Source organism: Nipponia nippon, unplaced genomic scaffold, assembly GCF_047370975.1.
Source record: "Nipponia nippon isolate SJK-2023a ecotype South Korea unplaced genomic scaffold, ASM4737097v1 scaffold_3, whole genome shotgun sequence".
NCBI classification, from domain to species: domain Eukaryota; kingdom Metazoa; phylum Chordata; class Aves; order Pelecaniformes; family Threskiornithidae; genus Nipponia; species Nipponia nippon.
The window spans coordinates 119512325-119584413 of NW_028262347.1; the positions used below are offsets into that span (position 1 = coordinate 119512325).

A 72089-nucleotide genomic window follows, 5' to 3' on the forward strand; every position below is an offset into this window, starting at 1 on the left:
TACAAAGTAGCTACTTGACTCTTGAATTTAAAAGTGCAGTTATTCAGATACATACTTAAATACACAGAACTGTATCTGGAAAATATGTTCAATGAGCAATTATATTAGTAAAGAAAATACAACGTGCTTGGGCAGTATGCCATTTTATTTATTATTATTCTTCAACTAATTTTTACAACTTGCCAAAGTGCATGCTCTATACTGATTTGAAGCCAAATTGAAAGTACAGGTGCACCAACATGTGAGAAAGTATTTCAATAGCTGAAGAAAAAGCTTATATTCAGAACTGAAGCTGTGTAAATCAATGTCTTCAACTGCTTAGCTGTGTGCCAGAGGAAGTAAAGGGTCTCAGAAAGAACCAGACTGATGCTACTGCCGTCTCACAAAAATCCTCGGCTACAAACACATTCTTTCTTTTGTAACTTTACCGTAAGACAAACCAAAATATTTCCTTCCTGGGTACCAGGATTTATACTCAGCCCTAAATTTTCCTCTGTGTCAGCAAAACTAATTGCTACTTTGAAAACAGGTGTGGTAAGGGCCCGCTGCCCTGGATCTAAGATAGTCATTAAAACCAGTGCAAAGTGGGAATAACTGTTAATATTGAAATTTAGTGGCCTTAAAAGGCTCATTTTGACCTGGTATAATGCCAAAATTTGGCACTAATGTCAAAGGTCGAAAAAAATTGCACTTATTCAGAATTCCACAACTTTCTACTTAGTGGTCTAGAGACAAAAAAAGGAAAAAAAAAAAGGTTTTAAACTCCTGAGTTTTGCTGCCCACAAGAAGTGGTCTGAGAACAAGAGATTCATGGCTTTTTAGCAGATATCCTGCCAGGTTTTCTCACAGGCAGCAACAGAGAGTGTAAACTCCAGGGCCACATCTAAAATAAACACATTTTATACCTGTGGGAAGCAGGGGCGGTTCAGTTTTCCAATGGTCTAAATAATTAATATCCAGCCGTTGAGAGATGCAAGCTGATATAATATACGGTGGTTCCACTGGGTACCACAGCAAAAGGATAAAAATAATCCAAATGTCAGGCTGGGATCTGCTACCGTGCAAACTGCAAGGGCTACAACCAACTTGCTCAAAGGTTTTCAGACACTGATTCAGCTGTGCAAGTACCAGTCCTAGGCTAGCGATGAGAAAAAGATGAACGCCTGGGAATTTTATGATAAGCGATGATCTCATCCCTCAGTGTCCTTTTAAGTGCTCTAAAGAGAAAGCACTGCCTTCTAAAATACTTCAGAAAAAGTATCACTTTGTATTTGGGATTGCAGTGAGCAGGTATTTCAACTGGCCAGTATTCCACCAGTAACTCTTCCCAAGCTGGAATGACAGCTACTTTGTGTGGGGATTTATTGAGGGAAGGATGTTTCCTAGGACATCGCAGCAAGTGCTCCTGCCAGAAGACCACCATTTCACTGAAAAATTTTGTTTGTAAAAAGAACTCTACTGCCTAACGTACCTCCTTTATAGCTGCATCACTCCTTGTTTATAGGTCAGTCTTTGAACAAAGCACTGACTCCATTAGCCTTCTGTCAGACTAAAAGCTGCAATTTTTCCAGACTAAAAGCTGCAATTTTTCTTTCGAAGACAAGTCAAAGGAGGAATCAAATAAAGCAGTGAAAGATCTAATATTTTGTGTATCTGCTAATTGTCCTTCAGGTAATAAATAAATAAATAAATAAATAAATAAATAAATAAATAAAACCAGGGACTTGGGGGAAAATTTGCGTACTTTTTTCCAGGCACTAGGAAAATCTGAGAAATCTGTTACTATTTGTGTTCGCAGCATCTAGCACACTCCCGAAGGGTGATGCTTACTGCAGCTAGTCAGTTATTGCCTCCTGTAAGGAATCAGTTATTGCTTCTCCTGCCTACCACAGGAAGGCTCAACAAGCTCATTCTTCACTTTTTATATTCTGAGCAAGATGCTGTTCCCTTCTACAGCTACCTTATACGTTAGCATTTGATCAAACTTCAGTACAGTGACTATCTAAAAACTGTCTTCCTCTCCTTCATTTTTCATTCATCTTCCTCTCCTTCACATTTCACTTTTTACCTAAATGCACAACTCCCAATCGCTAAAGACCATCATTGCTGAATGGTTTTCTCCTTTATTTCTGAAGATCTTAAAACATTGGGACTTTGAGAGATACTGTGATTGTGAAAGGGGCTTTGGTTAGGTTTTTCACAGAAGAACTCTTTCCTCCAATGCTAGCTTTTTCTGACACGCATATTTAACCGCAAAGTACAGCTATCTACTTACTCAGTTACAGCAGCTGTCTTTTGCAAGTCTACGTGTTTCTTAGAGGGATACAGGGAAAAGTGTGGTCTCCTTTTTATTCAGATGAACTGGCTGTAACTAATGAATCAAAGCTGAATATTGTCCCATTTTTAATTTAGATGAGAAAGACACTGAACGTATTTATCAGAAACCATCTCCAAAGTTGGCAACTTTTCAGACGAGTTAATAGCGTCCCACAGGACGTTACCAACAAATGCTACTTTTTACTTTGAATGCTCTTTGGCTAACACACTTTTGTGTAGTAAGCCCAAACAGGAACCGCAGAGCTTTGTGGGCTTGCAGATGAAAACCACCCTGACCAACCCATCCTGATTGATACGCATTTGGAAATTTGTCTGCTTATTTGGTTCCTTTCCCCTAAGACTGTTTAGTCTTAGGGTGACACACCCTCTCACCCATATTCAAGAACTGTTTTCCCACCTTGACGTGGACTTCACTATGTTTTGTTCTATTTAGACTGTGGCTTTGAGTCATCCTTCCAAAGTTCAAGATAGTTTTCCAATGAGGCCTTCAGAAACTTGCTTTGATCCCAGTTTTGGCAGTCATCTCTCGTCACATATTTCATTTGTTACTTTAGATGTTAAGTCCCCATCCAAAAAAGTCCAAGAGCAAAGAAGAGGAACAGCCTCCAAATATGGTGAGAGCTAAGCTGGTTTCTGGAGTAGTTTAGCACATCGGCGTGCGTAAGAATGAAGAGAACTGGAACGAGTTTTAAATAATGCTCTAAATAGACTGTGGTGAAATGTTCAGAACTTAAAACTACACGGAAAATCATGAAACAGATAAAAGAATAGCTAAGAACCCATTCGTAAATATAACTTTCATGATCAACTCCAGCAATAAAATGTTGCTTCAACTCTCTGAAATCATGTCTGATGAAACAAAGGTTAAGCACAAGTCCGTAACTTAATATTTGGTTTATAAAGAGCTGGTAAAGTTTACACCATCAAATACAAAGGATGAGGTTTTTTCCAAAGCAATTATACTGGACAGTTATAATAAAAACACTTTCCAGAAAAAATACTCTTCAGTATCCACCAACTGACTCTTAATTCAGATGACACAATTCTTTCACTTTTAATTAGGATTATTTTATTTCTCCCCACTGCTATTGGATGTTCCTTTCCTTTAGTGTCTCAACTTAAAATTCACACTATTTCACAGCATTCTGTGCGTGGATTATGAGGAGGCCAATTACGAGAGGGTCTCAAACGGCCGTAGTGTTAATCAAGTGAACTGTTACATATATTGTAGCTGACAATAATCTGGCCCTTAACGATAAAGCAATAGTTATTTATGCAAGTTTTTAAATGTGAAAATATAAGATTTTCTGTATCTAACCCTGGAAACACATAAACCTGGTATCGACGCTTCTCACACGCAAAAAAGTCAAGACCACACCTCACAAAGTGTCAGTATTTTTTTCCTTAGTCCGTAAGAGCAGTACCTAGCACCTGTTGTAATCTCGATTCCTATTCTCTTGTCCTGCACTTTATAAAGAAAAGAAAGCAAATTTGATGCTAGTCTGTTGGATAAAGGAGTGCCCAAGGCTACATGCCCAAGTTTAGTTGCACTGCAGTTCAACACCTAGGCTGGTACAATTTTTTAGGAAATCCTTAATTCTCTCAGAGCTCTTTTTTAACTTCTACAATACACAAAAGAGTATATGAGATACCTTGGCTCTGTATATTTTGGAAAAAAATAATGTGTGATATCACAATATTACCTTAAAATTTAAAATACGTAATTGTGGTAGCTTTTGAATCGTAACTATAAAATACTGGAGCACATATCTACAAAGGAATTAAAACTATAAACGGCATGAACACTTTAAATTGTTTCTTGTTATACACGTTTAATGATTTAGTTTAAAATAGCATGTAAGAACACCTTAAAAATAGCGTATTGAAAAATGCTTATCCAAATGCAATTGCTAGGCACAAGGCAAGACGTTTCTCTTAAAAAAACCTGACATTTTGCATTTTGTGCTTCAGTGTTCCTTAGAAGTAAGTAATAAGTAATCTACAATTAGCAAAATATAAACATATTTCAGCTAGGAATTATAAGTTAATGAAATAAGCTGCTTTAATGGGGAAAACATTTTATTGGGAAACAGAAAATACTCATAGCTGGAGAGTCAGCAGCTGCTTTTAACGGATGCCATTAAGCTGCCGTTACTTTGACGAAGCCCTGGCCTCAAAGAGGCAGGTTTTCTTAATGCATTGTAGAAGTCCTTGGCAAATTACACAATATTCATTAAATTTAAATGGAGACCCTTGATGTCTCCTGTAAAGATGTCCCAGGGAGTCAGTTTTCAAGGAATTCATAATGTAAGCAGCAAGTTATCGGAGACGGAGACATTCATCACCTAAGAAGGCCCCGAATGAATCATTTAGAGAAGGAGGTGATACGACACATTTTGGTGGTTTATTTGTTAGACTCCACGAGCCCCGGAGCCAGACATCTACTTCAAGTACCAACAGAGGCGATCTGTCCAGCCACGTGCTGCGTACACCAAATTTCCTCAGACGCTTCCTAACTTTCATAGGAAAGTGGTTCCTTTAATCCCTAAAGTTAACGCTACAATGTCAGAGGGACTAAAAAAGCAGAGACGACAGCTGGCTAAAGCACTGCACTTCTGCCTGACATCTGCCACGCACCTAACACCTTGGGAGCTAATCCTTCTGTTAAACTCCCACTTTCTGGGGGGTTTTTACCCTGACGCTGATCCTGCTATTGAAGGATGCTGTGTTAACTTTTCCTATTACAAAAAGAACCTGGCACATGCTGGGCAAATAGATCCCTTAAAATCTGAATCCTAGTCCTACTAACTTTTTGTTGTTGGTTTTTCTGGATCCCAACAGTGGAAACTCCCCAATGCTGCTTTTACTCATTCCCTCTATGTCACACAGAAGATACTGTTAAGGCTGAAACAAAAGACCATCCCAGGAAGTTTTTCCCCTTTTTAATATTTGGCTTCATTGAAATGCTGCATGTCCCCAAATCATTTTTTTAACTGCTTACTTTTAAAGTACAAACATGTCAGCATTCAGCCGCAGAGGGTACTTTTCTGTCCTAACTCACCATCCATTTATCAAAGACTGATGTAAGTTGCTAAATGCTGTAAAAACACATTATAAATACATTGGAATAATCTCCATGTGATAGCCATTGGCTTCCAGCATTGAGTATACTGATATTTATATAAACACTACACAGACAATGCCACATGGTTTTCAAATTGGGCTGTACTTAGTGTGGCCGCCTGCCATCGTCATTACTCAATAAGTAGTACAGACAAGAGAAAACAGCTTCCATTAGCAGATAGTCTTATTCCTATCTCCCATAAAATGGCACTATTACAAAATAATCCAACCAAATAATCCAACATTTAATTTATTAATGCAGAATAAGAGACGGGATTTGTTTTTCATCATCATTATTTATAACTTTACTAACGTGCCCAGTGTTACACAAAAGGGCAACGTATCCCAAGTGAGCTGCAGCCAGAGCTTGCACAACACTCCCATAAAAACAAGTTAAACAACTTAAAACATGGAAATGAGATCCTGATTTTTACTCTGTATGGTTCCATAAAGAATTAACTGTGATAAATGTAACTGGAGAGAGAATTGTCCTTAATGATCCTTCTAGTTTACATCTAAATATTCCAATAGCTCTTTAACTGCTAAACCATATTTAAAATATCCTTGAAAACCTTTATTAGGGGGTTGAGATGTTAAATAATGAAAACCCAAAATCCAACTCCACGCTGGGAAAACTGGAAACTATTTAATCAAGCTGGTCTCTTATATTGTCAATAGAATTATGGTTGGTATCAACTAACAAACATTATGCCTCTGAGGTTTTCAGTTGGGCATAGGAACTGATATTAGTTACCACTTGTGAATTACAGATTGAAACTGGTATTTAAATATGCAGCATGGTGCTTTCAGAAACCTGCCTTCCTCCTCTGTCCTCATTCCTCATCTACTCACCCATCGGGACAGCTGCAAAGTCAGTGAGACATGGGGTGAAACAGCTGATGGAAACCTGCAGGAGAAAGCATGCGTAAGTACACGTACAGCTCAAAAACTGACTACGACTTCCCGTAACCACCACATTTCAGGGATACCTCAAAGAGAAGAACCCTTTCTAAACCTCCTAAATCCATAGTTGTACGATGAAGGACCTAGTCACGGAGCAAGTTAACTGCAAGGAAAGGAATCGCATCCCGATGAAATTCAAGCCTCCAAGGAACTGGGTGAGCTACTCACAACGTTATTCTCCTGAGCCAGGACCACCCTCCATATCTCCTTAGCATCCAGAAAACCTACTATTGGCAGGGGACAGACTTTGCTGTCTTGCTGCCTCAAGGGAGAGGAAAAGATGACAGGCAAAAGCATTTTTTTTCCTGAGAAAAGTGTGTTGAAATCTTGTGGCAGCATTGAAAAAAATACCTATGGGGCAGGGAGGTGGGGGAGAATGCTCCAGTTTTCTGTCATTCTGGCTGGGCTTTATTCTGTCAAGCATGAAGAGAAATATGCATCATCTTTTCCATATCAAAATTTGCACAGTGTTTGTGCTCATGCTAAACGCAGTTCTGGCCTGTGGTGCCAAAGATCTCCTAGTAATATTTACACAACCACAGAATCAGAAGAATGGCGCATTTAAAGGGACTGCAGCTGTCATACAAAAAAAGACATACATATTAGCACATTTAAGAACATGCCATTTTTTTCACTAATTATAAGTTTTGGGCACTACTAAAGAGATTTCCCTTAATGGCTACCCTGCCAACAGCTGGGATATTCATTGAGACCTGTCCTTAAGGAAATACACCTCTCTGCGGTCTGAGAGCCTTAACAGCGTGGTTCTTACAAACACATACTTAAGTGGAGCTTAGGAGTTACATGCTTCGCATAACAGATTAATATCACAATTCAAGAAATACTGCGGTAGTGCATTGTGGTGCTTTATTAGTGTTAGACATGCAATATTTATTTAATGAACAGAAATTAAAATATTAAGATAACATTTTAACCAAATTAAAGGAGTTGAAGTTGCAATAATGAAACAAAAATAAAGTTTTTCATGCATTCTAAGCTTATAGTTCTCACATGTGCATATAGTTGTGATTCTGTACCATTATTAAATGTAGACAAACTACCATTGATTGCACGAGACAAGATCAACCCTTAAGTTATAAGTAATGTTCATATCTTTTACAGACTTCCTATATAACCTGGATCTTCAGCTTTTTATAGTACATTGTAGTAATACAAGACATCTGGAAGCTTCTAAGATGAATAGGAATGGCTCTACCATTTGTACCATACAGCATCTTCTTCAATGTACCAATTACAAAAGATAAAGCAAATGCCCACCATGCTTCAGGAGACCATGACTTTTTCAACAGAAACAAATCTCAAACCCCTTCATAAACAGATTGAAGTGCTACCTATTGCATATTAAATACTTCCAGCGACTGTATCTACGTTTAGAAGTTATAAATCCCTGAAAATAGGGTTTCATACCAAAAGTGCTGACAGACCCTTAAATCTAGCATCATCAACACAGCAGCACTATAATCCTTCACCATGTACTTCAAAGAGAGGAGGTTAGTCAACATGCTTTAAAGATCACCATTTTAAAAGCCCACAGCTGACGCCTCTATCATATCTACAACAGTAATGGATATATAAAGAGCAAAAAAGCATGAGCTTACTTTACATACTTGATGTAGGACAATAATTTTTCTTTAAAGCTGGAAGTGTAACTAAACCTCCAGTGCAGCAGTAAACATATTAAGACAGCAGTTCTGTTTGTTTTAAGATGCATCTAAGAAAGGGCATCCTGTACAGAAAGAAATGCAGACTAGTACCTAATGAGCATGAGTTTCATTAGGTCCCCGAATCATGAAACCTTTCTAAATGCAAGGCAACATTTTCACAGCTGGAAAATTACAAATAGTTCTTGATACAGAGCCAACAGCAATAAATGTAGTTATGTATAATCTAGGGAGAATGCTACATTCATTAGTAGGTGGAAAACCAAGCTAAACGTAAAATACAGCAGCAAGAGGTAACATACATAAATATTAAACATTCTTCTTGAATGGCAGAAAGTTTAAATTTGTTACTTACAGCATTGAAGTATGGCCTTGATATTTGTTCTTTAAAGTAAGCAAAGTACATGGCCATGAGCTGAGCTATTTCAAAGGATAATTTCAAAGTATAGTGTGTGCACGGATGAACTCTTATGCTAATTTTTGAGAGAAAAAAATCAAAATAATGTGGAGATGTCCAAAATTTTCATCCCTACATTTTAAATGGCAAGGAAGACTGACCGTAAGTGGCAAGTCATTATGGTTTTAAAATGATCTGCAAGAAAGTTTACAATTTTATCCTATGGGAGAAACAGAACTTACTTTGTTTTCAACATATAAATTATTCTGTATGAAATGTTTTGATTCAAAAGCTGCAGCGTTCAAAAAATACATGTTGGGTGAAGATGCTTTTCAAAGAAAATCTTGAAATATAGAAAAATGTTAAGATTTTCTTTCTAAGCAGAAAATGACGTGCATGTAATCTTTCCAGAATTGCTCCAAAAGCAGCCTATATCTTTAGCTATAAGAACTCTATAAAAATATTTTCATAGTTGTAAATGTCCCACTCTGCCTCTCTTAGTAACTTTACCTTTTCCTAAATTCCATTTGTCATTCTCCTCTTTCTTGACAAACTGTTAGAAACAAAAGGTGCTTTTATTCACTTACAGATCAGATAAAGACTAGATAGCACATTCAAAGCTTCACTAAATTTCTCCACTAATGCACAAAAATTGATCTTTTCGCTACATTTAATCTGCTTATCGTTCTTGGTATGCAAATATGTCAAATGATCTGCTTTTAGTCAATTATGCAGTTTGATATTCTACATTTACATTCTAAAAGAAGTGATTTCAGAGGTGCTAAATATAGTAGAGTTTCATTTTAATAATTATAAGTTGGCTTGCAAGCGAAAAGTCATTAGAGCATATTCTCTGGTTAGTTTACTCGTTAAACCCCATTGGTGTGTATGATTTAATCATTGTAGATACTACAGATGGTCTCATACCAGTTAGTTTGAAAATGACTGTGGAATTCAAAACAATTGCACAACTCTTCCCCATTAACAGTATGAGAAAACCACTTGCTTTGGCCAAACATTTGAAAATGTTTAAGAACGTTTATGGAAATACTGAGTAACTGAAATACATCTTGGTGTAATTAGGAAATTAAAATCTATTTGAGTGCAAAACCTAACTTCCAACAGTAAACGTACCATAACTTAGTACATGACCTTTGGCACTTCGAATATATTACAACAAATTTACAGTCATTTAGATCTTAAGTGGGTCAAAAGAACATTCACGTGGTTTATGAGGTACCAAACTTGATAAATCCTTAGGTCGTCAAAAGAGAGACTACCTGATGAAGTGGGCCCGTTTCTGTGCTACAAATGTCTAAATGCAGCGCACTACAATTAGGTAGGGCTTGAACCGCTCAGGCTCCATCCAGGCACAATGATCTACGCTAATGGATCCCAGCGGTGGGTTGGGCACACTCAAACCGCATACATTTTAGGGACATAGCGCTAGAGGGATGGGAGGTAGTTGCTAAAAAAAAAAGAGAAAAAAACAAAAAGAAGAAAGAATGAAGAAAAAGCCAAAAATAAGTAAATGAAATCTGAGAACAATTGTACAAAGAAGTATTTTTTCCTAACAAGAATAATTCTGTGCTGTCATACAATACTACCATCGTCAAAAGCAGTAGAACTTCTTCAACTTTTCCAAATCATAATTATTCAAGATATTACTAATTTTTACAGTTTTAAAAATGAAAACATATTTAGATCTTTTACAACAACTACAACAAAATGGAATTTAATTTCAAGCTTTTTTTCCTCCTCGGCAACAGCCATTACATGATGCTGTAAGAAAAAAACAGATCAGGTGTAGAAAAAGAGGAGGAGGAGGAGGAGAAGACAGTCAGTTTTCTTAAATCCAAATCTAAAATATTCTCTGTACTTTTTTTTTTAGTATCATCTTACTGTTTCACAGCAACAGACAATCCAACTGAGACTCTTATGAAGGAAATTAAAATTAGAATTAAAATCTATTTATGTTAATAATGTGAGGATTCTTCTCCTACAGTATTTTCCCATTATACGTTCATCACTATATTTTGCCAATTTATTGAATAATAGATACCTTTTTCATATGTCATTTTACAAACAATTATTATATGATCAGGAAGACATTTACTACATTCTTCTTCCATTTGACTCAATGAAAACTGACTTTTAGAAGTACTCACAAGGACTACAGATTTTTTTTCATGAAAAGCCTTTCTAAGTACTCTGTATGTGTTTAAGCAACATAGCCTAAAGGCATATACTTTGTTGTCATAAGATTTAAAAAACCTAAGACAGATATATGTCATGTAAAGCTCAACCTTAAATTCAGTCAGCTCTATATTTTTTGAATTATCACGTCTATTTAAGTCAGTCTGTTCATTTCTCCTACATTTTCACTGTAGTAGACTTTGACTGAACAAAGTATTCCTATCTATTCATATTCCATACCTTTCTCCAGTCCTACCTCCGACTCTATTAACATTGTTCAAAGTACTTTAACGTATAAAAAAGCATGCAATAACTTCATACAAAAAGATCCTCAAAACAACCTTATGTCATGAGCTCACTACCAAAGTTCAGTCATTATACACAAAATTCAGCATTTAAGTGTAAAATAACTGATTCCAGCATGTTACTGAAATGGCATGGTATTTTTTACATTGTTATACAAAAAGCACATTGTCTAGAATACAGCATTTACTCTGCAAAGATTGTGCATCACTGTTTTCCTCTAATATGTGTAGAACAAACTACATTCCATTGCAACAAACCACACTTAGGTTTAGTAAAGCATACTGCACTGGCTTGAAAACAGTGGTCTTGATGGCATGCTGTAATATCAGAATCGATATATTTGCATAATACCAATAATCATTCAAGAAAACATTCATAACAGCACAGGCTTCCCAGTTGAAACTGCCACATGGTGAACACTAAGCTATTATATAAACTGCATGGACATATTTAATGTGTATTATTAACTCTACTGTAAGTATTCTGTACCGAAAGGTGTTTTCAAAAAGAAAAAAAAAAGTTATTTAGGTGATCTAACAGAATATTACTTTTGGCAGTCCCTGCTAGTGTTTGGAGTAAAAAACAAACAAAAAAACCCCACGTCATAGTCCCGTCCTCCCCTGATTCCTGGAATTCCTTAGGAGAAAAGGAATGAAGAGAAGTCAAAATGTTGAAGTGTGATTTCCTTCCACTGATGCATTCAGCAGAAAGTACCATCAAGTATCAATATCTTAGCTTTTGGAAAATTTGCCAGCTTTTCGAGAAGGTTCATATGGCACTCTGAGAATACTAGGTGTTTCTTCCATTACTCGTACAAGAAGATTATCAATGTAATCCTCAAGTTCACGAATATGGGTGTCCTTCTTCTTAAGTTGCTCTTTATGTTTCACCAGCTCCTGCAAAACCTCTTCATAAGTAAGGTTACGGTATCCTGCAGTGGCGTCGAAAGGATTTCCATCCTACAGAGAAGTTTAAAAAAAACCACCAGATTTTATTAAATAGTTCAGCGTTATGAACAAATTGATGGATAATCGCTTTTCATATGTTTCTCATGCCTCTTGACAGAAGCAACATCTCTTCGACAGCATACATCCATTTGCTCTAGAGCTTTTCCCTCCAATAACCCCACTGGAGCAGACAACTGGAGACAGGCTGCCCAGTTTGAAGTAAGTTTCCCCCACCGCCATCTCAGATAAAAACATTGCTGTTGGTGAGATGTATACACAGTTAACGACCATATGAGCAGTAACCACAAGAACAGTTAGCAGCTCCATTTTGGGAAACCAGCTGTGTGGTAACCTTAATTATAGAAGAACAAGAGAAAGAGACCTGAGAATTCAAGTGCTATAGTAACTTTCCCGAGTTCTTGACTTTCGAGCGTATCATAGCAAAACCTTTACTTAGCTCTAAATGACATCAGCCCTCATCTGCCTTTCATATGCTATTTTTAGTCACCAGTGGTCCTCCAGGCCTTGGCCTCTGAATCAGATAATAAAACTTTCAATTTTAAATTTCAGGTGAAGTTAAATGGCTGCATCTTATTTGCACCAGAGCACTTAAGACAGAAATATGTACTACTAAAAGATCTTGCATGCCTGCTTGCTTGCTTTAAAGCAGGAGGGGCCCAGAATTAAGCAGTAGGGAAAACAGAATTGCTTCTGTAATGATTTTTAATGACTCAGTAAGTGCAGGTATTGGCAGAGATGGACAAATTCGTCCCCTTAACAAAGGGCAACACGCAATCCAAAATACTATGAACTTGAATGTCTTATTCTCTGCCAAAAAGAATTAGCTGTGACCTTAAGTGACCAGATTATGAAAAATTTGGAAAAGTATAACTGAGAAAAAGATTGTGAGAGTTGGTTTATAAACACATTAGCGCTGTTAGACATGCTAAGCAGTAAGTTTTATCTGATTCAGAAATGGAGACATTTAAAAGATAGGGAACCTCTAATTAAGTAAAATAATCTAACCTCTCAAATCCTGCACCTCTAACAGGGCAGGAGAAGAACACAAGATAGCTTCTGTTTACAGTAGAAACTTGTCATTAAAAATGATAAAGCTTACACAGCTAGGAAGCACATCACATCATAAAGTCACATTCATTCCTTTTCCACGCTCCGTTCCTTTTCTTTCCGTAGAGCTCCATATTTGCGCATTGGCATATGTCAAATCATTAAAATATGCAGGTGGCCAAAGTTTTCAAATAAACCTAATTAAAAGTGGTGGTGCACTGCAAATAGGCTGAAGTATGACAGATCAATCAGCCTCTCTCCACCAATTATATTCTAATGGTAGCTCTCGAAAATATGTGCTTTTAAGGGTTTCTCACTACATTTGAGATATTTAATGTCACGTTTATGTATGTGTATTCAGTATTTTAAACTTACCAAGTTACAGGATTGTAAGTGATCAATAACTCCCACTTTATTAAAATGGCTAATGATGAGATTTATAAATCGGTTAGTAATTGATTTCCAACAAGTATAGAGGAGAAAATAACTTCACTTTGTGGTCATTGTATTTTTAGCACATTTTCTTCTACAAGAAGGAAGTAAAATTTTCTCTTTATGGTACTAAACTTTTGTACACATTGGAAAAACCATCATTAACACTTCCGTGTCTAAAATATAGGATTTGCCTAATTTTCGGATTTGGCAAAGGAACAGGAATTAAGATGCAATGATGTCTTTAATTATTATATAAAGTTTACTGAAAAGTTGTGTGTCATATGCTTTAATGATGTTTTGTCATACACAGGCTCCATACAGATCTTTGGGGGGAATAACCTATCACATTAATTACACAAGAAAATTCTAGTTAAAGGATGTTAGTACTTAGAAATAAATATTGTTAAAGTTAAGAAGATTTTAAATGTTCAGTTTGAGCAAACAAGTGATACTTCAATGTTTAAGGATGTTAAAGTTAAGATTTTAAATGTTCAGTTTGAGCAAGCAAGTAATACTTAAATGTATAAGGAACAACTATATCTCTACAAAACCAGATAATACAATTTTAATATAAAACATTAATCTTATAATGAATTATTAAGAAAATGAATTCTAAATAACAAGCTATGCAAAGAACGGTCGTATCAGCTAGTAAATACTATTGGGGTACACGCTGACAGCCAGAGGAACTGGAGCTAGATAAAATGAAGGCCTGGCAATCTCTGATCATCTCTTTATTGTTCTAATGAGGAATTCTGCTCTGGGAATATCACCTAAGCTACTTTCACATCTTTTGTCCTACTTACTTCATCTTCCTTTCAGTTCTTAATTAGGCCTTAAAGAGCTCATGCTGCCCCTTCAACTGGCTACTGCTCCCATTTAAACACTGCTTTCAGAGACAGGTGTTGGCACCAGAGTAGAAGACATACAAACATAATTACTAAATGTGATGCATAAGGAAGAAATATAATAACTTGGTGAGGGCTATTACTGCAGAACCTAATAATAAATGACTTCAAACACCTTAGAAAGCAATCTTGAATATTTAAAAAAAAATAAATCAAATGGTTTCATTCAAAAGTATGGTTGAGATATAGTTCCTTCTCCTCCTAATTTGTATTTTGTATTAAATGAGCACCACCTCATAATCCTACAACTGACATTTAGGATAGCTGGTATTCCAAAAGAAAAATCATCAAGGACTTCTTTTATCACCTTTAAATCCTTTAAATAAAACAATTCACATCTTATTTCTTAAAAGAATTAAACCAATGCTTCTACCAGCAATAAATTACGTGATTTGCGGCACTACATTTGCAAGCACATAGAAACTGTAATTATGGTTACTTTACAGACAATAGCTGCTAAGTTAAGTCAATTTTTTTGATGTCGCTTTTTGTCAGAGATTAAGTAACCGCCTGGTAGAATTCAGTTTACTATCTGATCAAAGGCAGCCTTCATATACTCTGACATCTCCCACCAGTTACTTACATTATAAAAACTTGGGCATTTACAATAACATCAAATGTTATTATAAGTCATTTACATAAACCAGCAAAACCCAAACAGTACAAAGTCATATTTGCTTGTGAAAATTGTTTTCTATATATTTTAAAGATTGAAAACAAACCCACTTTTAAAGATTTCATCTATTCACAGAACAAATTCTAGTAAGACCATATTTTCCTTCAAAGACACTGCATAGGAAATCTGTGGATGTTTTTGGTCTTTTCTTAGTACACAATTTATTCTAGGTATTTTTAGAGTCCAAAGAGTATTTTGAATAATAACTGCTGGTATTTCTATTTTTAGTGTTTTATGGGAGGCTGTTCATTTATCGTCTGTGTTATTAACCCTGTCATGTATCAGTGCATTACTTCCATTTTGACTGACCATCTAAAGACTGTCCTCAAGTCTCTGACTATAGCGATAGGGAACTCCTGTTAGGTTAACTAATACATCATTGCCTAATGCGGAGTTCCTCACCTGACTATCACGTCTCTAGAGTCATCTGAAATACCCCAAAGCAACAGTTTTCCTTTTACTTTCTGGGCAAAGATCGACTTCTTCCCTTCTTCTCTGCAACATCATACCAGAAGTACACCACATATTGAGTGTAAAACTCTTCTTTATTTCCAAATTTATATTAAGCCTGTAATTTTCTAATTAGATTTTCTGGATGTGTCAAAAGAAAAACAAAAAAAACCCCAACATTTCCTTATAAGAGGTTAAACAAGAATAATAGCTTATACTGTGTCAAGCACCAATTAGGTGGCATTTACCGATGGCTTTCCATAACACTTCATGACTCACCATTGTTTTCCTGAGGTCCTCAGTGCCAGAAGGATTCATGCTAAAACTGTGGGAAAAAACCAAAACCCCAAATATTAGCAGTGCATACTTATCTGACCAAAACATCTACTAGAAGACACTACTGAATTAGGTATATAGCTATAAAATATTTAGTATGATTTATTTTCTGGATTTGTTGAACTTAGGAAAAGCAGCAAAATATTCAAAGTTAATGGAAATTTTCATATATTCTTTGTTCACAATTTTTTGTATTTTTCATATTCCTTTTGTCATAAAATTTGAACAAGTAATTAAGAAATGCAAGAAAGGATATTACGGATTGGGCTTCCCTAGCTCTTCTCTTACCTCTAGACTTACCTCGAGCTGCTAAGCAAAAAGAGATGCTTTAAATGAAATATTCTGGGAACAGGTCCCTGGGATGAGACTGTTAAAAAACAACAACAAAACCCTGCAGACTAACATGTATTCCCAGCTTTCATGGCAGCTGCTAGAGAAGAAAGGTCCTTTAGAAATTCCAGTAAGATCACCAGCTTGTCAGAGCTAAAAAGCCATCTTCTGTCATTTGTTTTGTACTTAAAATTGAGTAAATAATCAATTATTTTACAAACCTAGTGATTATCCCACATATCCAGAAAGCAAAGCTATTTCATGATGTTGTTGTGTTGAGATTTTTTTCTTCCCCAACTGCAAAAGTGCAGCTGATATTGGTAAAAGCAACCATTGTCAAAGTGTCAGGCCTAAGAAACAGTCCACTGGTCTCTCAGGTTGATGTAACTATTAGCAAATATCTTAAAAAAATCACTGCTGCTATGTTCTTATGTACTTGCTCCAGCACGTCTGCAGAACTAACTCTGTGAAAATGTGGATTCAGAATTTAGCTATGGCTCACAAATACTATTTACTTGGTAGCATCAGAGCAGACATCATTCTTTCACACCACAGAATCTACTATTTAGTTAGATTTCATGTCCTGGCTGTCAAGGGTGATGTTTGTTGACTGACAATAATGCAAAAAGTTAAAAAAAATATGTTTACGCTTTTTTTCTTTTATTTTAAAAAAGTAAGGAACGTGTATTTTGGGACTGTTCATCACTGTTATCTGAATTTATGAGCCATATATTTCATGGTGTAAAAATGGAAAGGACATAATTTACAAATGTAAATTACGTAAAATGTAAAAAAAAAAAAAATTTGTTTACAATTTTTTTTTACATTAAAATATTTTATTCTATACATTATTTTTCATTTCCAAAGTAGGCAGTCTTTTGCTCATACAGAAGTCCTGTGAACCATCTGCTGGACTGAGGATATTAGATCAAGATTGGATTACGCAAACAGTCACAACTAGAAATCAAGAGGTGTCTGCCGAATCAAGTTCTGGCTAATTCCCATTATACCTGTTTGTAACAGTGATCCGCAGCAGTCTGCCTAGTTTGCTGGAGACCAGTTTTGAATGAGGGGCCTCTTTCATCGCGTATTGTCTAAAAAGCTAAAGGCAGGAACCCTCCCTCCCAGCCCGCCTTTTAGTTTCACACTGATGTGTCAAACACATGATGAACTTGCTGCTGCAATTCATGGCTGCCTTTTGTGATCCGAGTACAAAAAAAATGAGTTAACTGAACTGGATCGAATTAGCTTGGTGAAAACCAAGAATGTCTCTATTTAACGAAGTGTGGCGTTAATTTGGGATATCTTTCTTTTGGGACTGTTTCCTCATGTTAGACAAGATATAGAATAATACAGCCTGACTGCTCAACTGAGTGACTTTCTGAAAGGTTAAAAAAAGCAAGATCTTTCATTGCCTTGAATGACTTTATAGTTTCTGTGAAATAAGTTCTGGGACTCTTTTTCATAGCAGCAGCTTAAAAGAAAAGTAGCAGTTCTGACTATGAAAAGTTGCGCTTGAAAATCAGAAATATAAATCCCCAGCAATATGGACTAATTTTTTTTTTTTTAGCCAAAAAAACCTGCAGTCATTTCCGTAACGTTGCGGACATTGTAACTGCAATTACAAAAGAGCACATCTGTGTATTTCACATGAAGCAATTTGAATATACTTCCAAAAAAATGAAAAACTATTAAACAAAGTATTCACCAATAAAAACCCAAACCCCATGAACACTCTTACTCATATTTGAAAGAGATATGTGGAAAATATACTGCTTCTCAAGGAAGAAACAGGTGCTGAGATTGCATATAACATTTTTTAAAATCAGATTGTCTGCTACGTAAGGTGGGAGCTCTGCGGCCTCGCTGAGCCCCACGGGGTTTCCTGCCAGCGCTTCCAGCCCGAGGTGAGCGTGAGCAGATGCAGGCTCTCAGCGCCGTACACATAATTCACTGTCCAAGGACCAAGTAATACCTTGAAAACACTGTAAAATTATGAATGCATACAGTTGGGGGAGTTGCATGTTTGGGGTACTGAAATTCATGAGAGTGTTTATTTTTTAATTTAAATTTCATCACAATAATACACCCCTGAAGTTACCATCTCACTTGATGAAACACACCTCTAGGACTGCAGCCCACACCTGTACAACCATCATATGCCTCCTTCGAGCAGCCATTTTCTTGACTTCCTAAGTGCACTCTGAAATCATTGATCTCAGCAATTATAAACATTAATGTCTTCTTTTTTTTTTTTTTTTTTTTTTTTCCTGTGTTACAATCACGGTTCATAATGATAATGCCTGTTATAGTCCCACCCCTGTTTTTTCCTCAGGGTTTGATAATTGGCAGGGAACTTTTGTTATGGAAGCATGAAAAAACTATGTTCACAGCTTGGGAAAAAAATTTCTTTTTAGCTTTTTTTGAGTGCAGTTTTCTGTGAACAGTGATTATAAAAAGAAAGTGGCATTGTGGGATTCTATAATTATTGTTTCTCAATTATGCCCAAACTAGATTTGCTCAGTTTGCAAGTAAAAAGATGATTCTTTTCTAACAAATAGACTTTCTGCCAACTCACCCTGAGAACCAAAGTCAAACTGGGTTCTCTGGCGCATCCTCATTAACACTGTGTGTAACTCCCAGGTGTTAGTATCTGAGTCTAATGCCTCCTTACTGGACATACCTTCCAACCTACACAAACTGGCTTGGCGACTCCTCTTTCTGCTCACTGAAAAGAGCTCAGCTACTTTCTTGCTCCTGTGTCCTTCACCATCTCAAGGAATCATCATTTTCTACCTCTTCCACTTATCCAGACAGGGCAAGAAGCCCCCCGCTCCACCACTGTGGAGTCTCATGTGCCTCAAGGTGATGTCCCAGGTCCCATAATGATTTTTAACAGAACCTCCATGGTTTGTCTCTTACAGCTAATAAACTTTCCTTCGCTCCAATCACCTTCAAGAAAGTCAGGAACTAGTAAAAGGGAGGTACATCACACCAGCACAGATTCAAAATCAGCTGCGGTAGGATCATGCAGGTGACTCTGACCAAGCAAGCCACTCGATTTCTGCATTGCCCCTACCCCACTATAGGCAGAACAGACTTCTTCAGTCTGGCACAGAAATTAGTCGTGTCCCCCATTTCACTCATCTGGGAATTCGATTATTTTCCTTAACAGTTGCTTCAATATCAGGTATTTTTTACCAGATTAAATAATATCCATTATTTTATTGCAACTTTTTCTTTCCATGGACATTTTTACTGAATAGTAAAGTCTGTTTGAACTTCTGGGGTTTTATTAGCTTGGATTTAAATTTTAGCTCATCTGAGATAAGAACTTCCCTATTTCCATGTTGCTGGGGAAAGAAAAGTGATGAGAAATAAAACCAGAATAAACTAATAATGGAGACAGACATACTATAATGCTGATCCTGTAGAGCATTTTGGATGACTATTTCATAATTGTAACAAGCATATTTTTTTATACTGTTATTTTCCCTATTTAAATACATTTCATTAGCACTACAGGAAATTCCTCCTTTTTTTTGGTAACACCTACTTTTTATGAGGTAGTTAAATACTTATATTGCGTGCTGATTATTATTTGCAGTTTGTATAGGAACTTCAGCACGGTGGAGTTGAGTTTAGGATGTATCATAGGCTCAAGTTTATGACTTCAGCTTGTAATTTTGTCTTTTGAAGTTTAATGGTAGTTAAAAATTCAAACATTGGGTCTAGTGGCTGCTTAAATATTTAGCTTCTAAATGCCTAGAGATTAAAACAATGTTTAAAAAAATCTTTCCTATAACTGATTTAAACATTTTAGTGCCTGAACCATTTACTCTGACAACATAATGAATGGGAATCAGGCTCCTAAATTATGCTCTATGGAAAGCATATTTCTTTAAGGAGCAAAAGCTTTTTACTTATCTTTAGCTATTCATATTAGCTATATGATCATTGTACTGTATGCTATTAGAAATGAAAACTACAATATTTACATTAATCTTTACTATTCAAAGTATTGAAATCATCTTTGTTAACCTGACGTCTTGTAAAATAACCGTAATACCTACGTACTCAGTGTGAGCTTTCAGTTTTTTACCTTTAACATAGAACATCTATGTACAAGTTATTAGCAAAGCTCTATCGTGTTCATTTTCCATTAGAGTTGAAAAATTATTCCTATTCCTACTTCTCAGGCTTTGGACTGATTCTTATTACATGGCTTACGCATTTTTCTTTGGATTCTCACAACACGTACCAAAACCTTGAAATATTAGGATGCAGTTTAAGTTATTACCAATGTACTAGAAAAACAAAAGAAATTAATAAAATCAGATACAGTTAATGAAATTCAGAAACTTTGCTTTGCATAGAATATTATTAGCCTGCTGTGCCTGGCAATGCAGACATCACTTTATACTCTGAGAAGGAATGACTGTCATGTCTGGCAGCTAAGCAAGTACGGAGTAAGCATATTACCATTTATTTCCCAATCAGATTCTGGGGAACATCACTTAAGACACTTCACTATATAAATTGTCCTGCTGTCAAGCCATGCTCCAAGGCCTTCTGGAGTTTGTGTAACCCCAGGAGGACACAAAAAGAGTATCAGGTTTTGTTGCTATTACTCCATTTTCTTAATATTACTATACAGTCTCATGCCAAGAGTTAAGAAATGGGACCAAAAACCCTGAACTTTGAATGTAAGACACACTTTTCTTGCAAATCATTTGTTCTCAAGCTACGTATTCTTTACATAGACTACTTTGGAAACGGTCTATTCATGAGTATACTGCTGCGCTCTATGGAGCCCTTTAAAGATGGCAGAAGGTTCCATGAGATAAAGAAGTTACAGTTTCAGAACACAGCACTCAATAGCGGTCCTGAACAACGTGCACTTCCAGGAAGCAGCCTGTTCTCTCGTGGCTCCCATATATTTCAAATTCAGTGCAGCAGACACATGACAACGCAACTATATACAAGTTTTCAGTTAAAACAACTTGGAGAATTTAACAAATTTTGCCTTTGTGTATAAACTCCTTCGTTTCAAAAACAGACGTGAATCTGGATCCACAACAGGCTGGTGGCCGATTCTGAGGTGTCTGGTACCGCTGGAGACAGATCACGGGAACTGGAGGCATGCAGGCCTGCATTCATGAGCTCCATAAGAATGCCAGCCTTCTCCTGATTTAAGATATAAGTATCTTAAAACAATGGCACTTGTACTTGCACACTGCTAGACACGTTACTCTTTCAAATTCACTTATTCAGGACCTACAAGACATTCAAAACTACAAAGCGATCTTACACAGTGCACTCAACTGAATGTTAATTTAAGTGTCTGGAAACAAACAACAACAGGTTTACATAAAAAGTTACTATTTTTAAGCATTTAAATATTTGCCCTTTTACTAGGCAGTTGTGCTATGGCTGAAATACTAATGAAGTTTTATCCTCAGGAGACCACTAAAGTTCTTATATACTAAAAGTTGTGCCACCACCTCCACTAAAAGACCCTGCTATTAGAGATCTGTAAGTCAACCAAAAAACCCAACAAGCCCAAAGTAAAATTTGGCATTGAAACTTCCAGAACCAGTTTTGAATGCTTAAAAACCCAGCAGTAATTCTGAGTAATTACAGTGAAACAGAAAAAAAACGTTCATCAATTTTACACAGCTTCTGCATTTATTAATACAGAAACTGGATATAACTATTTAATTTTTTTTTTTCCTAAGAAAATAGAACAGGCAATGCATTCCCCTTTGGGACAGATACTATGCCTCCTGCATCCACTTAAAAAAAGTTTTCACATGCCCTAATGTGCACCAACAGACACTGAAAGCTTGAAAAAATCTTGTCATGCAGCCAGCAGGATGAACTTTCCAAACAGTGTTCCTAAAACAGACAACTAATTAGGAGTACATGATTGCCGGTGAAGACTCTGCAAAAGGCAAGATTAATACTAAGTATTTCTACAGTATCTCTCTAGGAATTGATTGCTCCAAACCACCCTAGTAATATCCCAAATACTGTGACCACTGCTTTGTAGTAGCTTTGGGCAAGATTTCATTGTCCTCTCATCACATGCAGTGATCTTTCTAAACTGGACGATAACAGTCTGGGCAGGACAGACCAGGAGACCAAGAATCCTTGCATGACTTCGGCTTGTTCTGTGGTTTCCCGTTACCTCTCACATACCGGTAATGTATTTGTTTTGTTGAAATAATGTTCTGCCGACAGCTTTACCACACCAAATGAGCAAATATTAACAGTCTACAGTATAATTAATGCAGTGTCACAGTTTATCAATATTCTACCTAGACTATAGATAATCACAGTTCACTGGAGACAAGTCTAGTCAAATTTCAGTAGAGAACTGAAAAAAGTCCTTTAATTTCAAGAAAAGCAATGCAGAAGTACGCTGTTCTTAAAATAAGTCATGCTAACACTGACAGAGGAAACCAAATTCTGAAAATAGCATAGTTCACCTGATGTCATTTTTTGACTAACAGAGAAAGATACGTTAAAATGTTGGAACAGACTTTATTAATCCAGCAAGCACAGTAATAAACTTGTTAGACATCAACATTTCTGAACGAGGCATACGAAAATTAAAAATAGTAAGTTGTATTGTACACTGGAAAAGGATGACCTACTCAGTAAAGAAACACACAGCCATTACAAGCCTTTGCTCTGATCAGGCAGTTTCTGGGGTTCATTCCAATGGAGCTGTGGCCAGTACCTATGCCTCTGGCATATCAGATGTAACAGGCGAGACTGAAACCATTTAACAGTCATTTATCTGTGATGATGTTGAAGTTACTGCACTAACAACTTATCTTCACTGTGGTTTAAGCTAACAGGTTTTACTTTACAACTGCACTTGACTAGAGCCAGGCACCTGGTCTACTAACATAGCTCAACTGACAAGCAGTAACCTAGAAATTCAGGGTAACACCACGATTTTGCAAAAGCTTCTCTAACTAGTTGACCATCACACCTACAAAATTTTAATATTTGCTGAAACATAACAGACATCATCTGTTCTTTAGACTTAACCATTTAACATGATCTGAGCCTCATGTTTTCATGGCACCACACTTCCCCCCACCACCACCACTAGTAATGGACATATCAAATGTTTGAAATTGCTTATTTCAACATTGCATCCATTGGGAAAAATGAAACTGCAGACACTGATTTGTTTGGAACAGGCATCACTGGAGAGGCAGGCAGCTCTAACGGCTACGCGTGATGACAGTATGGGGGAGAGACACTGAAGAAAACAACCGCATTTGGAAACGACAGACAAAGCGGAAAGATGCAAACGAGATGAGTTTAAGGGTTTGGTTTTTTTTTTTTGAGTTGCAATTTTTAAAAAAGGCCAAAGCAGTAAAAGAACAAAGAAAAAAATTAACTATTTTTCTATTTTATGCTCCATTTGACCAATAACTAATCTTATAAATATGAGCATTATTCATAATTGTTACAGTGAATCCTAGTTAACATACATGTTTCTTTCTCCTCCGCTATTCCATCTTCCACAGTGCTTAGAATGTAACGTATTTATTGAAAGAACTTGAGATAAAAGTGTGACCAGTATGTAGGCATAAGCTTGATCTTCGATTCTCTAAGTGTAACATTACTTAGGTCATGGAAGTGCTACTTTAAAAGGTTTTTTTAATGTATCTCTCTCTATATATATACACATATATGTGCATACAGACACACGCTTATATTGTGTGTGGGTATGTATGTTGTATATATAACGTTCCTTCGAAAGCTCCCAAACAGCTATCAATTCAGTTTCCCAGATCTGGAATTTGATCAGACTAGTAACAACCTGTCAGCTTTAAATATTGGACTATTTGTTTCCCTGTGTCCAGTGCCTAAGATCTCGTTAATTACCTAAACTCTCTTTCTGTAGGTCTTGTTAATTACCCGTCTCCTGTCTCAGAGGACCTTGTTAATAACTTGTACAATCTCTCTAAAAAGGTCCTAATAACACATTAAAATTAAAGATGCTTTTCTTTTAGCACTTGTCAAGTGGTGTAAATTGAGAAATTTTCACATCAGTTTATTAGCCTGCTGTAGTGTATTTTCCTAAACACAAAACAATTTCAGAGAAACGATGCACAAGGTTTGGTCACAAACAATCTTTGTTTTCCAAGAGTACTCTCAATTTCTTTAACTGTGTTCAATACAAAATCCACGTGGCTCCTGACTGCAAATTAACCTCTTGAGAGCCCTGACAATAGCAGTAATTGTAAGAATGAATGCAATTTAAGATAATATTAGGTAAAAGTTTCAACGCAGTGGATTAAGAAGTACGAAGACAAAACTATTATTGGTACCTGCTGGCTAAAAATACTAGACATATTGTGTGCTTAAAAATTCTTTACTGGCTGTATGATATAAATCCCCTGGAACGAACAGATTTTGTAGTATTTGCAAAACCAGCGTTTCTTGCCTCGCTATGAGACTGCAGCATTTTTAAATTGTCAAGAAATCAGCTCACAAATATCTATATTGCCCCTACACCAGACAATAAAAAAACCCAATCTTAACACTTATGTAATACTGTAATACTGTATCTATAAAACCCTTAAAAAATACTAATTTATCCACTCAGCATTTGTAAGAGGTAACAAAATATCATCCCCATTTTACAGATCAGGAGCAGGGAGACTAAGTGATTTAGCCAAAGCCACAGAACAAGCCTTTGCCAGGGCAGAGATTAATAGAAATTAGGGGTCCATATTTTGTGATTTCCTGACAACTAGTATTATACACAAACCAGGCAGGTTTTGTTTTGCTTTTCCAAACTACTTCTTAAACCTTCTTGAAATAACAATAATAAATAATAGTAATAAAAATAAATAATAATTTTCAAATAATCCTGGGATACTTCTTGCTTTTAGGAAAAAAATCCTGTAACTGTTGCTGAACCACTTCTACACTTTCTGTATCAGCAGCTGAGAAACACGTGGAAGATGTATTTATCTTCATTCTTGTAATTAGTAAATAAGAGTAATTAGCGACAGAGTATGCATACAGCCAGTTAGCACTTAACAACCGGTTGAGCGAAGGGCTATTCAGCAACTCACTTAGCCATCAGTTAGTGATGTCGTCATGGGCTGCTGTCCTGCACATCATTACCGCTTAGTCAACATTACCACACAATTAATTAGGATGGACTTGAGCCTGACCCAAAGCTCACCAAAGTCACCGAAAATACTCCCACTAACTTTACAGACATAGGCTCACTGGTGCTAAGAAGCTGACCTTCAAACTCTGCACATGAAGGAGCTGGGTTTGGTCATTTTTTTGGAGGGTAGGGGAAGAGGGTTGCTGTGGGTTTTTTTTTCTTCCACTTTGCACTATCTCCAGCTTGGTCCTACAGACTGAACACCCACCCTTTTGTGCCTATGGAGTGCTCCTGGCATACATCTTCCAGTTGAGTTTCATCAGACAGGAATCCAGTTCACATGCCCCAGGACCGTTTCATCACTCAGAAAAAGGTTTAGCTAAGTGGGGTTAACTGGGAGATCCACCTGCAAAGCAAACTCCTCACCCACACCAGAACACTGATTTTGGACACACCTTAATAAAAAGATACTGCCTGGTTTACTTGCAGAAATGGTATCCATCCAAAAGGGCGTAATAGCATGTTGAGTAAATAAAAAGCAACTCAAAGTCTAAATTCCCCGTGTATGCTTTCTGCATACTGAATGTGTTAACTCAACCTCATTCATTTTGTGCCCACAGATTTATACACCTCTTTCTTCACAGTATTACTAGTTTGAAAAATTAAAAATGGATTCAACAAATCCTCCACAGATAAAAGGTAAACTTAAACTGTAAACTTATTAAATATGCACATTTTGTATTAGTTTCTACTTCAAAAGAAAATCACTGTACAAGATACATTTGAAAGAAAGTGAACTTATTCTACAAGATTCTCACGGAACATAATACTGGAGCATATAAAAATCAAGAGCTTCTAACTCAAATTATTGCATGCTGGATATTATTCCATAATAGTTGTCTTACAGAAAAGGTCAAAATGTTTACTATTTTTGACTTTTTGAAAATAACAGAATATCTATTTGTCTTATCAAAAGTTTATGTTTACATAAAAGTCAAGAACTAGCAAAAGAGACTCACACAAAGCGGGGGAACAAATGACTAGAGTCCTTCTGAATGGGCACTGTGATGAGCTTTTTAATTACAAAATAAAGAAAAAAAAGTCCATCATGATTACCATTAAAGATTTATATTTATCAAGATCTACTGCATTCAAGAACTTCAAAAGATTTCACTACTTGTATCTAGCATCTGCCTGAATACATTTTTTCATTTAAAAAAAACCTAAATGCTATTTAATTTTAATTGTTATTTAAATTACTTCTCTTTAAAGGAGCTTATTTAAATGGAAGTTTTAACTTCTGACAATCCAAGCTACATCCTAACCTTACTCTCATCTAGAGAAATCCTTTATTAAATAAATAATATTCTAAGACTCTGTCTGTAAACATGTTATTTAAGACACTAGCAACTGACTTGACTCATAGAAGAAGCTAAGAAGATAATTCATTGAAGTCTGTATGAGCTTCTAGCAACTGAATCTTTTCTATAGCAGTTCCATTTCAGTTCAGTTATCTAATTCACATCCATGATTAGTTTTGTTGAGAAAATGATTATAAGTTTAAATCACGAGTGCATGCATTCTAATCTACGAATAAAACTGACTTGGGATGATATGGTAAGATCAACCTGTTCTAAAATCTTAAAGAATAAGATAACAAGAAACAAATTACTTTAAAAAAAATACTACTGTATCATTAATTAAGGAATTAATAGACAGGGAAAATGCAAATCTGTTAGAATCATGTTTTCCATTTAAAACAGTGATATATTTTACAACCTTAACATTCCAGTTTGCAGCAGTTTAATTTTAAATTCTACTTCCACCAAATTTAAGTCATTAAATAGAAATGAATCATTACCTTGTAAAAAAAGGACTGTTAATTTCTGGCATTTATATACAGAAAAAATGAGAATGCAAATGAATAAAAGTTAAATAATTAACTGCTTAAATATTTATCAGCCCCTGTAACTTAATTCACTCTGCTTAGCACATAAACTGCTGCCTTGTGCAATGACTTGAATACATAGGAACTCAGCAAAGCTACAGTGAGGCAAATGAATTCGAGCGTGGTAAGTGCCCATGTGGGTGCTCCCATTTAGAAACAGAATGGTCTTCAATTCTTGTGCTTTGATGTATAGAATCTAAATCCATTTCTTTCCCAAATGGTGACAGCCACAGGATTTGTTTTCATTACTTACATTTTCTTCACCCTTTTATTTATTCTGTTTCATCTTTCCCTTAGACTTTAAACTTTTCCTTCTAAAACGTTGACTTAGGGCAATGTAATAATTAGCGATGAGTGTTCAGTGAAAGCAGAAGATTTTCAGGAAGAGCCCATTCTGAAGGCTGAACAAGGTCTTCCACAAACGCAAGTACCCAAGAACATTCACAGTACATATTAGTAACATAAATGTAATTTCAAAATGAAGTAAGAAAAGATCAAACTATATAAAAAGTTCATTACTTTTACTTAGATAAGCAATGATATAAACATATATAAAGCACAAAGACTGTGTTCCTCAACACTTCAGTTTCATTTATATAACATGTGCAAGATATCAGATTGAAATACAGCAAAAACCTACCTTGAAGATGGCAACATGCTTGTAGGCTTGAAGTTTGTCATAAATGGATTTGTCGAATCATAATCAAAACTCTCCTGATGAGTTTCACCAAACGCACTAGGTGATTTCAAGTCAGTAGAACTGTCCGATCCCCCATTGCTAAGTTTATCTGACTTCTTGCTATCTTTTTTTCCAGTCACTCTTTCAAAAAGACTAACTTTCTCTTTTTTCTCTTTTTTAATTTCTTTTCTGATTTCAACAGGTTTGGAAAACAGACTTAAGTTTTGATCCCATGCTGCTGGGCTTTCCTCAAATGGATTCTTCTGTCTTGGCAGTGTAGCAAATTTTTGGGGTAACGAAGCACTCACATTGGTAAATGGGTCATTTTGTGCTTCAAGTGCAGTTTCATCAACTGTGCTGTCAAGCTGGTTCGTTTTAGAAGTATCAACACTTAGTGTCCTTCTATGTGGAGATTTTAGACTCCCTGCAAACAATCTGTCATTAGTATATCATCAATGAGACACTATATCATAGTTTATGACATGCAGAGAACCCATTTTAGCTTAGGTCTAGAAGCTTTGCAATTGAGTCGCAGTTCAAAACACTGCTGAGTAACTAAGCTATTTAAAAAAAAAAAAATGAACAGCTGTGGCCTTGACTTCGTGGCTGCGAAATGTTTATGGACAGACGCTACAGCAAATTCTTGTTTCCTGTCTGAAAACTAAGTCCTACAAAGAAGACAGCTATGACTAGTGTGCCATTCCAGAAAGCAACAGTCGCTGCATCATAACTTTGAACAACGAAAAGTATTTTCAGTTCTTTGTATAAATCAGGTTTAAAACTTTGGTGATCATTTTCAACTTTTTAAACAGACTTCTATTTTTCACAAGATGCTATTTTGCCTAGAGTTCCCTCTAGAATGCAATGCTTCACTACAACATGCTCTCCAATGAGGACATAAGAAGAAAAATGCTAAATTACCATACATTGTGACCAATAAAAGTTATTTCTTATGCTCAGGAACAGCAGTTATGAGTTACCACCAACTAATGGAAGTGAAAAAAAAATAGGCCAGCAATAATTCTTAACTTTTTGGCCTTGTAATTGCTTCATAAATTAAAGAAACATACTTCTGAATGCTCTAAGAGCAGTGAACTATAATTATAATGGTCACGACTTTTACTTACCACCTTCATCAACTGAACCAAAAGATTCTAGCTGACGCCTGAAAAGATGAGAGTAGCCAACTGTGCTGGATTTCATTTTCTCTGAGGAGACGTGTGATCCTGTTAAATCTGACATCGAATGAGCTGAGGATAGCCGCTGAGGTCCCAAAAGGAAAGGTTTTTTTGGTTTTGATTTCATTTGTACTTCACCACTACATACCTCTACGTTTGCATCAGGTATGTGAGTACTTGGGATGATTGCAGACGATGTATCCGAAAACGTCCCATCGTTCTTTCGACCCTTCATTTTGTCTTTTAGTTTAGCAAAAGGGGATTTGGTTTTGTCCTTCATTGACAAATCAAACATACTTGCTGTCATGTTATTCCTCATAAACTGAATATTGACCTTTATTTCTCCTCTGTCTTTAGTTCTCTTCCCTTGTCTGGACTCTAGGGGAAACCACCTTAAAGGAGAAAAAGAGCAAGTTAAGTTGTGTTTTCTGGAGGCTAGTCATTAAACTCTGGTTAGTTCGTTAATATATCTGGCTAATACAATTTAAAATATGAAAACCAAATTCCATACCAAAAATTAAAACATTCCTGTCCTGAAAATCTTTTTAGTCTATATTTGTTTTTTGAAGAGAAAATTTAATAACTAAGCAAGCACGAAGCTCAAAGCAGTGTTCAGCTGTTTCGAGAACCAAAATCAACTCTGGGGAAGCTTACTAAACTTCATCAAAGCTAACGGGCTCACATCTGCTTACTAAGGAGAATTTGTATCTAATGCTAATTATAAATCCAAATACATTTTATTTTGCTATTTAAAAGAACACTTGATATTTTTCAAGTGGCCTTTATTTAGCAGTGATGTGTAATACCTGAATGCATACTATGTGGCGAATATTACATCTAGTAACCTTTTCTCCTTTGATTTTGCTCAGGTTTATATGCTAGCAAACATTTTTCACCTCTGTCCCTTCCTTCTAACCACTGGTTAAGATTTATGCCAACTGCAGTAGCACTTGCAAAGAAATATCTGAGACCGCTGAATAGTCAACCATCATTTCAGTTCTGCAACTGCAACCCCTACTAACGTTGACGTTAACTCCACGAGCACCGGCGGCAGAACAGCGAGTGCGTAGGTGTATGTAACACCCACCCCTTCTTTTGCAGGTCACCAGTAGGATTAGCTTCAGAAATATTTCCACAGGCTTTGCAACCATGACATAAACCCCCACTCCTTGAAAAGAGATCAAAGGTGTGATCATCTGTTTCAAAAAGCCAAGTGTGCTTCTTTGCCGGGTCCAGTAAAGGCTTTATCATTATCCAAGCGTCTTATTCCCTATGGTGCTCCATTGTCCCATGGAAGCACCTGCAGAATTATGGCTCAATCTTCCTTCACCTAAATGAAGGACTGACAGGCAATCCCTTCTCCACACCCATCATCAACAGCCTTTTCCTATTCCAAAAAGGGCACAAGGGGCATGTTTCAGATCCGCCAGCTCCAAAGAAGTGCTCTAAGCCCACTGTCAGGAGAAACACATGCACGCATGCTAACACAACGGTGCATTATCGCGATAAAGTAACTTTTGAACTGCAGACTAAGAAATGAAATTGCCTATCAGCACAGATGCAAAATTGATCATGCAGTTATACATACATTATTCAATACTGCCAAATATAGAAAACAAGGTCACGAAAGGAGAAAAATAACCCTCACTTGCCTTTCAGATTTCATAAATATTTTTAAAGGTGACAGCTGCAATCAAATTTTCAGGCAGAGATACTATTTTCCGTGTTGACAAAATACTTCTAAAAGTGACCCACCAAAGAAATAACGAAAGGATAAAGAGTATTATGACTTTTTTTTTTGTTGCTCTGTGATGTCCAAAAGGTTTTATATCCCATACTAAACCAGAATAATTAAGAAATATCAGACCTTCTCTGTTCCGGCACTGGACAACTTGAATCCAGACCAGCAGATCCAGAAGTTCAAACTAGTAGAAGGACAATTAAACCTTTAGGAAGAAAGTTTTTCTTCTGTTGTGAGGTAACTTCATTTATGTATTTTAAATGAAATGCAAAACCTGAAATACGTTATGCGTCTGAAGAAGATGGATCGTTTTTCCTTTTAGTTAATAATGTTTCACTTCTTGGTAACTGATTCCAGAAACACTTTAAGTCATCTATAGAGTCGTTACAGAAAACACACACAACAGAACCAAGAGTAAGTCTTTTTTGTGATATATAATATCACAAAAACTGGAAGACAAGATAGCCAACTTTCTTTAAAACTCTTCTTTAAAAGAAAATACGTTCATGTATTCTCTTAAAAAATAAAAACAATACACAGCCATAATGAGCAAGCCCTTGCTCAGACAGATCTTGCCTGTGCAGGAAAAAAAACCCAAACCAAAACCCACCCTAAAACTGAGAAAGTCCTCCCCATGATTCCTTAGACAGACACTAAACAAACATAAATAAGGCTTATGAGTGTTTTAAGAGGCTTAACAGGCAGAGGACCTCACTTTTTGACATTCAAATTTAATGGCTCAGCCTACACTGTAGGAAAACAGATTCCCCTTCTCCCTCTTTCCCTCCCCTCACACGTCTCAAACATTAATACTGTATCTCTGATACGATTGCTGAATTTTCAGATGTTTCTACTTAGGAATTACCAAAACTTTAAACTGATGTATGACACTTGCTCACTTTTTTTAGAACAACATCAGGACACAAATTCTTAAGCTTTTGCTGTGGAAGAAAGCCTTTTCTTTTAAAACATAATTTAACTCAATTATTGACATTCTTATCATGAATCAGCAACCACTCTGTGTCACTACCAGTACTCACCTGCTAACAGCATACCTCCGCGTACTATTTTGACATTCACCAGGTCTGAAGGAGAGAATTCCAGCACACAACTAATACATCGCCTTTGCAGCTTGCACATTTGTTTTCAAAGCAGACTTGGAAGAACTTGACACTAAAAGTAAGTTCAGCTAGAAAAACAAAGAAACTCTCCTCACCCTAGGAAGATAACAGAACGGCATAAGGGACTGGACCTCATACCTGCTGGGACCAGGTTCAACACTACTACTGATTCCAACAGAATTTAATCACAAACTCTTTATTCCAGCAGAATTCCTCCAGACTTCAGTGGAATTTCTATTTGAATAATGATTGCTGGATCAAATCTTTGTATAAAAGACAGATATTTAATTTTCATAGGCATTTCAAGGAGGTTTCTTTGTTACCTTGGAGAGTTTATCTTGTTTTAGTTATAATGAAGGTTCCATATGCTTCAGCTCATAACAAGACAATATGAGAAGCAGACTCAAATCATGATTTCCTTCAAATTCAAAGGCGAATAATTACTTTTCTAAACAGACGAGAACAAATGCAGGCAATGCATTTGTGTGGAGCTGCACGTGAATGAGCAACCGAGTCTGTAAATGTTTCTTATTACAATCTGTTTCTACAACAAATGGGCGTGAGCAACAAATAGAAAAAACAGTGCTGTATATAATAGGAAAAAGAACTGGAAAATGAAGTCCACTGTTTTCAGATAACAACATTTGGGTCCTAAAATACTAAATTCCACTATACCACTGCCAATTTAAAGAATTGTAATGTATTATAAAAGCCAATAAAACTTGCTATTTTGGTTTTGTTTACAGTACTTTTAGCCACAATAAATGCTCCATTTGTCAGGCTGCCATGGGCTTATTCTATAGAAAGCCTGTACAAAGTAGGAAAATAGCCAATAACATACACGAACAAAACAGGGTGGCTTTTATGAGAGCAGATGCCCTTTTATTTAATAACCAAATATTACATCCAGTCTTGCAGACAGTCTTTATTTAAACAGACCTTGTACAAAGTCTGGCAAATTTTCCCAACTTCAAAGGAAGCCCTATTGCCTTCTGAATCACATTCATACTTCTTGCTCTCACCTTCAAATGTTCTGTAGGACAACATCCTCCATACACCCTCTAATTTCGACTTTTCCCCTATGCTTTCCATCAGAACAACCTTTGCTTCTTTTTCTCATCTGTTTTTGAGCGCGCTAATGGGCTTTGCCTGTCTCGCACAGGTTTCTGATCATTTTTATTTTGTAAGTAATATAAATTGCCACTCTGTATGCTGACCGTTTTTTTGAACACGCAAAGAGAAGATCAACATTCAAGGCTGAATAGGAAAAATCCTGCTGACCAGTCAGCCCTGAAAAACTAAACCCCTATCTGAAGAAACATGGCTATTTTCTAATCATGACAAAATTACTCAATTTTGGCCATACCTACAATTATGAGCAGAAAAAGCAAACTCCCTTATTTCTAAGAAAGACAATAACCATCTTCTGCAGACTATTAAAGTAAATTGCGTAGTATTAGCAGTACTGAACCCTTTATCTTAGTAAAGAGAGACAGGAAGAGTGAAGGAGAAAAACTGAAGTAAGTTACTATAAATGAGCAAGTTAGTTACAAAATTCTGGCCTGCCTATGCCATCTAGATAGCTAGTGATCTACAAACATACTTACATTTTCAACACAATTTCTTCAACCGTTCTTCTCCGCGCCTTTTTCTGATTTTATTTTTTCCCATTAACTTGGTTTTCCAACTCACTTTTGCTTATCTGTACTATTCTCATTGCATCCTTCATCCTGCATTCAACAAATATTTTGAAACCAATATCTTGTTTCTCTTCTCCTAATAGGAGGAAGCTGATGTTGTCGTGTCTTATCCTCCAAATCTGCCACGGAATGTGACAGTTCCAAGTCTTAGCCCTCTCTCTTCTTTGAAAAAGCATCACTCAATCTATTCTGCTCACTATGTAACAGTGAGCAGGATAGGTTGACAGTATGGGTAAGAAAAATAGTAACAGTATGGGTATGAAAAACCACCATGTAATTTTAATTACATACTTAAAACTTTAACAGCCTCCAAAACCACTGGCATACTTGTCTACCAATTTCACCAGGAATTAGAAGTCATTAGAAGCCAGCACATTCAACCTGTGCATGACAGATGACCTCCTGACTCCGTCTTCTTGCCAGTGCTGAAGATGGAAAGTACTAAAGGAATTTTTCCACTCATTTTGCTGCGTCTCAAATACGCCACTCTGCCTTCACTCTACCAGTAAATATCTATTGAGCTGATCTAATTTTGCTTTGTTGAAATCATTAGATTGCACCCAAAGATTTTTGCAAAATCTTTATTTTAATTCACAAATTACTGAAGGAATTCTGCAAAAAGCCACATAACCATCACAGCATCCACAAGGCTTCTAACCTTGATTTTACAGGTAAAATCAGCATCCTGATCTGCTAAGTAACTTTAATCTGCTACACAGTGATGAGGAGAATTTTCTACACCAGCAGGTACTTCTAAAACTACCCCTATAAAAGACGATCAAAATCCCAATGATAGAACATGTTCATCAGCTGTCACGGGAAAGAAGTACTTCTTCATCTTAGATTACTATGTTAAAGCTAGATACACTGAAGAAACTCGCTTCACAAAATCCCACCAACATAAACGTCTACAGCTAATGGATAAAAAGCAATATCCAAAGCCCAGAACCATCTAACATTTTCATTAGCAGCAAATCCACTTTGAAAAATGCAGAAGTATGTTTTGTGATAAATCACTCAGATACCATACCGAAAGACTGTCCCAAATGTCAGTAAGTAGGAAAATTAAGGCAAGGGGCTGAGCACAGACTACATTGTGTATGAAGACGAAAATAGATTATTTATTAAAATAAGCGATGACATTCACAAAGATGAATACTATTACTTTCTGGAAGCCAACTGAAATGAGATATACAAAGTAGAGTTTAAAAATAAATATTACAGAGTGACATCGCAACACCATATGGGAATTGACACATACCCCAACACCCTTACTAAGGGGTTAGCTAACATCAACAGGAATCAAAGGAATTAAGTGGTCTTAGTTTACTTACTATTTTGGCTAAAGACTATGTGTGCAAACTTGTATTTTAGAAACAAAATAACTGAAGGTCTGAGAACTAAGACCAGTTATTTCAGTTGAGCGTGTGTGCAAGCATGTGTGTGTGTACACAGAAAATGGAGAAGTATTTCAATCCAGATGGCACTCAGACTCTGACTCAGAATTATGACTTATTCAGAGGATGTGCTTGCATTTGTTGCAAAAATGTAAGTGCTGGGAATACTACTAGATAATTTGAAAATACTGCTATAATCTCATAAAGCTACAACTGGGCGCTACTTTTTGTTTTCCTCCATAACCATCTTTCTCTTCTGTTCCTCACTACTAACGTTCCTTCATTTTTTTTACGTTTACTTAATTGTGCCACGAAAGCAACAGTGCACATCCTTACGGATCCTCCAGGATGCTCATTATTACTGCGCCTTTAACAAATTTCACACTTACTACTCTTCCCACTCTTCCCACTTTTGACTAGAGTGGAACGAGTTTTTTTCTCTTACTTTAACCTCAACATTTTGATAATTTCTGTTACAGCCTGCCATTTCCACTGCTGTTTAATTTTATCACCTAAAATGCCTTTTTCTGGTTTAAACTAAATTTAAGACTCAAGAATAGTAAATAATGTTCAAAATGCGTTATGTTTTGTAGAATTATTTTTTAAAAAGGCACTATTCATTAACAAGCACCGAGTCCTTGACAATCATACTAGCTGTTTACTAGTAGTTGTTTGCTTGTTCATAATTCAAGTTGCATTTGAAGCCGCCTACTCAAGCGCCTGCCTCTTGCTTATGCTGCTACAGATGAGAACGAGGACAGGGCAGAGGCAGGCGAAGGGGGAACCTGTCCATACCCAGGAGGGAGGCTGCCAAGAAGGAATTCACATTAATTTGGAGGACGTCACACAATTTTCATATCTTTCAGGAAGCTCAGCAGCACTAAAGCGTAAGCGCTTACAACACAGGGGTATTGATCGTGGTCAATCGTTAATTCTTTTTGTTTGCCGAGAAGCTGGTTTTGACTATTTTATATAATTGATGTAAGCAGAGGAGAAGCATCTTAGATAAGGCCAAGATTCCTTCACTGTATTATGCTCAAATATGCAATTTTATAACACTGCTGCAATTTGGGGTGAGGGCGGGGGGGGAATTGTTGAGGTATTACAGAAACCAGGGAAAGGGGGAACTGAGTCACAAATAAAAAATGTCTCCTCCAACAAAATTCCCCTAAGAAATAGTAACTCTACCATTGCCTGCCCCCCTCAAATTTATAACATTCCAGACAAGTGTTGCATCTTAAATCAGCTGAAGGTATAACAGCATTAGCTCTCCAGGAAAGCTAATAAAGGAATGGGCAATAAATAGTGTGGATTAGAGAACAACAAGGATGAAGCAAACGTCAATGAAATAAGTAACATCATGGTGAAAGCTAACGGAAATCTGTTCTTCTATTGCTGTGTTCATTCAGCACACAGGAGAAAAAAAACCAGCACAGTCATGAAGAAAAACTACTGAAAAATACTTCAGTAAATTAAGACATGTCAGTGAATGATTATTTTTTTATTCCCTGATAACTCCAAAATTTGTTTTGATGTTACGCATTGTCAGAGCATCAGCAGTATTAAGGCAACTATGCATTATAACCGAATTGAAATTATTACAAAAATGTATATATGCTTTAAAACAACACATTCATTGATCATCATTTACATTTAAACTGCAAGAGCAAAAGAGGTATATTTTTTCTGCAACAGCAGACCAAAACAATTGTCATGTATTTCTCAGGACGAATGTAAAAAACCCACAGGACTTTACTGCAAAAAATAAAACCATGTCTGAAACCTAAGATCTGAAAACTTATGCTAAATATACTTCCAATAAAGCAGTATCTCCCAAGCTTTTTGAACTGTTAAAAAACTCGGTAAACCCTCTCAGCATCTGGAGCCTAGTTTTCAACTCTGGAGAAAAGAGCAGAAGTGAAAAGAGCCTGTCCGTTTCCAACTACAGCAGCGATGCCAGAGGCACAAATTTACAAAGCTAGCACAGTGTGATGGGCACTTTTGCATCAATAGAGAAAGAAAATGAACTAGGATTCTGCAGATGCTTTGGCTGAAGTCTCAGGAAGAGACCTAGTAAGGGACCATGTGAGCCACATCTGGATCTAACCGTTCCAGGAATTTTCACTTTTAAGAATTCGAAAAATCATTGGTTTCAGAAAGAAAGCGAAAGGACATTGCGTGATGGTGCGTACAAAATTTTCACTATCAAATTACAGTAAATATACTGCTTTGTCCCTTAAATATTGTGTGAAATCAAGTTTATTAGAGCACAAGAGGCGCAAATCCTATTACGAGGCCTCTGCCTGAAAACTTTACTGCAGAGAGTATTTTTCTTAAGGCGTAACAAGTAACAAAAAAAGCTATACAGAAAAAGGATTATTTTTCCCTAACATAATTTTTCTGAAGCAGCAGCGAATTTTTAAATTTATTTCTTCCAAATTATAAAATATTAAATTAAAAAAAAAAATACAAAAAGCTGAATGTCACACACCCCACGGTCTTCCTAGGAATTAAAAATCAGCTGGTAGCCTTCACTTCTCATACCTCCTTACTAAAAAAGCACTAGGGAATTGCTGACAGGGTTCAGCATTGTGCAGAATATTAAATATCTTTTTTGCAATACCCTGGTGACTCTTGAGTCTGTCTCTTACAGCACCATATGTACAGCTGTGTTGGAAAGAGGAAGCTATTAAATATATTAAAAAGTAGAAATATTACCAATAGACACTTCATCAAATAACTGGATCTCATTCATCCCCAAACAAAGCAAGAAATGTTAAGGTTACATCAACATGAGAAAATAACTCTGGATTTAATAACACCACAAGCCTGTTGAACATATTTGAAAGTAAAAACATTGCTTAATAAAACAGATTAGTGTTTCTGAAACAATGAATATAGCTTTCAACCATCAGAATGCTTTGGTAATAAAGACATTGGACTTGGTCTTGAAAGGCACTGGGTATCTCAGTTCCCACACCATAGTCACGGCTAAAAGGTCTTCGGGTCCAAATATATTACCCTTAGTTTACTGCCAACACAGGACTAGGAACATTTTGTATCAAAAAGGATTTAATAAAAGGAAAAAAAGAAAGAGTGTTTTGTTTGAGATCGCCTTTGCAAATATATTCTTGAAAGTTTGCCCTCGTCCGACATACACGTACAAATATTGCATCCACATCTCCAACTAATGCTTAAAGGAGTCAGCAACAACAGACACACATTCCACAAAGGCATACAAGTAGACAACCCTGATAACTTCAAAATCCTCTAAACGCTGAATTATTTTTTCAAAAGTGAGTTTCAAAAAGGACATTTTCTAGGTTTCCAAGCACCTAAAGACACTGACAGGAAAACTGGACTTTCAGTGGCTCCTATCTCATAAGAATTTAAATCAACATTAAGTGAGTATGTGCTGCCAAAAATCCCACTAACCACCTATCCGCACTTTTACATGTATATAAGACTTTTACAAGTACGGCTGTGCGGCTCTAGAAGCCTAACACCCATCAACTTTTAATAAGATTTGCAATCTTAAATGCTCGAGTAACTTCTGAAAATAGGACTTCGGCTGTTTGTAAAAATTTCCCCATAGGCCCCCATCTTCTGCAGTACAGCTCGCAGGCAGAGCGCAGCTTTCCCGGGGAGCCCTGGTAATTTCAGTGGTGGTCTAGGGAAGCACCGCTGCACGTTTACATAGCGTGAGTTCCTCTCTCACACTTCGGAGAAAGAAATGAAAAAATAAAGAACACCTATGAAGCCCTGCTAAGCGCAACTTCATATAAAAATACTGAAGAGATCTGAATGTTTATTTAACTATCATAAGGACTGTGTTAATTACCCCACTTATGAATTTTTGCAATAATTTTGTAAGACTCCAATACTACTTTTGCTAAAATTGCTGCAAAAGCGTACGGTTCCCCAAAGGGAAAAGAGGTTTTGTTACTCACAGTAATACATGAATAATTTACATATTTTCCTCCAGTTTCTGAATATGTATTTCGCCCTAGACTTACGAAGTTTTTACAGTTAGCATTTCTGCTTCATTCACTCATCTTTTTTTCTGTAGAGCAGCTAGTTGCCTACGACTTGGAAGATAATTACAACTGATGATTAAAGAATATTTAAGATGCATGTCTAAAGAGCACTGAAACTTCTTGAATCAAGTGTAAATAGAAATTAAGACCCTAAGGCTACAGGCATTACCATGTATTGCATCAAGATAACTGGTTTTTCCTTAAAAAGATAAGCAATTAAAAAGCATAATATTTCAGACCATGAACCCATAAGAGATTCTGCATGGACACGTTGTTCCCTATTATATGGTTAATGAACATATTGTTTTGCTAAAAATTTAGTTTACAAAAAAAAAAACAAACACCCAAACACCAGGGCAAAGACAGCTTTGACTTGTCTTTGGTGGTCCTTCAACCTCAGCCACTGCACATAAGCAGGACCAGGTTTTGAGATGGTTTCTGCAGAAACAGTTGTCTGATCAACAAGAGCTCGCTGGTGTCGCTGTACTGATTTCTGCCTCCAACTGCCCGCTCCGACTCTGCTGGGGGTTAACGCCTCCCCAGCACAGTCAGTGACAGAAAACGATGCCAGCCTCTTAGGCACCTTGATGCAAAAGTCCAGCATCTTACCATAGACCCACCATCACCAACAGAAGAAATACCAGACTTCAATTTTAACAGCTGAGATTTGGGCACAGGAGCCTTTCTACTCTACTGAAGAGACACTAGAGGAGGAAATGCACCTGGGGCAGGGACTTTTTAACCACTGCAGAAAGATTTGTCAGCGCTCATACGTCACTGCCTACATAGAGCTAGCCTGGAGGTCTCCATCCCGTTCTCGGACTACTTCTGTGGGACAAGCGTAGCTAAAACAAACACAATTCACGTAGTCACAGGCATGCCTGCAGTACGCTTACACCTACAGTTTATTCCCATATCCGTTGGAGAATAAATTACACTGGTACTGGACATCTTCATGCAACCATGTCCTAACTAGAAATTATAAACAATTTTACTAATTTAATTGAAAAACCCAGAGTTAGATATGTTCACAGTTCAGCCTAATAAACTGCTGTGATGCTTGGGTTTGTACTTTTTTTTTTTTTGCATTCCAGTGCCAGAATTTGCTGGCAAATAGCAATTTTATTTGACAAAGGCTTATGTAGGTAATGATGGAGGCTACTACAACAGCAGAAATTTCTCTTCAGTCTTCTCTGTTGAGGCCTGCTGTACAGAGAAGGCTGCAGGATCACGGCCTAAGACTAATCAGGGTCAGAAAAGCACTGTGCTGCTGTGGTAAGCCTTCATCAAGTCACAGTTCATTGACCACTAAAGCATAAATATAAAATAGTTAAAGAGGTCTGGTTGCAGCACCTGAAGGAGAACATTTTTAAAGAGAACACCACCATGCTTCGATGGAGACTGAGTCTCATACATGGTTCAAACTGAGGTAGGAGTTGAATGGGGATATGGCCCTGAGCAGAACGAAGAAAAATCTTTAGAAAAACAGACTGTAATGAGTTCATGTTGCACACAAGAATTTGTCAAAAAACGTTAATGTTATTGAGAGCCCTTCCCTGTGTAAGGCGACCACTGTGATTACAGTGAACTTCTCTCTGGAAGAGGTCAGGCCACAATGACATAACTGTATATGTTAGGGGCTTTGAACGCACCACAGAAGAGAGAAATGCCCTAATGTCATTTCAAAGTACATTAATAAGGCTGCTATCCCCCCCGCAAGTGTACCAGGAATACAAAATGTAATGAAAAAAACCAACCATCACTTACTCCGTTTTCCTTCTTTGCTTGTCCTCAAATATATCATTCAGGCTTATCGCCACCTGTCCCAAAAACTTGTCCAGCCCCACCAGCGACCTGTGCATGACAATCAGGTACAGGATGTATTTTTCTGGATTCTCCTGCATGAGTAATCCAGGGAGTTCGAAGGAGGCCTCTTCTTTCCAGATGGGATCCAGGGTCTTCTCGGCCACCGAGGTGGAGTACTTCTCCTTCCCCAGCTGTATGATGGTGTAGGCATCGTTGCTGCCATTTTTACCTTTCGGCTTCAGACCTTTGGCTTGAAGGACCGTAACTTGCACGTGAGTTGGGAACCACTTCTGGGCTTGCTCTGCTAACATCATCTTTGAAGATCGCAGCAGCAATAACAAACGCGAAGTCTGTCAGTCCTCGAGTGACTGCGTAAGGGCACTTAGGCGCAGACACCTGTCAGGGGCTCGGCAAGGTCCTTCCTCAGCGCTCCCCGCCGCCGGCGGCACTCCCCGCTCCTCAGGTTCCCCCCTCCCCGGGCCGCCCTACCTGCGGCTCCATGGCTGGGGGCCGCGGGGTGCCCCCGCAGCACCGACACGACTCCCCTCCCGCCCCCGGCCTCCCCCCGCCCGCCGGCCCCGCTCCCCTCCCGCCGCTGCCGCCGGCCCGGCTCCCCGCCGCCCCCAGGGCATCCCCCGGGCAGGGCCCCTCCGCCGCCCGGCCCGCCCCGGAGCGCCGCGGCCCCTCAGCGCGGCCCGGCCGGGCCCAGCGCGGGCCCCGCAGGCCGCCGGCGGCCTCCCCCTGCCCCTCGCAGCTCGGTGCCTCAGGGCGGCGGGCAGCGCGGGGGGGGGCTCGCCGCCGCCCCGCTCCTGGCGGGGGTGTCGGGCCGGGGCTGCCGCGGCCGTCACGGCGCTGCCCTCCCTCCCTCCCGCCCGCCCGCCTCAGCCTCTCGCCGCGCTCCCCCCCCGCCGCCGCCCGGCCTGACGGGCCGGCTCCGCCGCTTCCGCCTTCCCCATGCTGCCAGCGGCGGCGGCGGCCTCCGCGGCGGTCAGAGGGCAGAGGGCAGGGTTCGCCCCCTCCCCGCCGCCTCCCTCCCCCTCCCCGCCGTGCCGGGGCCGGTCACCCGGGGCAGCCGCCGCTGAGTCCCCCTCTCCCGGCGGTCCTGCCCGAGGACAGGGCGGGGAGAGGCCGGGGTCCCCCCGGGGCTGCGGGAGCGCCGGGCCCTCGGGGTCCCCTCCCGCCAGAGATCCCCGTCTCGTCAGTTCATCGCTGTTTGTGTTTCTAGAGGGGAGAGGGAGCTCTGCTGGGGCTGTGGGCAGGAGGGAGCTTACACAGACATCATCGTTAACTAGCGTTACACGAAGATAATTGTATATATATTAATGTTTAATTATTAATATAACAGCAGTGATACTATTACTATTATTATATAATAATTATATTTAGCAAGGGAAAGAAGCGCCCTTAAATTCCGCGGGCAGGAAGGGAGGCGCGGGGTTTGTGGCCGTCCACGCGTGACCCGGAGGAAGCCCGCGGTCGGGCCGTCCTGCTGCGAGCCGCTTTGGGAACGTCTTTATTTTCTACCCCATCCACCTGCCCTGGCAATTCAGTTGGATTTAAATGAGAAAGCGGAAATAATTGTCAGATGTTTCGAGAACACTTAATTTTGTGGATGGTACACCTGGAGGCTACGCGTGTATGCGTGCGCGTACATGCGCACCTGTAAGCAGAGTCACAGGTATTAACTTTGCTTCTACAAAAAAAGAAGAGAAACCCGCACACAATTAGGGTTGCAAGGCTCCGTATCCCACCCCAAACCCCATAACAAGCGGCGAAATCAGCAGCCAAGTCAGATAATACTTCATCCACCACCCCTCACTCACGAGTCCCCAGTCCACGGCTCACGGGTTAGTAAGCAAGAAAAAGCTCAGGAGACCTCCTCGTACTGCTGAGACCTACAGGAAATTAAAAAGTTAAAGCTGAAAGCCATTAGGGAGAGTAAAGTATGATGCTGCCCGCAACACTGAATGCTGAGCGAGTTATTGTCCAGGGTCAGAAAAGGTTGGGGATCACCGGTGTACACGTAGTCATTAGTCTGAGTCCCAGCTCATGTCATCTCTGCACACAATTTAAATAACTATTTAAATGACCCCTAAGTTTTGACTGGGAACGATATTTGTCTGCGTGCTGTGATAAAATTAACACGGTGCTGGCACTTCTTTCCTCTTCCACACTGTATCTGATTTTTGTTGCTGTTGGAAAATAGATGGTCCAGTTGGAAATTATAACTTCAGAACATGTCTTGGGATCATATTTAGACAAAAGCGTGTAAATGGATTATCTAGGGTAATAATTTCTTAAAGAGTTACAAATGCTATGATTATCTGCCTTGGTTTGTATTGGTGAGATACTAACGGTCAAATTAAGGCTGCACATCAACTCTTTGGGATAAATCGCCATCCCCCTCACCTGAAAAATCACTGCCCCTCCTCTCCAGCTGCCAGCGTCCCACATCCTGAGGTATTTTTCCCCAATGTTTTGCAATGAGTTGTCAACGAAGCTCCCAGCGTGAACTGCTGTGCCTGGGGAAGGAGTAGCAGCGTTTCAGGCTGGAAGAGCCAGGAAGGATTATGGTGACAGTGTTCTGCAGGAGACTTAGGCCATGGGGGAAAGCCACGGGGTTCTTGTTGGAAACAGGGAGACATATGTACATCACATTATTTCTTAAATGAATTTTACCACATATAAATTCTGTTTTAATAGAATATTCTTCATTGCATTAAATCGAAACCAAGCACGATGCACTCGTCAAATCAAAACAAGAAATGAATTTGAGGTAGGCAGAATGTATTTATTTAATCAGAGTTTAAGTCAAACATCATGTCTTGCATGCTGTGTCTTAGGAAAAGTTTTATGGGTTCTTACAACAGGCAGGATTTGTGCTTTTTCCTCATCTTTTATTGGTATTCTATCATTTCTTATTATTGTCTCTTTCTAAATGGCGTCTGACTGGAATACATATGCATGCAGCTGGGCAGGGGAAGGTGGAAGAACTTTTGTACCTCCGCATGCAATATACCAACATAAAACCCGATCTGCCTTTCCTGCTTTCAAAAGCAAGCAGATTATTAGTCCTCTACTCCTTATGCGCAATCTGGCACGTGAGAAGAGGAGAGTGGAGCCTTTCTCCCTTTCTCGTGTCCCTCCTCTCCGCTCAGCTGGTGGAGCAGGCATCGGGGAGATGCCCTCTCAACTCCCCCACCCCTGAGCTTGAAGTGAATTCTGCTCAAAGGTGCACCAGATATATTTTATTCCCTCTTATACCCCTCTAGGGTCAAGTTGCAATCCGGCCTTTTGATTTCGTTCTCTTTGGAATAGGGACATTGGCGTTTCCTTGAATGTAACGTGCGATATAAATGACAAAACATCTCAGAAAAATAATGATATCTCCAGCAACACAGTGTCCCCTGGCACTATGTTAGAGCGTTAATCCAGAAACAACTCAGATTCCTGCTTACTAAACCATCGCCACCGCTCAGTGGCTGCACGCGCTGTAGGTTTTGCTCATCGCTCCTCGTGATTTAGTGACTATTATATTAGAAAATCCATTTTGTTTTCTATGCACCATTTTGGTTACGAGACCATACTGTTCTTTTGCTTTTCCTCCCCATGTTAAGACCAAGCACGGTGGATGCAGGACAAACAGTGTGGGAATATCAGTGGTCATTAATATTAAATACTTTGCCTTAGCAGTACAGTGGGAATGCTAATGAGGATGACTAAGCTTTGAGAAACCATTTTTTCTGCCTGAATTTGGAGTGGGCACTAAGGAAACAACAGTTCACGTGGAGAAGGATACTGTGAAGCTGTCAGAAGTGACGGACAAATTCTGTTTTCATTGTCCCTTCGCTGATTAGAATAAGCAGACAAAAATAGATACAAGAGAAGGAAAGTCTAGGGACTCTGCAAGAGATAATTAAACCTCAAATGTCTCCTGGGTAAAGGGTGGAATTTTTCTTAGATTGGGTTTTGGCAAGATACGCAATTCATGCTTTCTCTGTGAAAAGGACTTATGGCTTTTTATGGATCAAGGTCACCATATTCTTTCTTCTAGCTAGCTCACATCATCAAAATGCTCCTTAATCCCAGAATTTTATTTATTTTGAGGGGTTTATTTAGGAAGGAATAGCTAAGTGGACTAACAACGTGAGAGAAGAGAGGGGCGTTATCTACAGGGAGAGGTTTTGGAGCAGCCACCAGGAGCATAGCACAGATAGCGCAAATCAGAAATGTAGAAACAGTTTTCCGAGGCCAGATGTTCCTGCTTTGGTGGCTTTTTCTTCAGCAGCAAGAATTCTGGGCTTGCTTTTCTCAGCTGTCTTTCTCCAACAGGTGGTGGGAGGACAGGGAAAAGGGACAAGGCAGAGAACGATACAGGAGCTACCATCCTCGGGGAGAAATCCTTTTTACCACAATGTAGTACTCAAGGGAGCTGCTTTTGCGTGCAAGCTCCAAACGTAACATTTTGAGCTCAAAATCCTCTAAAAGAAACAAAAGCAAGGACTGGAAAATTCGTGATAGAACATCCTCAGAGCGAGTGGACTTGGCCAGAAAACACGATACTGTGATGAGACTGACTTTAAAAAATGATTGTTTATCACAAAACTACAGTGGATATCTATGGTGTATTTAATACGGAACCTTAATCCTCGTGTGTGCCATCTATCTCTATTACACGTTCTTCCAGGCATTTCTGGCCCAGGAGAGCTACGTTGTTTTTTAAAGAGGGAATTTTGAGAATTACGGTGGATTTTTTTCAGTCTCAGTAATTTGAAATACCCTCTCAATTCTCCCTCCTGAGCCAACGGTACATCTGATTAAACATCAGGCTTGATATTCTGGCTGCCCTTGCAAAAGAAAATGCAAGAAATTCTTTTTGCTTCTGCTGCTGAGACAGTTCCATCTTCTGCTTCTCATTTCCAGTTGCGTACTTGCTAAAGAGGATCAGAGCAGTAGTGCTTGCAGTGGGAAACTGTAGCAGATAACTTGGCAATTTAATTTCTCCCCGATTTCTGTTTATGAAGTAGGAAGCGTTTTGTTATTTTTTTATGAAAACGCTATCTCTTCTTTGAAATTATTTGCTGAATAATTCTTTGTTGGCAGATCTCGGGTGATGTGTTTGTTTTGAACAACAGTAGTTGTGAGGCACAAGCCGGTTTTGTCTAGACATGTAACGAGCTTCTGCTTTCTGCCTAGCTGACTCCAACTTCCAGTAGCTGTTGCAACTGTCCAGATTGCACATTTTATGGAGAGACTATGCAAATTTTGAGACTGAACATTGTTGTCTGTTAACTTTATCTTAGCTGTCGTTATTTTTTCAATTAGTGACTTCTTCAGGAATTCACTAGAAATAATTGATTGCAGAAATCAAATAGCTGGGCTCAAACCCACCACTGTGGCTTGGAAAGTTTTTCCTCAAGCTACTGTTTTTGTCTGCTCTCTTGGTTTGAGAAGAATTCATTAAGTGGAAGTATTTTGACGTAAATATTAAGAGCTAGGTGAATATTCATCACGTTTCTGTCCTGAACCCAAATTTTACACCCCCAAGCGTTCATGGTTTTCTGAGGCTGGGTGAGTTAGGCACTGTCCTGCTCTCCATGCTCTCTTTTCACATTCACTCTTACGGAACATCTCCTCAGAAGTACGATCTCATCCTCCAGCTGTCTTGGCCTCCACGCTAGGGCTGAATCCTCTCCAATAGCTCTTGACAGCACTATACACACCTCGCTGGTACCGAGCTCTCGGGTACTGCTGCTGTCACCGCTTCTGTGCCACCGTTCTCTCTCGACGGGTATGGGTTTATCCTCCCCTCCGCTTAGGATGCGATTTGTGTCTCCCCTGCCTCACTCTTTGCTGGCTTTCGTGCATCACAGCAATAAACAGGATCATACAACAAATAGCAAAGGAAATGTGTCTCTAAAGAGGGGAGCGGGGGCTTGAAATCAGGCAAATACCCATGGAAGTCCATTGTTTTAATAGAAATTCAGTACTTTTCAACCACAAACCTGGAGTCACAGATACACTAGAATTTTGTGCAATATCAGACTTCAGATAGACACCAGGTACCACTAAGAGCGTTGGTAGCATCATCTTTCTCGTTCATTTTTAGCTGAACTTGTTTCACAGCCTTTCAACACTGTCATCCATTGTGAAGTTCAAAGAGGCTTAAATGCTGTAAAACAGTCATCAAATGCTATAATTAAACTTGCCAGTCATCCAGATTTGACCCAAACTGCCTGTGCCTCAAGACGTTAGTCAGGTGTCTGGGTTAGATTTCAATTCAGTCTTTTGAAGACACCCAGCTCTCAGCAGCCTTTGCGCAAATCGTAAGCGGGCAAATAATTTTGCTTTTCTGTCAGCATCCCCATTGTGCAAACTCCTTCAGCACTTCTAACCTGAAGTAGCCGTGGGGTACCTCAGGCACACTGAAAGGCCATAGCCCTGCCCTAGACCTGGTAGGACTCAGACTGTCTTCAGCAATACCTCCATGGGGGACGGGACCAGCCACGTGCAACTCTCCTAAAACTAACCGCTAAGGGCTAGATTCAGATTTGCCATTGGCTCTCCTAAAACTGACCCTTAGAGAAGTACCCGCTCAAAAATCATAGAAATGCAAACTGGGGCTCAAAGAGTTATATTAGAAATATATGATGTTTATTTTCAGACTTAAATATGCACATTCTTTTCTTGTTTTCAGTACATGTTCAATGCTTGAAGGTCACAAAGAACTTTTATGCATTAGAAATGGACATAAAGAGTATAAGGAGCGTCAAGGATAATTTTGCCATCTCTGCAGAGAGTAATCTTTTTCGTGCTTGACAGAACCCAAGAAACATTAGCACTAGAAACAAACGACTTGAAAATTATGACCTTCTTTCTGGTTTCCTAATGAACTAGCTGGAAAAAAAAAAAAGGAAGAGATTTTTATCATTGTCTGAGTATGAGGTTTCTTCAGAGGTATTTTTCCTGGGTTTAAATAACTCATGCATTTACTCTCTTTATAGGTCTCCAAGGATCTCAGAGACCATTACCTCAGAAACTATCCAAAGTTATCAAGTCTCTTAAGGAGAATCTCAGCAAATACCAGAAAATTATGTCCTAAAAAAAGTTCTAATAATGGAAGTTCTGAACTTCTCTACTTCTTTTTCCTCCCTAGAACTTCAAAATGCTTTACAGGACCTACACATTCAACATCAGTAAGCTACCATACAAGGGCAGACAAAAGAGAATTATTTGCAAGAAGATTAAATTGTTATACTTCCATCATTGCTTTGTGTACTAAGTTAGCAGTTGCAGCAAGCTGGTAAAGTACCTACCCACCTTAAAGCATAGCATGCTCCTTGAAGAGTGAAAAGTCCTCCTTGAAGTTTGGTCTTCTTAACTAAAACAACACATTTAAACTTTCTGCTTATTCCCAGGACTTTTTCCCAGGCTTAGCTGCCCCCAAAATTTCTTCCCAGGGATTTTCTCCTACCAGAGGACTACCCCATGTCTCTTCTGTTGTTGAAGGGTCTAATGGAATCCACCTGCAGCACTGAGTCAGCCGTGATTAATCTGCAGTTAACTGCAGGGTCTCAACACCTCCTGCGTGTTGGTAACAGGAGAACCCTTCTTCCCTGATGATACAGAAAAAAACCAAGGAAAATAAAATAACATGACATAAAATATTTTATGAAGGAAGGAGGGTAGATGTATTTGTTCGACTTTGACTTAAAATGTCTCCTTTCAAGTCCTGATAAACCAAGACATGGGTTTTCTAAATCTTCACCCCACATTGCAGAGCTGGTATAAAGCCCAGAACAATATTTGGTATTTTGGGAGAATTTTTTTCTCTTGCTGAGTTGATGAATAATTCAGATTTTATATCATCCTTGCCTTCTAGCAATATAAATTTCAATTTGGCTTCAGCAAGGTCTTAATATAAATATGTGATTAGAGAAGGAATCTAAATTAAATTGCTGTAGTTAAGTTTTATATGCGTTAAATGTATGTACTCCAAGCACTCTGCTCCAATGTTACTTACAACCCTCCTTTCTTTGAAGCATGGTTTATTCTTAGAAAACTCAAGCTGCTCCTAAAATTCTGCTCCCAGTAAGAGACAAATTAGATAAAACCAACTTATTGAGAGGAGAGAGCTTGCAGAGCTCATGCAAGTAGATGTGGAGTGCTGCTTGACAGCCTTCTATGCCTTTTTTGTAAGAATTATCCAATAACTAGTCATATAACAGATAAAATTTCACTTTTCCAAAATATCTGTAGTGCATCTTCTTCCCAACACCAAAAGTTGGAAGGATTGTGAGGGCTATGGGAATACTGCAAATTTATTTTGGCACTGCCTAGTGCTTCAAGCATCCTGGAAATCAGAACTGGATATGTTCTCATAGTCTGGATGTAAATTAGCCATATGTGCATTAGTGGCATTATTTACAGATTGAATTGTACAACTATACTTAGGGCCTTAGATAAATTATTTCTATATTGGGTCCAATTTTTGCTGTCATTTACAGTAATATAAATCTAGGATCACTCCACTGAAGTCAGTGGGGTAATTACTTTGAATTTTCTCCAGTGTGACGGGGAGCAGAATTTAGCCTCTGATTACTATTTGCAGCTCTGAAGCCCTTTCCCCTACACTAGAAATCTACTGGGTCTCTTCTGTCAGCTTGTCCACTATCGCTTTAGAATTGTGCTCAGAAAATATACCTGCGCATGAACGCAAAGCGATGCAGTCAGATTTATTTCTTTTTGGAGTCTGAATAAATAAAAATGAAAACAGTTACCTGGTGTTGCAACATCTTGTTGGATGTATAGCTTTGCTCTTCGTGCTCCTTTGTCTTTGCTTCTAAAAGAGGAATGGCTGTGGAAGTTTGCTACTGGAGCGCTCTCTGGTTGAGCCTCACTAAAAAAGTCAATAATAACAGTGTTAGGATATGGATGTTACCTTCTGAGCTTCTTCGCCCACCACTTTGAATGGACCTACCGTTAGGAAAAGAGATTTGTTTTCTTACTTTGGTCATTACCTTAGGGTTTTCACTGTATCTTCATGGCTTAAGCCAATGGTGCTCCCTCTTTTTCCATTGATGTTTGACAGCGTTGTCTATCTAACTGTGAAAAAGCAGTGAATAACAGTAAAAGCTCTCTATAGCAGCTCTTTTGAAACTCCCATCTGCTACAAAAATATGAAATGAGAGATGGAGTGTACCAGTCTCAATAGAAAAACAGAAACCATGCTAATACATCAGCAGTTGTTCTCTAGAAACACTCTCACTGATGTTGGAGTAAATATGATTGTCCATGTAAGAACACAGATGTCTCATCATCCAGCAACATATGATGTTAAGGCATACCAATGTTGGATGCAACTTCGTAGCTGTGGTTCAAAAGCTCATGTAAGAGGAACACACTGGGATACTGGTTATATCTTTTTCAACTCAGTATTTCTAATGAGAAGAAGATGTCTGCATGTATTTTATGTAAGTCATAATCATTTGAAAAAATGCATTAGCAGGCACAGGTCTCATAAGTGATTTTAAATCATCTCCATATTTTGTTTTCCTTCAGCTTCTCCTTTGTTTCTTTGCTGCTGCTCAATCTCATTTTTTTCTCTCCCCAAAACTACTGCAACAGCATGTCCGCCTTCATTTGTGGTGATAGAAAAGGCTATATAATTAAATGCTCCTCTTTGGCAATCAGCTGTTCTAGCTGATTAATTTATCTCAGGATCTTCCATACAGTGTCCTGCCACTACCTGGGTCCTTCCGTCCCTAATGCCAATATCAAGAGCTCACGGAACTTTTTGGGTAAGGCATTAATAATTGCACCATTGCTGGGTTTGAGCAGCTTGATAATGCCTAGAGAGTGCTGACTAAAGGGGCACAAGACTAACAGTACTGTGCAAATAACCTTTACTCAGCCACGCTCACAGGCAGTTGTAAGTACTAACGTAAATATCATCCCAGCTGAGGTACCACTTTTTGGGCTCGTCCCTGAAATCGCTGAAATCACAGAAACAAAGATTCACTTCAGCATTTCAGTATCCAGTATATGTTCCTGAAGAAGACATTTTTCCAGACTTTGCTATCCAGCGGCAAGCCTGAGATTTAGCAGGCGATGAGAGAAAAGAGGTAGAGAGGTAGAATAAAGATGAGATCACTTGGGTTGTGCATGGCACCGGTGGGACTGGACAAAGCGGATTACCTGGCTCCATTTTTATGTTTTCTATGGAAAAGTCCGGACATGGAGGGTATCGGGAAGGAAAGAGGGAGCTGCGGACCAAGCCAAGCACAGATGACAGGGATTCCCAGTGCAGCAGCGATCCTGTGACGAGGGCACCATTCAGGATGTAGGTTTTACCATGGTTCATATACCGACATTGATTTTGCCAGCTAGTTCAACTGAATAAGACTGACCTGCCCCAGCACACCCTTGGTCATAGGGATCACCATGATTAACAAATTTGCCCTGGCCAGAATGCCTCAGCTGGGAATCCTGCACCCAGCCCCGCTCACAGGTCTCCTTATGTCAAAGAGCCATCCCGTCTTGACTGAAAAGCTTCTGGGGTGAAGAACTCACGATACTTTTGTAGAAATTTTCCTGATGACTAATTAACCTCATTGTTAATCCTGTCTGCTTTACCCATAATCAGAATTTGACCATTTTCAGCTTCTAGGTCGTGATTCATTTTTATGTGCTAAATTACACAGCCTTTACAAATCTTCTCCACATGTAGGTATTAGTATATCACGATCAAGTCTCTTAACCTTTCTTTTGATAAAGTAAACAGATTAGGCTGCATACATCTATCCCTACAAGGCAGATATTTCAGATCTTGAAATCATTCTTTTCTGATCTATTTTCAATTTTCCATGGCTTCTTTGAAGTGTGAACACCAAGACTAGTCATGATATTCCAGTAGTTTTCCCACCAGCTCACACACAGCTGTACTTCTTGTGCCAGAATCCCTGGCCCAGTAATTCTGCTGCTAGCTTAGGTTTAAGAAATTCAATCTAGGGTATTAAAACACTTGCTATATATTTTCCCCGCATAATTGGAAAGCAGTGAGAGATCAAGGAAAGGATCAAATCTGGGGGAAAAAAAAGTTTCCAATTCTCAAGTTAATTGTCCTGAAAAGTTTGGAGAAATTTACTGCAGAGATACTCTCCCATAGAGCAAGCGAGTGCTGACTGTAAGTCTGTTTATGCTTTGGACACATCTGTATGGCAGCAGCATAAAGAGTGTGGCATGCTGTTTAATATCTGTCAGGCTTCTTTTTTAAACCACTTAATAAGCATGTATGTAAATTCTATGCAATAAAAAAGTTCTAACAACTAGAACAAGAATAACCTTTTATGTGGTGGCTCCCACCCTTAATCCCAGCTTCTACATGCCAGTTCCTCCCCCCACTTTCACAGCCCCCTTTCTTGACAGGTGCCAGAAGGTTTCAGAATTTTCTTGCGGCTTCACCATGGGAACTGCCATTTCACCAGGAATGAATTTGACCCGCTGAGCAATAAAGCTGAGGCAAAACACTTACGCTCCAGCCAGAATGGGGGGATTGCTTGTCTTTCTGTTGGCATGGTCTCCTCTGGCAATTTTTTTTAGCCAAGGAGAGCTCCATGTTCATTCAACCTCCCTCTAACTTCACCTTGAGAAAGAAACAGGGCTTTGAAAGTGTCGTTTTCCCAGCAACAGCTGCTGCTTTTAGCATCCAACAGTCTTTAAATCCATAGAAGGCTAGTTTATATGGACAGGGAAGCATTAAATGCTAGGAAATGAGGGTCTTTAGGTAACTATTCCAGATCTGCTATATCTGCAGTTACAGCAATTGGTGGTGTAGGTGGTGTTCTTTTACTGGCTTTTAATGAGACACATTTATTACTGCCTTGCGATAAACCAAAGTAAAGCCATAAAAGTGACTTTCATTGAACATTTGTTTGAGTCCTGCCTGGGTCTTATAAAGCTTCATTTGTTCAAGACTTTAGTTTTTGTTTTACATGCCTGCCACCTTTTTGGTAACAGCTGTTATCTCCTTCGATAGTTACGTAAAATGGGCTTCCCTTCGACAATGCAACAGAAACTTGTTTCATGACTCGTGCGAGATAGAGTTGGGAGCTGATCTTTCATAATCTGCTAAATCACTTGAGTAACGCAACTACTCCTCATGACCGGCCAGAACATGGGTTTGAAACTGCTCATGTTTATTGGTTATAATTTCACAATAGTTGAAAACTGTAACTGTGCAGGTTGATAACAGAACTGAAATTTTAAGAAGAGCGGCATCTAATCCAGCAGTCTTTTTTCAGAGGAGCGAAGTCCCAATGACTTAAGAGAGAGATCCTCGATAGACCCAAACCTTCAGCCATAGCATGCTGATAAAAATAAATATGCTTTTTTAGGTCCAGCAGTGAATCCACTATTTAAGGCTTATGCATTTTCTTCATCTACTGGACTAGTTTGCATTTCACTAAATACAAGTTCCAATATTGCAGCCAAACTCTCTGGAAATATTCTTCAAGAAATGTTCTTAACAATTCACCTCCGTAAGTTAATACCTATTAAAACCTAAAAATGAATTAGATTTGGAATTTCCTGCATTCTTGTGTTTGTCATGCAAATTTTCAGTGCTGTTCTTTTTATGATAATATGAAATAAAGTAGTTTCTTATAGTAACATTGTAAATCATTTGCTTTCTATTACACGCAGCTGGTTTTGTTACTGTAATGATTTTGTATGGGTGCACACTGCAGTGCATATTAAAGGCAATGAGACATTCTTTTTCAGGGCTCACATGCAATTGATGTTTGTGCACATATAACCAGATAATGACAAAACAGTAATTTATTATAATATATTACTGAGGTTGGTTTTTCTCTCTTTTCCCAAAATGCGCCTTCTTATAAGCTGCCCTTCCTCCCCCAGCAAATCCTAATTTTCCCTGTTTACAGAAATGACTCCCCACCCTTGCAGATGCAGATTACAGTTTTTCAGCTCACTAGAGATCCAGAATCAAAATCTAAACCAGCTGGTGTTTTTAGGCGGGTGTCTTACTTTAGCTTACTCAAAAGAACACAAGATGAACGGTAAGAATTAAATAAACCACAAATTATTTTGGGGACTGTCTGGTTTATATTAGAAGTAAACTTTTCACTGCTGGCTGTTGTTTCAAAACTATTGCCTCTATTTTTGATATTCATCCTTGGGATCTAACACAAACTATGTCTTACTAGTTTAATCCATTGTTAGGCCATGTTTAAATATCTTTTATTATAGTCATGTGCTATAAAATAGTTCTCACTGGAGTTTACTGGCTGGAAGCCAAAGGGTAATACTGCTTCAAGTGGCACAGCGCAGTATTAAAAGAATTTTTTTCCTTTGGTGTTGGTACTTACCAATTTCACACCTTGAAAAAAGCCTAACTACATCAAAATGTGATGTATCTACTAGAAAAATATAATAGCCCAAAACGAGAGCAAAGAAAACATTTCAGCTGTATCAACAGTTTATTCATTTTTGTGCACGATTAACAATTTGTGTAATTCCTTGCTGTACAGCCTATGAATTATATACAATTATTTTTCAAGCTTCTGTTTTCAAAAGTAATTTTGTTTTTAACTTGCTGCAGCAGGACCACTTACAGGACTACAAAGACCATGATTTAGGTCATAATTAACACTAAATTAGGTCATTTGTATTTAGAAAGACTTTTTTCCTCCCCTGAAACGATAGTTGAATGAAGGGCGTAGCATCTCCAGTTCAGCTTCTGACAGCATTTTTTTTCTCATGCATAGCCACGATCACGCAAACGCTACCAATAAAGTGAATAAAGAATGATAATAATGCTTAATAATGTGGACCTTCAGTTCTGCAAGCATTTTGGCAGGAGCAGATTCCTTCCCTGATAGATTTCAAAATATTTCCAGGTATGGACAAGATTCCATTGGGATGATCAGGGATTAAGACAAAAAAATTGCTACCATTACTTCATCGCTGTGGTTTGTACCGGCACCTTCATTCTAGGGTATTATGACATTCAGTTCTGTTGTTTCTATTATTCATGGTGAAAACGTGCCCAGAGAGGAAGGAAAGAGACTGTTAGGAGCAGTTAACCTCTGCAGCTTCCAAGGAGAGCGCTAACGTTCAATATATGCCAAATGCAGGCCCATTAGGTTGAATAATGAGTAAGTATATCTGAGACTTTGTACAAGACAAGATGAAAACAGATTGGGCAGGCTATTGTACCACACTTTATTACCTAGTGAAATGTAATGTGATCCATTTGCAGGAGGAAGAACCAGAGATGCTTGTTTCAGAATTCAGTTGTTCCAGAAAGATATAAGTACCCTGGTGTTGTTATTTTTATATCGATTTTTATGAAACACGTGTAGTTACATTTTTACAAGGCAGTAGGTTCTCTTAACGATGGCAGCAAGACAGGCAGTGCAAATGTTAGGGGGCTGAGTACATTCTTCTGTCAAATGACAGAGGGCAAGAATATGTACTTTAAATTCAGCCTTGTAGAAGTAAAACCAGAGCCAGACATCCAGCTCCAGACAAGTTGCAGTCGGTTTGGTTCCTGGAGAGGTGACTCTCTGCTGTCGCTTCATTCTCCCAGTCCCAGGGTGGGGATGTTTGATAGAGTGCATCTACAGACAAAACCTTGGGCGAGATGCACCACGCAGCATCTTTAGTGGTGGAATTTCAGCTTTATATTTGAACTTCACTGTTGTTTTCAAGGTGTGGTATTCTCTGCTGTCATCTAAATTTGTATCCTAGAGATTTTTACGTATTTGTTTTATTTTTGAGAGTGAGAATAATTTTGAATTTTGATCCTGCATGCTTGAATTTGCAATAAGCATGTTAGCAAAAGATTACACTTGTATCTTTAAAAGGAAAATGTGGAATTTCATTAGCATAGCTTCCACTTCCCCCCCCCCCTCGAGTCCCTCTTGAGTTGAAATAAATACGAATAAAAAAGGACAAGGAGATGTTGTCAGAGAAAGCAAAAAAAGAGAAATGGCCCTGAACTTGGCTGTTGTATAAATCACAGTAGAAATGCTGTTGAGGCTAGGCGTTGTTGTATTTGGGAAAGCAGCCATTCAGCCAGTATCAAATGAGACACATATATTTGGATACAAAACTCAGCTTGCTGCACACCTTTAGGAGAGGAGAAGAAGAAAACCCATCACATGCCATTATCACCATCTTGGAAATATTTAACATGAAACAATAGACTATAAATAAATTAACCCAGGAAGTCAGACAGTAACCCAGGCATTTTAGACTGTTGCTTTATATTGAAGCTGTATGTGCAAGCGTACCTTTAAATTTTATGGAGATACAGTTGTACCTACTGGTGCTTTTCTTATGTGTTTCTCTTTCAGCATTAGAAGACACTCTACTTTTTAGGAAGACCCTGCTGAGCATGTGGAAAGTATCACCAAGATCACAGATCTTGAGGCTGATTCATTCACTTTTCTGTCTTATTTTTCTTTTTTTTCAACATCGTTCCTTGGGTTTTTTTTTATTTGTGCAGACTCTGCAGTAACTCCTGAAATGTCTACAATGATATGAACTGACACACCCCTTTTTTTTTCTTTTATCTCTGTTTCATCAGTATGGTATGTGTACCATCTCTTACAACGACTCTTTCAAACACTCATCTCAGCATCTTCCTCATCTTGCAAACAGCAACCCCATCCTTCTAGTAGGCTTAACCTCTTCTTGCTATTTTTGATTTTGTGTAGTCCTGTCTTGTTCCTAGAAGAAAAATCCCCCTCTTAATGTCTTTGTCTTTACTTGGACATGGCTTTGTCTTGTGCTCCTTCAATCACCTTCTCCCTTCCTTCTGACAGAAGACCTCCTGCTTGCATCCAGCTCACTTTACCTTTGTGTCTAGAGGCAGACTTTGCTCCCCTTTCCCTCCAGTCCCGGTTACTCTGACAGTGGCTCCAGCAACCTGGGCATGAAAGCCACGCACCTCCTGTATCTCTACTCACCGCAGCGTGTACTGTTTTTTAGCTCAGTACACGCTGCTCAGGCAGAAGAGCAGTCACATTTTGCAGGACATGACAAGCAATACTGCAGTTTCCACTGGTAGTCACTGGAGACATCATCTGTCCCTGCAGTCCAGTCTCCAAGCAGCAGTCTGGAGGCTGCAGCTGAAGGTTAGCATCCCTTCCTCCCACTTGTAGCCCTCAGAGGCCACTGATATAATTTTAGTACTCGAAACGGTGCCTTACGCAAAGTGTTCCAAGAATTGGCAATCCTGGACGTAACAGGGAGGGACCTCAGCTGCGAAATTCAGGTTGTGAAGCAGAGCCGCAGACTGGAACAGGAGCGTCCAGGGTAGGGCTTCGGTTCCCACCCATTCTCAACGCACAGCATCTATATGAAGAAAGAATCTTTAAAGCTCTTTGAAATATGTCTGAATGCAAGAAGAGAGTCCAATGGTTTAAACGCGTTTGAAAATCCCAAATGCAAAGCAATTGTGGTTCATTATACCTCATCGCTTCCTCACTTTCATGTTTTTCAGTCTGCTTTTAAACTCAGAAGCATCTGAAATCCATACTTTTCATTTCTTTATACTCATTTAAACATTACTGTAGCTGCCATTAAAATATCCATACATTGGAAATCTCAAGAAACGTAGCTATATAATATGTTTAAAGATTTATCATGGTGGAATAGTAGATAGAGGGAGAATAGCCTGAAAACCATATTTTAGAAGCATGTAGTTATAATGAGGAACCTTACCTGTGGTAAAGTAGTAGCGCACAAGTATGCTAGCTAAATATGTAAATTAAATAAATGTAGGCTTGAATCAGCAAATCTGTCCTATTTTTTGTAACTTTTTATTTAGAAGAAGATATCAACTGTCTTTACAAAAGAGTTGCTTTACTTGCCCTGTGCCCAGAAGCTGAGTGTTCTTTTGAACTCACCTTTCCAGAGTATTTCTGTATGTAGACTCTTCATCATAGCTGCTGAAGTCAGTCATAAAACCACTATTAACCTAAGAGGGATCACGATTAGATCTAAGTCTGCTAACTTCTGTTGTCTAAGGAAAAAAAAAAAATGTATCTGAGGGTGTCTTTTCCCCACTATTTCCTGAGTGGAAGTACTTCAGAGACAACAGAAAGGTGATAGTATACCCTAGAGCCAGATCTGGGGACATTTGCTCAAGCTAAACTAATCCTTTGCTCACACAGTCATCTCAGTTTTTTCTGTCCTGAGGGAGAAAGAATTCAAAGAAATAATCATGGGATCTTTATTCGATAATCTATCTTTTACAGTGATACAGAATTTGTAGGGCAAGTGACGAATAACAAATAAAAGCACAAGGAAACATAGCAGTTATTTAGAGTTACCATAATATTTGGCTCTGCTGTAGCCAGTAAGGCTCCCTGGGGGCAAAGGAGCCTCCCCTGGGGAGCAGTAGCTGGTGGCCCTCTGGACAGAGCACAGCAGAAGGCTCTGGGGAGCAGAGGTGGTGCCTGTAGCAGAGCATCTGAGTTTTATCTGAAGAGCAGATAGCTTTACAACTTACCTGCAGCAGTCATTGCTAAGGGTCAGATAAGCTCATAGTGGAAAAAAAAAAAACACCCTGCCCAACCCAGCACAACACAAACACATCTGATAGACATATGGACGGGAGGGTGATCTGGAAGTTAGCTCTTCACAGCACGAGGATAAAAACAACTTCCAGATGAAATCACAGGTGTTCATCAAATTCTTTTTATAAAACACCCCAAAATCTAAAAAAAAAACAAACCCAAAGAGAGATTCTTAGCCCTGTCAAAATAAGGAGAAACATCTAGTGCTGTCATGACAGTAGAGCACAGAAAGGAAAGGAACTGTGAAGTGAGCAAGACTAATGGGTTAATTAATGATTATCCTGGCTATCTGGAGTGGAGCGCTTCTCTCCTTACTGAAGCCATGCTGGAGATTAATGGAATGACAAGAGGGCTTAAACTGACATCTTCTGAGATAGCGTTAGAGGCTGGCTAAAACACTGCCCTCCAGGCTCTGCTAGGAGACTGTTGTTTGGTGACTGTTCTGGTTATGGATGGATTTTCCCCTGACCACAAACTCTGCCTGATTATACTGGTAGTAGCCCCTGTGTGGATTTAGTTTTACTGGCAGAGGATGTCAAGGTTCTTAGACCAGAAGGGTTCCCCAGCTGGGGCAAATCGGATCGACATTGAGCAGAGCAGACCTCTGTTAACGCTGGGAGGAAAGCATGTAGCATGGGACAGCTGAGCTGGATTTGGTCTTTTAACTGTTATGGCACAGTTAACATGGTAGAGCTTGAAGTTTAGGCAACCCGTTTTACACATTCACGTGTGGGAGTGCAAATGTTTTGAGGAAATCTCAAGATTTCCAGCCTAGCAGTAGGTTTTGCTCTGCCATCTCTGGCGAGCAGAACAAGGCAGCCTGAGGGCAATGATACCTTTCCCTGTGCCCTCTTCCTGCTTCTTCTTGGATCCAACAAGTTTCTCTGTGCAATTGCCTAACATAAATTTTATTTCTGAGGAGCTGCTGGTAGTTTTCGAGGTGATTTACCAATGGCAGCCCAGTGATACCAGAGCAGATGTGATTAGGTAATGGTTACCATACAATCCCTTTCCCAATATAACAATCAATAACTGTATGCAATGACTATATATAACAATTGATAACTGCATGTAATGACTATATCTGTTTTACAGTTCACTGTCCTGCCAGTGTGCTCGTCCCTCTACAAATGGCAGAGATCCTGCTCACTGACCCTTGCTGCAGATCTTTGCAGTAGATCAAAAAGATTAATGGTGCGCGTTGGTAGTTTCAAGACCCAGCTCTCCAAATAAAAGATATTTTTTAATTACTGTCCAACCCTATTAGGCGGAGGGTTGGATAACATGTGTTTCCTTTTAGAGATGAACTGCCCCAATGGCAGGCGCAGAGCACTTTTGCATAACTCTTTCCCCCTCCCCCTTGCCCTATCTTTGTGCTGATGTGTTAACGTGCAGACATCATGCTAATGGCTTGGTTATGCCTAATCTTAAAAAGTAATTTTGACCCAGTCTTTTCCTGAGTGCTGGGTTGGGTCTGTGTTACATCTCTGGGGGGGCTGTTTCCCATGGCGGGCAGGCACTGCCAAGTGGCTTTGGGATCTTAACTCCTTACTGCCAGGTCTGATTTCCATTCAAAGATAAATCTCTCTCCCTTTACTCCACCAAATACCATCCCTGTTTTGACCCAAAGGTTTGGTTTCTCTTCTGGTCAGATGCTCTTCAGCTTTATTCATATTTTTGTCTTTTGATGGGGTTTAACCACTCAAGAGATGTAGCAGAGGTTTGCAGGCATCTGCGGTAGGTGCATCGTCCAGTGTTGGCATTTGTCCTAATGTGTTTTAGGGTCACGGTATTTACCTGAGGCCACAGCGTTAGGACAGTGAAATCCGTCTTTCCCACAGTGTGTTATTTCCTGGATTCAAGCAATAGTTTTCATGTGGACAGAAACATTTCAACAGGTCTCAGCCAAGCAAAATGGGGCACGGTGCTTCACTCGCTGGCTTTTAGCCATCAGTTAAACTGGGATGAATCCTGCAGCCTTTACCTGTACGGGTCATTCAGAGCCCTACGAGTAGACTTAGATTACCTGGATAAGTACAGATTTTGCAAATGTGAGATTGCTAATGATCAAACCCATCGTTTTCAGTACGACTGAGCAGAGGTGACACGCCTGAGGAGGGTTTGTAGGGGGAAGTCTTCATTGGTACTTCTGAAATGATCTAGTTTTCTGTTACTTTATTTGCTGTCTACCCCTGCTGCTGGTCAAGCCAAAATGATCCACTGTTCAAATACCTGGCAACAACTATTTAATTTGACAATTTGTAGATAGTATTCCTGTATTACCCTTTAGGACCTTAATAATAGGTTTTTCTTTAGTGAAGCATTAAAACATTAAAGGCCATAAATTCCACAGTCACCTGTATCCATTTATTCCTAATTTATTATGGAACATATCATAAAACTTTGCTTGACATATAGGCCTCTTCATAACTATAAATCTTTTTTCAACTGTTTAGATAACTTATGCTTAAGTTCAAGGAAAGACCTCTACGAACAAATATTTAAAACATCTATTTATTATGCAATAGTAATACATACAAACTATATGGCAAATACTGAGAAATATTACTTTATATTCAGATTACTTATCACTTCAAACTTTTTGAGGATATATCTACTATAAAAATAAAATAAAAATTACGTGTCAAGTATCTGCTTTATTAAAAGGTTTAAGAGCTCTAACTGAATAAAGCTGTTATTACAGTTAACATCAAACATATAAATGTTTCTCTTCAGATTAGGTTTGTCGTTTGTAACCTGGAACCACTGAAAGGATTGTATGTGTGCTTCGTACAGGAGAGCTCACCAGAGAGAAAAGAAGAGTTTTCAGACTTTATAATTCCTGATCAAAATATAGTCTGTAATACTATTGTTGGTACAGAGCTTGATCTTGCTCTCATCAAGTCAGTTTTAAAATCCCAGTGATGCTGGATCAGAAACATATGCAGAAATAATTTGGGCATGTAATTTACTTTATCTCAAAAGAATTGTTCGGGGGTTGATACTGTTTATATTTGTTGCTTTTACATTTACCAGCTGTTGTTTCATATGAGAAAAAGTGCCCTTTTTCTCTCTTGCGGTGTATAAACTCAAAAGTTGCTTGGATATATCAAACCAGCCTTCTACACAATACTACTTTTTTTTTTTCTTTAATATTTTTGCCCTGTCTGAATTATTAGCATATGTATTATTAGCATACGTAGTAAATCAATTGGTTTTAGCAGCAAGGCATGTGCATACACCCAGCCAGCTTCTTTAGCAAGAAGTTGGTTTGTAAAAAAAAAAAAATTGTTTGGATGTCTCATTAAAAGACTCTGTTTTAGTAGTTCTTTTTCTGCAAATCAGTTTGCTTGCACATGGAAGGTCATTTTCATTTTTGAAACAATTTTCCTCATAGTGCTGTCTCCATCAGTTCAGCTCTGTGGCCTCAGGATTTTCTGATAACTTGTTAAACTATATGACTAAAGCCATGGTGAAAGGCCGGAATAGTACAGTAAGCACAACTCTCACATTGCTGTATTAAAGTCAGAAAAAAGGGATGGAAACTTTCTACAAATCTACATGAAATGCTACCCTTTAAAGTGAGTTTATTCATAGTAAAATAATTAAGATCGTACAGAATGTTTTGTACTTGAGAAAACCGAAACCCAGCTTACCCTAATGCAATCACAACATTGTTAGCATCCAAATGAAAGCAAAGCAACCGATTCTTGAGAACATACACAAGTTATTCACCAGTTTTCTATTGACTTCATCACTGGTTTGTTAGTTAGGGCTTGTTTCTTGGGACAGGACAGGGAGGATTCGTACTTTAAAATGATATATCCACTCAACCGCCATGCAGGGAAGAGGCTTGGTTGTCCATTGATGCTTTGGCCCCATCTTTACCTCCCAATCATCTTACTTGCTTATTTATTTCTGCTTTTCAGAACATCTCTATCTTTCCCCCTTCCGAATTTTCTCTTTGCTTTCTGCTTTGCTTCTTATTCTTTTTGCCAATCCTTTCCCCCAGCGTCCTTCCACTCTCCCCCATGCCCCTGCTCCATATACAATATACAGAGGGAGCTCTAACAGCCAGAGGCATGCTGTATATTTAGCGCAGTATCACATGAAAAGTGGCAGCAACCAATTTTGGTGGGACTGTTTGTGCCCCAGTCTCTTTTTCTGGGGTTTATGTGTTCAGAAAGTGTTCATGCTTTGGGACTCAGTGAATCAATATATACCTGACCAAGAGAAGAATGCCAGCAATTTGTAAGCTTAAACAAACCAATTATCTTTTGATTAAATTATCTATAGTAGACATCATTTTAATATTACTTATGGACTCTGTGTGTCTTTGCAACAGGCTTCCAGCACATCTCTAAATTCTGCAGTACCCCAATAAATAACTTTATATTACTTCCCCAAAGTTGACCCTGATGGATTGTTTAATTAATTACATTGCTGATATCTGTCAGAATAAGCAACTTTCCCAGTTATTTATGGTCTTAGATTTCACTAAACTACATAATACAATGTCTCTTTAAATGTTGTCAGGTGCTGTGAAAATTATCAGCCTCAAGCAGCGCAGCCTGGGGAACAAGACAAAGTTTAAAGCTAATACCACAGGTTTCAGTTACTGATACAATCTCACCAAAATAAAAGAATTACCTTTAATAAATATATTCCAGGACAGTCTGTGGTGGGACTCAACAAGCCAATTAAGCGTTGTATTCAAATGCTTTGTTTTTCTCGGCAGAGAAACTCCTGAGCCAGGCTCCCTTCTGGCACAAGTCTGCTTAAGTCAACAAATGGAGTTACACCCGAGATGAATTTGCCATGCTATGTTTTTCTAAATAGATTAGGGGTCATTTGAAAAGCTGTAAATAAACCTTTCAAATTCTTTAAGGCAAAAAGAAACAAATCTCCAAGAGGAAGAGAAAGAAAAAAAAAAAAAAGAAAAGATTTATTCTGCTTTCCCAGCACTGCAAGTTTCCAGGTGTTCACCTTTTGATCTGGCTACAGGCAATGATTTTCTGAAGTGGTTTCTGATGGTGCCTGACATCATTTATGGCACTCTTGAACAATCTTGTAATGTGCTAAACTACACAAAATTAAGTGAGTTAGTGGCTAGCTAAGAGCAGCAAAAGGGCCATGGGTATCACAAGCACTTTGCTACTTGTAACAGCATGTGTAGCTCCGAAGCAGTGTTATTTCTTTGATTTGATAATGAGGATAAAATAATGACTGTTCTTAATTATTAATAGTACAGTAGGGTGAGGGGCCCTGGAGTCTCACTGTGCTTGATGCTGGACAAACACAGAGCAAAAAAAAAAAAAAGTCTTTCCTAATAACTTACAGCCCAACTGAAGGCAAAACACAGCAATGGAGGCAGCAAACTGTAGGAAGGAAAAGGACAAGTCGTGTGAACCTACGTTAAGCCAGCACAGCTGTGTGCATGGTTCGACAGCCCATGTTAATCGTGTCTGATTAAGTTTTTTTTATATGTCTTGTTAGTAGCTTGTAATTAAAAGATAGAAGGATCCTTCGCATGAGCTAAAGGCATGGCAGAACCTCACTTAGCTGGTAGATGCTGCACTGCTGAGCCAGTGGGAACTTTGCCGTTTATTTGCACGGGTGAAAGCACAACTGATGCTGTTGAGTTTCAGGCAAGGAGAACAGAAGTTACCTCTGCAGTAGTTATGAACGGGATCAAACTCAAAATGGCTCAAGAGTCAAAACTGACCCGGTCAGTCACCTATGGCAAGTCAACAGCATTCACTGAGCTTCACCTCTTTCCACGTGAGCTGCAATTCATTAGATTTTTCTCAGACAAACCGCTGTCAGAGAAGAAATTTTCCGTTGTGCTCAAGGAGGGAAGCTGTTGGCGGTATTCTGCATCTCAAGATTTCATTAATTGTCTTAGCTCTGCTGGGCTCTAACTTAGCGAGCTCTTCAGAGAAGGGAACTGAACACCTGGGTGGTGGCGTGCGGTGGGAGCAGAAGGCAGATCTGATATGGAGGACCTGAGGATATGAGCTATAACTTCTGTTAGCTGGAATTTCCTCAGAGCTAAAGGCTTCTTGTGCAGATTTGTTGTTGTCCAGGCAAAGGGTGATAAAGAAATGTGATTATCTCGTCGTCTCCCAGCGTGGTTGCCAACACGCGGGAGATGTTTCTTGTGAATGCTTCCGTGAGATGCAGAAACCTGGGCAAGGTTTCAGTATCCAGCACAGAAATGAGAGTGAAATGCTGCAGTTTTGTCTTTTACAAAATATTTAATCTATAAATAACTAATTAGGAGCCTTGCAGAATTTGTCATTGCAAAAATTGATTCTAAAGGTTGAATTTGTTAATGACATTTTAAATTCTTATTTTATACCAACAAAGACTGTGAATGCTTAGCCAAATTAATAGAATTTGCATTGTCAATGAAATCTCCCACTGAAAAATATCTAAGAAGAGAAATATATCTTTGAGATTCTAACGTGATTTTGGTAAGTCTTTTCCAAGTGCTTATTCTGCAAATCATTAGATTAATACCATTTAGAAAGATCAGGCAAATGAAGCTGCAATTAAGAGAATTAGTTAAATCCATTATAGGCTGCTGGCCTTACTCCCCAACTCAGGAAGGATTAAGCACCACACCCAAAATCTGTTTGATCCTATCTTCAGGGCACTATTTATTAATTGCACTTAATTATTCGTGGCAAACCCCAAAATGAAGCAGTTGAACATTAATCCAGCTGTTACCTTTCCCTCGATTCAGAGGCTTCTTTGGGATGCTTTTCTCCTCTCCTTGTCTTTTCCACCCTTAGTTGTACAGAGCATTTGCCCAAAAGTCCCCTGCTGCAGAAGCAGGCTCATTTCTATACGGTGACAGGTCGCTCTTTGTCACTCATCAGTGCTAAATCCAGAAAGCAACTTACAGCCAAAGTCCAGCGTTATAGAAAGAGAATATGTATGCTGACTAATGGGCTCTGTGACCTGTGCTGCTCCTGGTGTTTGTGGAGAGGTTGCATCTTAACAAGAGCATTCACAGCAGCCCAGTTAGCTAAAACACAGCCGATGGGAAAGTCAGGTCTGTAGGATTTATTTCTAACCAAAATTCGTATTTCAAAGAGCAAGTCTTCCCTTAGTCCCTCTCTCCCACAGTCCGATGGCTAGCATATGTAGCTGGAATGGGGGTAGCCCATGAATGAAATCCTTTATCTTTTTTGGAGCAGGACTGTGAAACCACTGACGCCTCCAAGAACTAAATCTGGGGTGCCCCAAAGGTGATCCCTCCTCTCCTTTTCCTCCAAAAGGCTTGCGTTACTCAGGGTCAAAGCAACGCACAGGGTGGGGGACTGAAGGCAGCCTGGCCCTTCAGGAGGCAGAACACCCCACTGCAACCCTTAACTAGTTACCAATAATGTATTTACTAGAGTTATAGAGTAACTATAGTTAGACTCCATAACGAGTTATATGATATAGATGATATATTACTATTGATGTAGAGTTATGGCTCAGATACTAGTCATTGCTTTAAGGATAAGGAGGTCATTTAATAACTTTAACCACCCGCTTTTTGTAGCTTGTCAAAAACAAGGGCAGTTTTGTGGTTGCTGTTTTGCAGTGAGGGTCCTTCTGTACGAAGAAATGAACCGAGATGACCGAAACATTATACGTGTAAAGTGTAAACAAAAAAAATCAGCAAACAATGACTTTAAATTTCAGTCGTCCTGGTCTGAGGGCAAAACAATGAAGGAAAACACTACACACTTATCTGCTTCCTATTTCCACTACATGATCAAAGCTTTTAGCTTCAGTTTGTTTGATTCTTAATGATTTTCAGGCTCTTTTTTTACTGTGGAATACCAACAGAGAAGTGGTAGAAAATATCTGAAATGCAGGTCCTTCCCATGTTGTTGAACACCAAATCTCCCTTTTGAAATCAAGCTCTTCTGCAATCAGATTTAAAGCTGATTTAAAAACAAGAACTGTAATGTTCCCCCACCTAAAACCATAATAATCTCTATTCCTGCCTCTGGATTTGCTGATGTACCATGGCTTTTAAGTATTTACCTTCTAGAGATGAAGCTCTTTAGGACTGCGTAATGCCTTATTATTATTACCAGTCCCTCGAGTCATAATGAACTCTGGATTATAGCATATTCTATATTTAAGTTTCCAGGACCAACAATTATTATATGTTCTTTGTTCTGAAATTAAAAAAAAAAATGTAAGTCACATAATTAGTTCTTTTCTACTCTACTACACCACAAGAACTGATTGGCAAGCTCATCACTGCAAATGCTTGGGAAATCCCTAAAACTCTTTTTTTTTTTTTTTTTTCTTTTCTTGATGGGGAGAAGATATTTCACAATTTCATTATTTTGATTTACTAATCCAGAGAGCTGGCACAAGCTACAACCATTAAATGATGTGATCGTGAATTTTAGAATGCGGATGTGTTATTACTTTAAAAAAAAACAAACCAAAACCAACAAAACAGACTAATACCCACGGAGGTTTCCTACAACATAATCTATTTTTGTCTGCTTGGCAATATTATCTGAATAGAAAGACTGTAGTCATTTGTCTGGGATTCTGGGTCAGTGGTGCGTGGTTGGACAAAATATGCCAACCTGATTAAGAAGTACCTGAACAGGAGCTTGACTGCTTTGGTTTCACTTCCAGAGCTCACAAAGGAACCTCTGAGGTTGGCTTCTGTAAGAATAAAGCTGATTTATGACACAGGTTGGTTCGTTCTTTCCTCCGTGCACACAGACTCCTGCTCTGGGTCCCTCTGTCTTGCCTAAGAAGTCACGCTGACTCAACTAGGCCAAGAGTGGAAAGCGACCGATCTTATATACTTAAATTGGCATTACCTTGCTAGGCCAGAGATGCTGAAATTACCTTTCACACAGAGTTTTGATTCATTCTTGATTGATAGGAATTTGCTCGCAGACATTTTCTTTATGGTCTCATAGAGCCTGTGTATCAAGCCTGGTCAGCTCCCAAAGCGTTAACGATGTGAACGGCTTACGCTATTTTTGCCATTATGAGCACCTAGAAAAATATGTCTGATAATAGCTAAACCAGGGTATTTTTTACTTATGAGCTGTTTCATAAGAAACAAATTCAAATTATACCTTTGTATGCACCTGTGCAGTCCCAGTGATATGAAAATGTTCTGAGCTGATGAAACAGATTTTGGAATCAGCTAATGTGAGATTTGGTAACAATTTTTACTTAGATTTCAAAATTAGAAGGGTTTCCTTTAGACAAATAACATCCATGGGATGTATTGTCCTTGCTGACATTGCTTTTGCTAAGCTCCCTTTTGCTACTGCCCCTTTTCTCAAGCTGCATCCTGCTGGGGACTGAATTTTCCTTAGTACGTCTTTTCTTAATAATAAAGTAGATTCATGTAGGAATATGAGGCTTTCGGCCAATTTGTCCAATTAATATTTGGGTGGGTGGAGGTTGTTAGTATTTTTTTTTAAAACACTCAACAAGCTTCCCATTAAGTTTCTGCAGCAGAACTTGTTTTATTGGCAGGCAGTAGCACTTGTTCACCAGGCCTCTGTTTTTCAGGAACTCTGCATTTGGCACATATTGTGAAGGCTGGTAAATACAACTGGATATAAGAAGGCATTTGGTTTCAAAGTTGCAGTTCTAGCTTAAATAAAATATGTTGAGGGAGGAATGAACTAAGAACGTGTGCTATATGCAAGTAAAAGGCATGATTTTCTCTTGAAAACAAGAAAAGGGAATATGCTCATGTGTTTATATTGTAAGAACAGCTATTTTGCCAACATAACTTCTAGTAGGGGTTCAATCTCTGCCACAGGAGCTGAACTAAATGAAGACCTTGTAGGGCAAATGCAGACCTTACATGTCAAATGCAGTGGAATATCTGGGCAATATGCCATGGATTGAAATCCTTATCCTCTTCGCTTGCTCATCTTCACGAAGACTAACCGTCAGCTCATGGGTTTGCGCAATATGAAGCACAGCATATCATACTTTCCACTCTCACCTGTAGAGCTGGGATCCTGCTGCTCTGCTGACGTCAACCTTTTTCCACCTTGCTGAAGCAGATTCAGGGCAGGGAGCGGAGCACAGACACCAGTCTGGTCTGTAGAAACCGATTCCCTGGCACTGGAGCGTACTAAAGAAGAGAGCACAGATGGGGTGAAAGGGTGCGGGGGGAGTAAGGATGCTCGAGCTTGACTGCTGTGCAGAAGGAAGAGCTGCAGCATCGCTCCGTCTGCTAGCGCTGCGTGGGTGTTCACATAATAGCATTCAGTCATCGGATCTGAACTACACACCTACACCAAGGGCTGTATGATAGAACAGATTATGTGGGGGTGGATTAGAGGATTGAGTATATAGAGAATTCAGAGCCAGATTTTTTTTAGATTTGCTTTATGTTACAGCTAATCATTGTCCAAAAAACCATAATGGAACCACAAAGAAACTCAGCATGAAATCACCTCGTCTAAGTTTGCTGGATTTTAGATGTTGAAAGCCAGGATCTGGGATGTAATTGTGTAACATTACATGATACGTCAGGTGTCCTAAATCCCCCTGAATTATAGGCACGTAATTCAGGAGGTGTCTCAGGTGCCCTGGGAAAAAAAAAAGATAGGTACGTCTAGAGAGCAGTTCAGATCTCATTGACAAGGCTGTGGGAAAAGGCACCACAACCAGGTGCCTGAAAATGGGAGGAAACTGGCCCCGAGGTGTTTCAAGGCAACAGAAGGTGTGAACCGAGTAATTCATCTGCACCAGAAATGAAGCCCTTTGACAGGGCTCGCACTTAGGACTTGTGTCCATGAGAGCTTGTCCATTTTTTCCAGTGATATCAGTTTTCCTCATAAAATACATTACTTCTCCCAACAAACCTTGCCTCCGTTGCTCCTCCCAGCTCTCAAATAGGTGAGTAATCCTATTGACTTCCAAGCTCTTGACTTGGAAATACTCACAAGCTTTATCTGGTCAGGGTCCAAACGTCCTTCTAACCTGCAAGCAATTATGGAAAAAAGTGCTGGCTGAATAGGAAAAATTGTGGTGCTAAAATATATTTAAAACCTCCCCTCTCCAAACCTCAGCTGGCAAACGCGGCGAGGCAAATGGCCTATGCTGAATCCCAACTGTTTAGTCTCCCCAGTGTATAGCCCCCATTGTATGCCAGTTAGGTAGAAGGTGGACAGTCACTTGTTTGCCACAGAGCAAAGCTATATTCCAGTGCTAACAATGCTCTGAAAATCAGGCAGCTCCACAGAATAAAAAAGTACATTTTTATACGCAGCTGTGTTTTAGTTGGATTATGGCAGATCATGCTTGTCATATCTGTCTGATATTCTCTTGTTCTAATAAGCCCTATCTACAAAGTAATGGATTCTGTGACCCTTATTCAGGTAATTACTTTTTAATTTTAGTTTTCAAGGATTTGTATTCAGACTTCTTGGGCAGATGCAGAGTCTGGCCTGCCTGTCCCTTGCAGGACACGTGCTTTGTCCCAGGCAGGTATACTCAGGGCCGCTAATTTTTCCTCTGGGACTCTCTCATGGAAGTCTTCATTTCATTGTGGCAGGCTAAATCACTTTAGATGCTTCTCAATAGACAGGTACATACACTGTCTCTGTTTCATAGACAGCAAAGCACTTTTATTAGCAAAGGAATAACCTTTGGGAATCCGGAGACCTTGACCTGTTATAGTACAAGCTCATTTCTTTTTCCTTTCCTGCTTTCATTCTATGTTCTAGACCTTGCCTAAGTAACCTTCCCTATCTAAAAGTTGCTCTTCACAAAGGTAGGAGACATATTGCTTTATTTTTCAGTTGCAGTACTTTGCACCTCCATCAGAAGAAAGGTTCTTGTTTTCATGTAGTCCTCTAGAGTTACCACTTAGTGTTATTATGGTCTTTGCTCAGGGTAACACCAGTTTGACAGCTTCCCGTTTATTAATGTTGTTAAATATGTTAATAAACATGACATTTATTATTAACATAACATTCTTCAATTACATTGGTACAGTCTTATCCAGCAAAAGCAAACCTGGGCCAAATATATCTTTAAAACATCTGCACACATGCCAATGCCAGCCAAGGGTGTGACATTTTTTGGTTTTTATTTTTACAGTTTTTAAGAACACTTCACACTGGCAAAAGCTTTCAGGGAAACACAGCTTATACTGGCATCAAGTGATTTTTGCTCATACAGCTTGCCTTGTTTGCAGAAGTGTTTCAGGCTAGACCAGAAAAGCGCTCTTTGGCCAGCACAAGCTGAATGCGGGCCAGGGCACACGCAGCCCAGCCTCGCTGGCCAGCTGCAGCTGTGTCACCGCAACCCACAAACAAGGACTTCATCAGGCAGTGCTAACGGGGAGCTGTAGACCCTTTAGCTGACCCCTCTTTACCCCCAGTAAACCCCTTCTTGGTTCTCATTAGGAAGGTTCACCATTATAGCTGGGTATTAGCACACCTTTCCCGCCTTCAGTTTTTAAAACTTTTCATAAAGTTCAAGTTCTTAGCGCTCAGGTCCCCAAAATATGGGGCGAGGGTATGTTCTTTCCCCATAGAGGGAACGCCACATTAAACTTAACAATTGCTTATATGACAGTTCGGCTTGCGTGATCTGATTCTAACTTCATAAATAAGGAAATTCCTTGCTGTTTTTTCTTGGTATCCCCTTGCTGCCATCTGAGAAGCACAAAGGAAAGAGAGAGGACCAAAGGCTTTAGATCAAGAAGAAATGTCTGGTCTGGGAGGAAAGCAGAAATTCATAAAGAAGGGTTTTCCATTTGATGTGGGACATCATTGCATAAATCCGTTGTTTTGGAGATGCAGGGAGACTTTGTGTAATAATTCTACCTGTTGTGATAGGGAAGGACGACTGTTCTCTGTCTTGAAAAACGTGCCATTTTTCCTTTGTATATGTCCTGGTTTCAGCTGGGATAGTATAGCTGCCATTATTGTTTTCCGTTTTCTGCACTGTTTTGGGGTGAGAGTGGACTATCCCTCCTCTGAGGTCAGATGATAGAAGAATCATCCTTTTCCTGAAATTCTTTTGAAATAGGTTACTACCCTAACCGCACAAATATCCTGCGCTGAAGTACGCCTGGGACGTTTTTTATCTCTGAGATGTTGTTTTAGGTCTGTAAGCAGCTACTGGACTGTGAGGTTGTGAGATCTTGCCAACAGTAAGAACTGCATCTCTCAAAAAGCACGGAAATCTGTAACTCCTGTGGCAGGGCAACCTTCTACGATGCTCACCGCACATTTCTGTGGGAATGCACAAACCCCACGTAACAGACCCTGCAGATTTTTCAGCTTGGAGAACAGCAAGAACTTGCATAAACTTCCTGGCATTTTACATCCCCGTCTTTCCTTGTGAGAGATTGAATCGTGACATCAAAGAGTTAATGTGGACAGAAATGTTTGATCTCATTCTACTTGAACTGATTACATTTTGAATTCTGATACTGTTACAGTGAAGCTGTAAATTTATCTTGAGTTAAGCCAGCAGAAAGGCACTATTTTCTAGTTACTAGCAGCCATTCTGTTCCTTAAAAGAAATTTGGGACAGATGTGTCT

At 38.9% G+C, this 72089-nt stretch overlaps 1 protein-coding gene across 1 annotated transcript; it reads right to left on the reverse strand.

Annotated features, from left to right (window-relative positions):
* Positions 1-7265: 7265 nt before the first annotated feature.
* RAB11FIP2 (RAB11 family interacting protein 2) lies at positions 7266-41450 on the reverse strand. Its single transcript, XM_009476072.2, has 5 exons — positions 40874-41450; positions 29060-29502; positions 27894-28356; positions 15768-15813; positions 7266-11963 (listed from the first exon to the last, which is right to left on the reverse strand). The coding sequence occupies exons 1-5, from the start codon at positions 41224-41226 to the stop codon at positions 11736-11738; spliced, it is 1533 nt and encodes a 510-aa protein (XP_009474347.1). The 5' UTR covers positions 41227-41450; the 3' UTR covers positions 7266-11735.
* Positions 41451-72089: the final 30639 nt, after the last annotated feature.

Bases quoted from the DNA above. Each gene is read 5' to 3' on its own strand.
- RAB11FIP2 (XM_009476072.2), bottom strand. From the start codon at position 41,226: ATGATGTTAGCAGAGCAAGCCCAGAAGTGGTTCCCAACTCACGTGCAA. The intron at 28,357-29,059 runs GTAAGTAAAAGT...GATTGTTTGCAG, and splicing joins TGGTTCAGTTGATGAAGGTG to GGAGTCTAAAATCTCCACAT. The intron at 11,964-15,767 runs GTGAGTCATGAA...ACTTCTCTGTAG, and splicing joins AGGACCTCAGGAAAACAATG to GATGGAAATCCTTTCGACGC.